This window comes from Haliotis rubra, unplaced genomic scaffold (genome assembly GCF_003918875.1).
Source record: "Haliotis rubra isolate DU_JTF1 unplaced genomic scaffold, ASM391887v1 Scf47, whole genome shotgun sequence".
NCBI classification, from domain to species: domain Eukaryota; kingdom Metazoa; phylum Mollusca; class Gastropoda; order Lepetellida; family Haliotidae; genus Haliotis; species Haliotis rubra.
In genome coordinates this window covers 1-63,233 of record NW_025767157.1, presented here as the reverse complement: position 1 = coordinate 63,233, position 63,233 = coordinate 1, and the positions used below count along the sequence as shown (strand labels likewise).

Genomic DNA, 63,233 nt, shown 5'->3' with positions numbered 1-63,233 from the left:
TGTGATGGGTTACACAATCCTCTTTACTTATCTTTGTGATTGCTGATAATCAGAGGTGATTTATCTCCTGGGAGATTATATTCTGACATGATTGGGAGTAGAAATTTGGTTAGCTCGATACATTAAATTGGTTGTAATTGGTCATTGAATTTTTTCATTTAATTCGACAGGAAATTGTTGTGTAAATTATACTGTGATAAACTGCTGCTGGCTCCACAAGCTCTCAGGGGTGGAGCCACGGTTTGAAAAATGACATTGACACAGTCCAGGTGACAACATGAACAAGTGTAATGGTGGGAGGTAACTGATGGACACATATCTAAAGAGGGGTGGGATAGAATTGTGGCTGAAGCATTCTTTATCAAGCTGGCTAGGTGCAATTTTCCAAACGGGTACAATGTGTTAAGCCGATTTCTAATTGCCCCCTCCATTATATTGCTGGGATATTGCTAAGAGTTGTGTAGAGGCACAGACATTCACTCTTGAGTTTACAGGTTATAGCTTTACAATGACACAGGCCTCAGACTTGAAAGTCGTCTTGGTTTGTTTTGTTTGTACCTGGCGATACTATAAGTCTCAAGATAATATATGGTCCGTGTATTTAGTATTTGTTTTTACCCATGAAGGTCCGGGTTTAGAATTGATCTTCAGTAACCCATGCTTATGCGTTGAGGCGACTAGCGGGGATCGGGATGGTCAGACTCACTGATTTGGTTGACCCTCATCATTATCCCATTTGAGCAGATTGATGTTCATGATGTCGATCCACTGTATTGTCTGGTCCAGACTTCGATTATTTACACGCCAGCCACCATATAGCTGGAATATTGCTGAATGAAGTAAAACTAAACTCACTCAATCACTAGTATTTTGTTTTCCTCTTCATAATTTAAACCAGAATATTGTTGGAAAATAACAGATCAGTATGAAAGTATTTGAAGGATGTTATGAGATTACCTGTTGCAAATGAATGAGGTAGAACATAGGATTTAACATTTGAAAATATACTACTCAAAGTTTGCTAGGGATCAAGTTGTTTCAAGGACTGATTTATTTTCGCGGCGTTTGGAATTTTCAGTATTGGTCAGGTACTTTCATTAAAATAGGTGATCTTACTTGCACGATTGGACCGTGAAGGTCCGGGTTAAAATAATGCCTTCAGTAACCCATGCTTGTCGTAAAGAGGCTGACTCGCGGGATCGGGTGGTCAGGCTAAGCTGACTTGGTTGACACATGGCATGCGGTTCCCAATTCGCAGATCGATGCTAATGCTGTTGATCACTGGATTATCTTGTCCAGACTCGTTTATTTCCAGACCGCTGCCATCTATAGCTGGAATATTGCTGAGTGTGGCGTAAAACAAAACTCACTCCCACTCACTTCCTATTGGTCACCTCTGTAGGCATTGTGTTGGGCGTGACGCAACAATTTTGTTCTCTGAGGCGTGTCTTCCTGTGATATTTTCTTTGACTAGTGATGCACACAATTTGACTTATAAGCTGTTATAGAGTTGACCTTAAACAAACTTTGAGTAGCGTGTAGGATGTCCGTTTTGCTTCTTAATACAAAAACAAATGCTGTACTCAAAACCAGATTTTATTAGATTTAGACCAAAACTTGTATTTTGCATACCTTGAAATCCAAAATGCCTACTGGCATATTCCCAACCATATTTTGTGGTTCCTACTGGGTGTTATTTATTTAGAGAACAGCTGTCACTATGAATAAGTGTCAGGTGTTAGTTTATATAAATCACTCAGCATGTTTGCTGGCGTGCATTAATGGCATATGATGTGTCCTGCGCAGACAAATATCGGATAAATGCCATCTTCATCATTTCTAATGGTACTTGTATGTGTGGGTATTGGTATGTCCGTGTTTAAACTGCGAGGCAGAAAAAAAAGATATACTTTAAAATTGCATTAAAACTTTTTAAGAAATGTCATAATCACGACAAGGCTGCAAACAGATACCTGGATCAATATGTAACCATTGAACAGCCATTTTTGTTGGTTTCATGATAAGCCAACATCAAGCGTGGGTGTATGATGTGTGTGTGTGTGTGTGCCTAGCGTCGCGTGCATGCATAGGTGTGTGTGTGTGCATGGGTGTGTGTGTTACCATAGGTAAGCCCGATCTCCTAGGTAAACCCGAGGTTCCAACTTGACCCTTAGAATCAGTATCAAATGGTATGTTCCATAGATAAAGCGTCACGATGTCGATTTCTTACAACCAGGAAAAAGGTTGGTTGGATGGATGAAGATGTGAAGTTCAGCAGAGTACAGTAGGAATTACACGGTGCGGTGGGCTGAGCTGGCTAAAGCGTCAGGCTAGTGATCAGCGAGGTTGAGGTGCGAGGATCGAGCCCACCTGTGACCAGGTGTAAAAACCTTGGAATCAACTCTGTGTGCAGACTCTTTCAGTGTAGTCACAACCCCTAGTGTACAGTACACAACCCTGTGCACTTAGATGAACCCACGAATCCGTTGGTATATGACCAGATAGTGGCCACATGTATACGTGCAAACACCTAGTTCTGGGTACAGCAACGGGCAGTGAACTTGGACAAAGTACTGTGACTATGTCCCAGTCCACCCAGCTGTGAATAGGTACCTTGTTAGGATGAGAAAGCCACAATAACTCTGTGCACCTTGTGGCAGCAAGAGTTGTATACTCCACGGGGAGTTGAGATTGATAATATGGTGTGCCGTTGAGATTGACATCCAATGATCTAGGGAAGAAATATCAGCGCCTTGAGCATGCACTTGTTGCGTGGATATGTGCGCTATATAAATATCCTATAATAATAACAATAATAATATATTAAATATGTATAAAGAAATCCACAAAATAATGACACTAATGTTTCAGTTTTATCTTCAGAAAGTAATTCAGAATATTCAATTTTCTAAATAGCAGGTGAGTTTCAACAATCCCAGTTAATACAACTAGTGCATCCATACACCTGGCAACAGGTGTGTAGTGGAAGTGGTGCAGGTTTCAACTTCTGCACATGTGTTTCACTGTGCATCAACCTCATAAAGAACTGTTTACATCAATAGTGTGTTAGTGAGGGTCTCTGCAGGCTTCCTTGTCCTCGTGAAGTGTATGGCTTTGTGTGTCGCGTGTGTTCTGTTAGGTTGTTGAAGGTGACATGCAGCTTTGTTTCATGTCTGGGCGTTGCTAGGGAAACATACAGTGTTCATTCTAGCCTCTGAAAACTATTTGTGGCTTGGCTTCAACTGGGCCCATCAGTGACAAAGGCTGGAGTCTGTTTTGTGAGTTGGACCATTTTAGAAAAGCCAAGGAAAGACACACCAAATACCTAATAAACGCTCCCAATCAATCTGAGTGGATATCTCTCACGGTCTGAACTGCATTGTGTTCCCTTGTTCCGAGACCTTGCTATAATCCTTAATGAAGCAAGTCTAGATTTTCTCAGGTCTATTCTCACATTGTACTTGGGCCCCTTTTCAATTTAAGTCTAGATGCTTGATTCTTTCAACATCATATTTTCAGAGACGAAGCATGTCTGTCCAAATTGATGTTGGTCCCTCATTTACTGCGAAGCTGTCATCAGCTGTCACTTATTTAACATGGCTATCTTCAGACATGTATGATTTGAATGTGATATTCCACACTTACGATGTCAATGTATTCTGTTGGTATTCCAACATGATACAAAACTCTTGTCACCTGTGACTGTCAAACTGTGTTATATGTTGGAATGGGCTGAACACGTGTTCCTGTATTGGCTAATTCAGCTGAAGGGGTCGTTGTCGGCACAGGTACTACAGATATGTACCCCAGGTACGTTTCTGTATACAGATATGTACCCTAAACAAAGTCAAAATACAGAAGCATTACCTGGTACCCTAAAAGGGGAACGAGTCCATATTCCGCAATCCAAAACGAAAACTGCATGTAGTTGTTCCCGTTCAACTGATTGCGATTGGTATTCATATGCATCGCGAAATATCCGTTACTGTGTATTCTCATTACTTACATAAAGCAATCAAATGTATCTAATACAACAGCATGACAATTCGATCAAGAATCGACACAATGATGGAATGGAAGTCCTAGGGTACCTTTCTGTATTCTCATTATGGCCAGGGTACATTTCTGTAGTCAGAAACGTACCTGGGGTACATATCTGTAGTACCCGTGCCGACAACGACCCCTTCAGCGCTAATTCATGTCTAGACTTTGCTAGTGATTGTGTTTTGACTTTGCAGAGTTGTGATTGAAGGAGGTGGCATTCAATGGATGTTAACTTGCTTTTAGACAAACGCTTAGTCTCTGAATGTATAATTTTGATAGAAGCAAAGAACTCCTTTTAAATTGAGAAGGAGCTCAGGCGAGATGGGAGATTCAGAACCTGAAGAAATCTAGACTGCAATCTCTACAACAGAAGTTAGACCTTTAATAATGCATTTCCTTGCATTCCTTTGAGTTTCATGCTAGAGTTTAACCTAGATGTTGAAAGAACATTTTGATAATTTTGGTCAAGAAATTGTCTTACATTTAAGAGAAAAATATCTTCTGGAAACCACTGTAAATACCTTTAAGGCATGGAGTACAATATATCTCAGTATAGTCTGCCTCACATTCCCTGAACCACATTATTTTCCCTACTGCCTAGCCCTCCCTGCAATGCTAAAGCCCTAAATGAAGCAAGTCTATAGCTAGATTTCCCCTGGTCCTGAATATCCCAACTCACTGGGGCTCCTTTTCAATTTAAATGGGTCTATTTGTTCCTATCAAAATTATATATACTGGCCACATAAAGAAACTGTGCACACAGAAAATATAAAGATAGGCAGACAGCGTCTCTATGCATAAATAAAGTTGTGAACATAGCAAGTATTGGAGACAGTCAAACGCTCATGCAGGTGCCAGGCGACGTGACGTCATTGATGGTGGCCTATGGACTTGCAATGTGTTACTGCATGTGCAGCCTGTGCAGCTGCACACAACATGTGAAACTCAGAAATTGCTATCACTGTCGAAAGCTTGATCTTTGGTCATTCAAACGTTCACAAATTCACATGAGAAGTCACATGCACATCATGCCAAGATTAACATCTGCTCAGCGTCATGAAGCCATTGGAATGGTTCGGGCAGGCATGAGCCAACAACAGGTGGCAGCACATTTCCAATGCCATGCGTAACACAATATCAGCATTGGTCAGGCGTTAGGGGAAACAGTAAAGCGTTAGGGAAACCCGTTCTGGGTGTCCCCAAGTAGCAACGCCAAGACAGGACAGTTGGATTCGGATGACTCATATCAGACACAGGTTCCAGGCGGCGGTGACCACGCCCCAAACCATTCCCAGGCCTTCATTTGGAAAATTTGGTAGCCTCTATCGTCGTCGATGCACTGCTGTGCTTCCGTGCATAATGGTCATACCGTTATTGACTTTGTGACTTCAGCGTGTGACCCCGACTCAATTTTGAACTTCTGGCGTCATCGTTCACGGATATTGTTCATGTTCTTTTGACATGTTGTTGAGGCCGATACTTTAGCTTATAAAGTGTCCACATCATGTCGTCTTTTTTTCTGTGTTGTATTCAATTCTGAAGGAATTTTCTGTGTGCACAGTTTCTTTATGTGGCTAGTATATAATCAGGGACTAAGCGTTAGTCTTATCTCAGTTGTATGGAAGAGATCAGCTGGCCTGGGTTGTCCTACATATCTGATAGTACAGAAGTACCAAAAGCATACTTGTGTGAATGGAGGTACATAATTGGATATGTATATAGGTAATATGGCCAGCTTGTCTGCAGTCAGTGATACCAGAAGGTCCCAGCTGGTAGCTGATTATCCTGACAATCACTCTGTATGTATATTAAAGTACTTGTGACACAGATACGATGAAACAAGATGGCTACAAGGAGTTGGCCAACATTTAAACATTTATTCTGTGATAGGAAGACTAGCGAGGAGCTTTAGATTTGTAAGATATTTCACATGAAATAAATTGACTTTAAATGCTGCCAGGATTTCATTCCATTCCAGTCACTGCCAACATGGTGGATGTATTTTTGAAAAATATTTACCATGAAGTTAGTTAACCTGTGATGCATTCAATGTAATGATTATATTCTGTATATGCTAAGGACTGTGAAGAGTTATGTCCCTTGGACATGCTAGAAACCAGTGATCAAGGGTTGAATCCCATTTTCCCCTCATTATGTTTGAGGTTTGTCATCCCCACAACTGTGAGTTTCATGAATGATGTAAAAGACCTGCTTTATATCTAGTTTATACCCTCATTAAGCTGACACACCAGGATTCAACTGCAGTGCTGTTCAAAAGCGACATTAAACCATACTTTCGGTCACTGTATGAAAGCAGTATTTAAGAAATACCAAACAAAGCGTGTTTGCAGCTTACTCAACCTTAAATGCCTGTTTCAAACAAAGCCAATTTCCTGTTTCTACAGGAATACCAGGATACAATTGCCAAGATCAGTATTGTTTTATCCAACAGATCTGTGATAAATGTTGTTATTCAGATGAGTTTATTCATTGTTGTTGTGCAAAGCGTATGTCATGCTTGAAATGTACATCGTGTTATTTTGTTACAGGTTTTATGTAATCATATATACATATTTATTCAGGCATTATTGGCTATAGTTTCTATGTATTATTTGAAAGTCATATATATTCTATCAGTTGTACCTTTACATGAAATCTAGACCAATAAACTGTCTCACTAGCTGGCTTGTGTTCCTGTCATGGTGTTCCGGGATCTACATTTTCAGGGTAACCATTTAAGAATTGTCAGTTTGCCTACAGTGTATGTATCATGAAATTGGGGCCATGGGGTAGCCTAGATGTTAAAGCATTCACTCATCATGCCAAACACCGGGTTTTGATTTATGGGTGGGTACAATTTATGAAAACCCTTTTTTGGTGTCCCATACGTGATAATTGCTGGAATATTGATATAGTAGCGTAAATGCATACTCACTCACTTCGGCTCGTATCATGAAATTTGATTGGCTATAGAGCGTGGTATGTGGAATAAACTTTGGGTTATAAGTTTTGCTTTGTTCAGAATTTTGAACTTTTACTCTTATACACATTCAAATCACATTTTTCATATCTTCACTGAAAGTCACAAAGTGTATAAAACTGAAACTTTCATGAGTGAACACACAACATACATACATACGTACATATACATACATATACATACATACAAATACATCCATGAGTGATACATACATACATACATACATACATACATGCAAATATATATGTGTGTGTGCATGCATGTGTATTATTGATATTATATATATAGAACACCATATGTCTTCTAAGCGGCAGTTCATCTGTCCTCAAACCTCATGTCCTCAAATGGTGGGCAGACAGGCACATCTGAAAAGAAATCACTTGACCATGGTGACTTCACGTTTTGACAATGGTATTTGGATGTATGTATTTATGTTTCCACCAACTAGTCATCTACCATCAGACGACTGGGTTGTTTTGAGTGCAGAGGGTGAATGTACTGGACACTGGGGTCAGTGGACAACACATTCGTAACTACTCGCCTCTTTCCGTGACCTACAAAGAGACTTCGTACCCTATGTATGCTATTATTGCTAAGAATCGTGGCAAACCAATCAAATCGCGTGTAGTAAAACGCATTTCTAAGCCTGAAAATGGCGGCACCGTTGAAGCACAATTTAAACATAAACATTTAGCTAAAGGATCAGAAACTTTAAACACTGAAACATATTTACAAAGGGAATGACTGTATTGCTGTTTTGTCAACGGGAAAGAGATATTCTAGAGGTTATGTTTGGAAATTCAGAGTTATATTTCCTTGGTAATAGTACTAGACTATTTCCATCTCCGTGCCCGTTTGCAAGTAGACAGAGCCCAGTCGTAAACATGGCCCGCGAGGAGGCCTTACCCATGACATGCGGCTTGCGGAATGACACAGTGAGTTCTGAATGTGGACAACACTGTAAGGACTTGTAAACATTGCCGGTCCAAAGTCTGATTGGAATCAAGTTGACATATTATCATACCAGCAGCAGCATCTCGTTCACATGCTCACCAGACTCAGAATGTCTGTCACATACAAAATGTACAGTCATACCCCTGTTTAATAATCTTTGAAATTCATTGGTGTATCCACATCACCTAATAATGGAGGACTGCCCCACAAGGTTTGGTTAAATCACGTGATGGACACTAACCTCCTACAGGGACTTGTCACATGATCACTGTCAGACCACATAGGTCTCCCCGAGGCATTCACTGTTTGCCAATCTTTCTTGTGAACACTTTATAAATGAAATTTGGAAATAATTGATTTCTGAAATTAATTTTGGGGAAAATATTCACATATGGCTTTGTCATTATGCAGCCCTGAGTAAATGGCCACAAGACTGGAATATTGGAATTTTCTTGGATTACTTTCATTTGCTGGTCAAATTCATTGTCTGGGTGATACACACATAAATGTATAATATTCGCAGTAACTTGAGACATGTACGTTGTCAGATGACAATGGGACACAACCTCAGGGCATGGAAGAAGCAAGGTTTTGAGTAACCTTCATTGAAGGTCAAAGGTTATGACTTATTCCTAAAGAAGCATCCGTTTCTTCATGTGCTGCAGTTTGTAAGACATATTTGTAATTTTTAGACCGTTTCAAGTTTGGAGTGGCAGAAGACCAGGGTCAAGAATACCTTTACCTCTTGTTTAGGTAGCTATATACAGACATGGAACTTTTTCTTTTGTATTTTGTGATGTGATGAGCAGATTCTTTCCCTAACCATAAGTCCTTATAACTTCTTTAAGTGTCATTTAGAAGCTGGTATGATGCAGAGGAACATTATTTATGGATATACAACTTCTTTACTGCCATAGATGTGACGTTTCGGTGTAGATCCTAACACCGTTATCAAGCAAATGATGCACACATGCACAAGGAGACATATATACATGAAGGGTATTTGAGTATATACAATTGAAGAGGTTGATGTACAGTATGTTGACATGCCGAGTTGTTATGATTACAGAAAATGATTGAAGCCAGATGATACTTGATTGTTAGCATCTACACCAACTACGCGTCCACATCGATTGCAATATAGAAATTGTCTATCCATAAAAGTCTTCTTCTGCATAAGTCTTTATGTGATTATATCTAGAGGCATGGGACCAAATGGTTCAGAATTTAACAAACTTTAGCATTATTCAGAACTAAAAGTGAATTTTGGAAATGTGGCGACTGTAAAATAGTTCATGGAACATGTTTTCTGGTGGGAAGGCCATTGAATACAGGGAAAGGTGTTGATAGGGTTGTTGATAGTTTCTGCACATACCATCCTGTCACTTGATATGCAGTAAGTCTGTGGTATGAATGGCAATGACATTTCGTACATTGTCAGATTTGTCACAACTTTAACCTCTGACCTTTATTTTCTGCTGTGGTGGCAGTTATTCAGTGGCAGGCATAATGAATAAGTAAACCTTGCCCCTGTGTGTATTCCCCAATGCATGTGCCATTTTATAATTTAGTTATCATATTGTTAAGCGGCCTAGTGGTTAAAGTGTTCGCTTGTCAAGCCAAAGACCCGGGTTCGATTGCCCACATGAGTACAATGTGTGAATCCCATTTCTGGTGTCCCCTGTCTTTACTATTGCTGGAATGTTGCTAAATTGGCGTAAAACTCAACTCATTTGCTCATATTGTCAGGGTGTCTGTTTATGAGATATACTATTCAAAAGAGTTTAAATAGCTCCCCATTCTTTCATATTGCTACAGTTAATCTGTCCTGGCCTGACAGACTAATTCCTGTACTATGAACAAATCAGGTATTAACAAATCAGGTATTAATTAAAATATTGTGTTATTTCTTTTATCATTTTAATATCCTGGGTTGAATTTTCTGATCCAAATTTCCAGAACACATCAGGTGAGCTACAGAGCCTTGTGGTTTCAGTTTACTCATTTTCCGAATAACTCCGCAGCATGTTGTATAAACTGTCACATATAGTTTTGTAGCAGACCTTTGGCAGACCTTTGACTTCCATGACGGGGCGGTGGGGTAGCCTAGTGGTTAAAACGTTGGCTCGTCACGCCGAAGACCCGGGTTCGAATCTCCACATGGGCACAATGTGTGAAGTCCATTTCTGGTGTCCCCCGCCGTGATGTTGCTGGAATATTGCTAAAAACGGCGTAAAACCAAACTCAGTCAGTCAGTGACTTCCATGACAATCATGTTAAAATTGTCAAGTTTGGTTCAATCCATATTTCAATGTGTGATCCAATACGCATGCTGTTACTTTTTTCCCGTTTTCACCATGGTATAGACTAGCAGCATATATATATAACTTTGAATATTATTTTGATTCTAACAAATAAACCATTTAAATATATTGAAAAGGAGCTCCAGGGAGACCAGAGGGAAATCTAGACTTGCTTCATTTGGGGCTTTATCATTGCAGGGAGGGCTAGGCTGTAGGGAAAATAATGTGGTCCAGGGTCTGTGAGACAGACTAACCCTGGTATTACACTCACATTTTATGGTCACAGTTTTACTATAAGAAATCAGGTGAGCTTACATGTACTATGTTAACCCATTGATTAATGGCTTTGTAATTCTGGGTGTCATGAGTTGCCACACATTCTACTGACCCCTTGAAACACTGCCACAGGCCAGCACTGAAATCAAGACATTGCATATCAAATAGAGATATATTCTTTTAAGATATTTAAATCTGATATTGCACTGAGTGTAGGGTCTAACATGACTAATGGCACATCCACAGTATAAACATACTTCACCAGTACTGTTGTGATACAAGGTCTGCAAATCTGTCTGAATGAAATACCCTCTCAAAAACCATACCATACATAGTTTTAGGCAAACAACATTAATGTCCTTGACTAACATTTAGTCAGAGAAAAAAAGTTATCTTAATTAAAAATATGTACACAGAAATACACACACACACACACACACACACACACACACACACACAAACACAGACAGGCACACCCTGCTATGTGAGTGCAATAATTTAAAAATCCATAATTGCTTGATTTGTCCTAAAACTCTGTCTTCATCTTCCTATGTCTTCATCCTCCTCTGTATTCTGTGCTCCTCTGTCTTCATCTTCCTCTGTCTTCATCCTCCTGTCTGTCATCCTCCTCCTGTCTTCATCCTCTCTGCCTTCATCCTCCTGTCTTCATCCTTTTGTCTTCATCTTCCTGTCTTCATCTTCCTGTTGTTTTCATCCCCTTGTCTTCATCCTCCTGTCTTCATCCTTTGTGTCTTCATCATCCTGTCTTCATCCTCCTCTGTCTTCATCTTCCTCTGTCTTCATCCTTTGCACTTCATCTTCATCTTCCTTTGTTTCATCCTTGTCTTCATCCCTGTCTTCATCCTTTTGTCTTCATCCCTGTCTTCATCCTGTTTTCATCCTTTTGTCTTCATCTTCCTGTGTTTTCATCCTCTTTGTCTTCATCCTCTTCTGTCTTCATCATCCTGTCTTCATCCTTTTGTCTTCATCTTCCTCTGTCTTCAGCTTTTGTCTTCATCTTCCTTTGTTTCATCCTGTCTTCATCCTTTTGATTTTCATCTTCCTGTGTTTTCATCCTCCTCTGTCTTCATCCTTTTTTGTCTTCATCCTCCTGTCTTCATCCTTTGTCTTCATCCTCCTGTCTCATCCTCCTCTATCTTCCTCCTCTGTCTTCATCTTCCTCTGTCTTCATCCTTTTGTCTTCATCTTCCTGTGTTTTCATCCTCTGTCTTCATCCTTTGTCTTCATCCTCCTCCGTCTTCATCCTTTTGACTTCATCTTCCTTTGTTTTCATCCTCCTCTGTCTTCATTCTCCTTTGTCTTCATCCTCCTCTGTCTACCTCCATGACACTGTCATTCTTCTTTCATGATAGTGGGTCGGGGTATCTTTGTGGTCAAAGTGTTCTCTGGTCACACGGACGGCATGGGTTTGATTCCCAAGATGTGTAGTTTGTGTCAAGCACATATCTGGTCTCCTTTGTCCTTCCTTCCTTTCTCAGTGTTTTGGTTTAAAAAAGCAGCTTCAAATTCAATTAAGGCACTCCATGTTAACCCAGTAGTTAAAATAGTAGCGTTTCATGGTTGGTTGGTTGGTGTTTAACGTGGCACTCAGCATCATCAGCATCGATCTACGCAATTGGGAACCGATGACATGTGTCACCCAAGTCAACGAGCCTGGCCACCCAATCATGTTTGTCGCCACTTATGACAAACATACGGTTGGGTTGCTGAAGACCAATTCTAACCCAGCTCATCAAGGGTCAGCTCTTCATGAAAACCTTGAGTTGAATCAGGTGTGTTCAGTCCTTTCCTGGTGTTAAATGGGTTAAGATTTGGCCATATTTAGGTTTTACCAAGGCAGTTACACATATGAGAAGTCATGGACTGTCCACAGATCAATCAAGGTCTAATTTGTTATTTTTGGCTTCAGGGGAGCTTAAAACCTCCCAGAACATTCACAGTGCAACATTTTTACATAACAATATCCTACAGAGTTCCTGATTGTGGTGAACATTTTATCAGCAGGAGCGGAATTTCAGCACAATTTTGTTATACTGTAGGTACCAATGTATGTAAGCAGTACAAAAATAATGAAAGCAATATTATAACTACCGATTCACATCCCAAAAGGCAGAAATGAAAATATTATTATTTTGTTTGTGTAGTTCTACAACAAATAAGCTGATCCCGTGAGAGTTCAATCAATGGCAGGTTCCATCGTGTCTACAGTAAGGGACCTCGGGAGTGCGTGCAATCCAGTTGGTGTCTGTGAACGGCGAGCTCGCTTCAGCGGAAACAGTAATCTGCGGTCCTTGGGGCCGTCTGCCAGAAGGGGTGATTAATTCGAGAGGAGAGCGCCAACGAGTGGAAGATGCCGCCAGGGGGCTCTGGTCAGCCTGACATTATTGGAAGCGCCCGTGCAGGATTCTCTGGGGAAACGTGCTACTTGTCGAAAACATAACGCGGCATTACATTAACAAGACTCTTCCATTTGATTGACTTGTGGGGCGACTCTGGGCATCTGGGGGAAAGCATTCATACACTGACGCAGCGACAGGGCGAAATATCGTATGAAATATTTACATCTGTAGATCTGGCGCGTTTAGATTACGTAAGTTCCATTTGGAGATCACTATCCTCGAAGTGAGTGAATATTATCTTAGAAGGGGTCACCACTTTGGCTGTCCGTCGGGATAAAGTACATGTTCCTGTATCTGGTTGAGAAAGTGAAGATACAACTTTGTGTAGACAGACCCATGAGGAACGACATTCAAGAAAGGAAGCGGCTACTTTATGAATTTTGTCTCTGTTGATACCAGAGACCATATATGGTCTCTGATGATACTAGCCAAAGGGGATCGCTGCAGGAAAATATTTATGGTCAGGCGGATTAAGCTGAATAATATCTGGTCACGAAGAACGTTGTCTGGTGACAAGGAATTGTGTCAGGTCCCAGGTGCGACCTGACCGAAGTCATCATAACTAGCAGGAGGAGTCCGTTTAACATTCTATCAATCACTTGTTTTTCGACCCAAATACATTTTCGAAGTCTGTATATTGTACGTCTAATGCTCTCGTATGTATGTCAATTGTGATAAAATAACATAAAGACTGACTGGGTTCTTGGTGATTCATTTATTCTAGCAATATCGCGGCGGGGACGCAGAAATATTTCACACATTGTACATCATCTCAAATGATCTTTCGTGTCTTTTTCTATCACAGAAACGTTCAAGCATCATCTCTCCAATGATCTGTCTTTTGCGAAACATTATGGAGAAATGTTTAAAATTTTCATGAAAAGAGTATGGATCCCAGAATGGTTACAAAATATGCAATTTCTTCAGTTGATAGTGTTAGTCACGTTTTTAGAAACGTAAAGCGTAATTTCTCGAGTATGCAGCATTTAACAGATGTTCCAAAGATATTTCCGATAAATTGTATCTAGGCAACCTAAGATGACTTTCGCGAAAAGCTTTTGCATACTGTCTTAGGTGCTTTTAGCTTATCAGTACCAGTCACTTATATAAAGTATACTGTGAACACAGCGCCACTTACAATTCTTTTCCACAAACAAAATTCTTCCATTTGCATCTATTGATAATCAATCAGTGCCCGGAACTATCCAATCACAGTAACGTTGGTTTATTGGGATATTGTGTTTCGAGACCATTGTACCTGGACTGTAGCATTTAGCTGGTTGTTTGTCGGCTGTGGTGATAAAACAGAGCGTGGGGCTGGAATCGAGGCAATCCCGTATTAGCCCGTGATTATAGCCTCTACAGTGATTTTAGAGCGTGATAGCTTCTCGGTGTCGTTCCTGCTCGACTGGAAGTCGGTTGCGAGCTGAGTGCCTCTCAAATGTGCCAGAACGCCTAAGCCCTTGTAACAAAGTTACTCCTGAGTCGATAGGCATTGATTTCCTAATTTCGTGGTTTTATACCCATTTCACTTTCGTCGATTGTTTTCGAGATTGAATTATGTTAGTGTGACTCTCATTTAAGTGCGATGTCGTCTGCTCGCCATGGGAGAAGGTTAATATTGGTCGTATCTGGCTTGTAAGTGTTGGAGGGGCTATCTGTGGGTCAGTGTGTGGGTATAATCTAACCTTATATTGATGGTGTTGTCTCGACTTGACTGGCTCGCCAAAAGGACCAGTACGTCTGCTCTATATGGCATTGATTCGCTGGCACCTGGACAGACGGGCGGGGTGGAGCGTTAAGAACGGTTGGCTTGATGTGTAGTGTAGGTTCAAAACTGTTGTGTTATCTGGGGCCGAAGGGAAATATCTTGTCGGGGATATCTTGCCCAGTGCATCGTGAAAGACTCCTACACTACACCACTGACCTCTCTACGATAGAGCCTCCGACACTATACCACTATTTCTGACCTCTCTACGATAGAGACTCCAACACTGTACCACTATTTCTGACCTCTCTACGATAGAGACTCCGACACTATACAACTATTTCTGACCTCTCTACGATAGAGCCTCCGACTCCAAAGACCCAGTGTTCGATACCCACACTATTTCTGACCTCTCTACGATAGAGATAAAACTCCTCCAGTCAACACTATACCCACTATTTCTGACCTCTCTACGATAGAGACTCAACACTGCGGACTCAACACTATACCACTATTTCTGACCTCTCTACGATAGAGACTCAACACTATACCACTATTTCACTGACCTCTCTACGATAGAGACTCCAACACTATATACCACTATTTCTGACCTCTCTACGATAGAGACTCCAACACTATACCACTATTTCTGACCTCTCTACGATATACGCTATTTCTGACTCCTCTACACTATACCACTATTTCTGACCTCTCTACGATAGAGACTCCAACACTGTACCACTATTTCTGACCTCTCTACGATAGAGACTCCAACACTATTTACTATGTCTGACCTCTCTACGATAGAGCCTCACTATATCACTATTTCTGACCTCTACGATAGAGGTGCCTGAACGTGGGACTCCAAACACTATACCACTATTTCTGACCTCTCTACGATAGAGACTCCAACACTGTACCACTATTTCTGACCTCTCTACGATGGAGAGACTCCTACACTATACCACTATTTCTGACCTCTCTACGATAGAGGGGGACTCCAACACTATACCACTATTTCTGACCTCTCTACGATAGAGACTCCAACACTATATTTCACTATTTCTGACCTCCAACACACCTCTACGATAGACTCTATACCACTATTCTCTCGATAGAATAACCTCTCTACGATAGAGCCTCCAAAACTATACCACTATTTCTGTTTCTCCTCTCTACGATAGAGACTCCAACACTATACCACTATTTCCTGACCTCTCTACGATAGAGACTCCAACTACCACTATTCCTGAACCTCTATTTTTCCTACTGTACCACTATTTCTGACCTCTCTACGATGCCCTGCATGATAGAGACTCCAACACTTTACCACTATTTCTGACCTCTCACCGATAGAGACTCAACACTACACACACTATTTCTGACCTCTCCTGGATGGGACTCTACTATGCCATAGAGACCTCCATGGGATCACACTATACCACTATTTCTGACCTCTCTACGAGAGAGACTCACACTATACAACTATTTCCTGACTGCCTCTCTGCGATAGGAGACTCCACTACACCACCACTATTTCTGACCTCTCCACGATAGAGACTCCAACACTATACCACTATTTCTGACCTCTCCACGATAGAGACTCCAACACACCATACCACTATTTCTGAGCATCTCCACGATAGAGACTCCACACTATACCACTATTTCCTGACCTCTCTACGATGGAGCCTCCAACACTATACCACTATTTCTGACCTCTCTAATGATAGCCTCCTGTACCACTATTTCCCAAGCCACTACTTTCTTTATTTCTGACCTCTGCGATTGAACTCTCCTGTTCTGGCCTCCTATACACTAGATCCAACACTTTACCACTATTTCTGACCTCTCTACGATAGAGCCTCCAACACTATAATTTCTATTTCTGACCTATCTACGATAGAGCCTCCCACACTATACCACTATTTCTGACCTCTCTGCGAGAGAGGACACTGTACTATTTCTGACCACTGTCCATTCCATTCCTGACCTCTCTCGATAAGACTCCACACTATACCATTATTTCTGACTCTATTTATTTCTGACTCTCTGATAAGACTCCAACACTATTCCTGTCAAGGCTCGATAGAGCCTCCGACACTATTTCCACACTATTTCTGACTCTCTACGATAGAGACTCTCTAACACTATATTTCTGACACTGATTATACCACTATTTCTGACCTCTCTACGATAGAGACTACACCACTATTTTCTGACCTCTACTGGAGACCTAACACTCCCACTATTTCCTGACCTCTGACAGTGGGGCCTCCTTCACTCTTCACTATGACCTCTCTACGATGGACCTCTCTACGATAGAGACTCCAACACTGACCTACCATATTTCTGACCTCTTGTCGGCGTTTCCAGGTACTGTGCCACTTTCCTGACCTCTCTACGATAGAGACTCCAACACTATACTCACTATTTCTGACTTACCTCTCTACGATGGGCCTCCAACACTTCTACCTCTATTTCTTGACCTCTCTACGATAGACCTCTCCCCGGCCTCCACCACTGTTCTGGCTCCACACTGCCTCTATTTCTGACCTCTGGCCTCACGATGGGGCCTGTCACGATACCAACACGCCTATTATGGGGCTCCTGACCTCTCTACGATAGAGACTCCATAGGGGCACTACTATACCACTATTTCTGACCTCTGTACGATCCGGAGACTATTTTCACTATGGGGCCACTATTTCTGACGATGCACCTCTACGATGGAGACTCCCACACTGTCTGACCACTCTGACCTCTCTGCGATGAGACTCCAACACTATACCACTATTTCCTGACCTCTCTACGATAGAGCCTCCCACTCCACATACTCTCTACGATCAGAGCAGCACTATACCACTATCTGACCTCTCTACGATAGAGACTCCAACACTATACCATAGAGCCTATTTAATACACTGACCTCTCTACGATAGAGACTCAACACTATACCACTATTTCTGACCTCTCTACGATACTCCAACACTGTACCAGACTCTCTACGAACTTCTAACACTGTATATCAGTATTTCTGACCTCTCTACGATAGAGACTCCAACACTATATCACTGTTTCTTACCTCTCTACGATAGAGACTCCAACTTACTATAGCAGTATTTCTGACCTCTCTACGATAGAGACTCCACGATAGAGACTCCAACACTATATTTAGTACCATCCACAGTATTTCTGACCTCTCTACGATAGGACTCCAACACTATACCAGACTCCAACACTATATCAACTATTTCTGACCTCTCTACGATAGAGACTCCAACACCGGCGTTAATTTAAACAATATCAAACGATAGAGACTCAACATTATATCAGTGTTTCTGACCCTCTACGAACTCCAACACTATATCAGTGTTTCTGAACGATAGAGACACCATTTGGATCTATGCATATCAGTACGACATTGCCGCCTACGCTGTATCCTTCTTTCAGTGGACCTCGGCTCTGTACGCTTTTGGTCTATGCACGACTTTATGTAGACGACTTTATTAGGACGAACATTGATGGAGACATGACATATAATAATGTCAGTATACGGTCTCCATTACAGATCGATGTTCCATGAAAGCAGCCCAAGGTACAATATTTGATTAATTTTGCTTTACAACCTGAGCTCTCATTGAAGTGTGTCCCTTGACACATTTATATAATCCAGCATTCTCCCGTTGAAAGAGGCATAAAGGCCCAACTGGATGCTAATGTTCTGAACAGCAGCGAGACGTAAGACACAGCCTCTCCCATCAATCTTATCACTAAGATGGACGTCACTCCAGTACTTTAGCATAGATTTTCGACGTTTCGATCTTAGCTCTACAATTGTCGTAACTCTGTGCTTAAGTATTGGAATTACGATACAGACTGAGTGGGCGAGTATGGTTTTACGCCGCTTTTAGCAATATTCCAATAATATCACGGCGGGGGACACCAGAAATGGGCTTCACACATCGTACCCATGTGGGGAATCAAACCCAGGTCTTCGGCGTGATTAGCGGGCGCTTTAACCACTAAGCTACCCCATCGTACCGCTACGAGGTTCATAAGTGCATGTAACTTACATTTAGGCAGAGAAAAAGGTTAACATTTTTTAAATATATAAAGACATTTTTATTGAATAGTCTATCAAGATAATAGAAAAATGTCTTCCAAATAGAACCCGGAACAGTGCTTAATGTCAGCCTTAATTGTCACATCAACTAGACTTTAGTTGGGTTCTATTTTTACTTTATTCTTTAGGGTCTGGAAGACAGGCTGATGTTGTCCCGGCGCCGTCCTCGCCACCACCATTAATCGCCGTGCGCACGGCTGCCCATATAACATGCAGTATTTGAATAATGACGACACAAGTCCAGCTTGCCAGTGATGGAGATTAACTTTGTGTAAGGTTACGCATTACCCCGGCCCGGGGCTGCCTGTAACAGCCCGCAATAGAGGATGGGGTGAAAACCTCTGGTTTGCAACACAGGAGGCTGATTTAATTAATCAGGATGAGTTCCGTTAGGAACCCAGGCGCCTCAGCTTGTAGTAAAATTTAGATGATGACAAACCTGCTGTGTGTGACCTGATTTTCATCGTACCAAGAACACAGGATTTGCTCATACTATCAACCACTGGTTTGTCTGGTCCAGATTCGATCAACACTAGAACAGTGTGTGGACACCGTTTGACATCGATTCAACAGTTTGACAGCTGTTGACACCAAACAACACAAGACTTAATCTTTATTGTAATGAAAGGGTAAGAGATAGGTGGGAGGAAGATTTGGTTGGATGGGTTGGCGATTTCATGAATATCATTATAAGGTTAGGCATTCTTCTATAATTCAACATATACATACGCCCATTCGTGTTGGTATTGATCTCACGTACGTCAGTGTAATTAACCGATTATTAATGTAAAGTGCCAAGCACAGGTCGAATTATTTATGCGTGGGTTTTTGATGACCAGTGTTTTCTCATGTGTGATCTTGTGGGCAGGAACTGGGCCATTTTGTACTTGCAGATCATTGTGAGTGAGACTTAACGCCTGGTGAACAATATGCAAATATATAAATATATAAAGTCCAGAACAAAAATCCTTAAATGACTGGTTGGTTTTGTTGTTTTCCGCCGCAGTCAGCAATATTCCCGCTATATAGTTTCGGTCTGTAAATATTCGAGTCTGGATCAGACAATCCAGTGATCAACAGCATGAGCATCGATCTTCGCAATAGGGATACGATGACATGTGTCAACCAAGTCAGCGAGCCTGACCACCCGATCACGTTAGTCGCCTCTTTCGACAAGCATGGGTTGCAGAAGACGGGTGTCTTTAAATTTACATATACTGAGAGAAACAAATAAAGGATCACAGGAAATTCAAGCGTTCCTGTATTATTTTCCAGTTTTCATGACCACAATGCTATTCAAAGCTGGTGATGAAAACGGGAAAATATTAAAGGAACGCTTGACATTTTGTGTGATCCTTTATTTGTTTCTCTCAGTATATATTACCCTGGATAAGAGAGAATGGTATATATTATGACCGCCGTCCATGCACGTCATCCTATCCCAACATTGCGTAGATTGATGCTCATGATGTCAATCACTAGATTGTCTGGTTCAGACTCGATTATAGAGAGACCGTCAAGCTGGTTCATTGCACAGTGCGGCGTTGCGCAACACACACAGCGTACACACGAGTAATGTGACCATTGTCATGTAGATTATGTCTGTTTCGTAGTGGCAGCCCACTGAGGTACTGCTCCTTAGATCTATCACGAACAGCCAGTTTACTGACTCCGGTCCGACCATCCTTGTTCTGTTTCCTGGTGCCGAGCCAAGATTACAAGTTGCACCATAGTTTAACAGACGAGGAGCGGTTCGGTAGCCTAGTGGTTAATGCGTTCGCTCGTCACGCCGAGGACTCGGGTTCGATTCCCACATGGGTACAATGTGTGAAGACCATTTCTGGTGTCCTCCGCCGTGATACTGCTGGAACATTGCTAAAAGCGGCGTAAAACTAAACCCACTCACTCACGTGATGATGATGATGATGATAATGATGATGATGATGATGATGGTGGCGAGGGTCGTTGCTCATGCTAATAATCACCGGTTTGACAGATCGGCGTCTACACAACGTTGTTTATATCTGTATATAGTTTAAGACCCTCTCAGACTCTCTATTCATATAAAATTATCCACAAGTGTCATATTTCCATCTTAAAGTGTGATGACCAAGGACGGTATAACTTGCCCTAATTGCGTGGGACACTGAGTGACGACAACTGCAGTTGCCTGGCTTTGACAAAATGGTCCACGGCAGGTTAGCCGAATACAATAGCTCAATACAACGGTATATGACCTTCAACCATAGACCATATATACGGTCTCTGCTTCAACGAACTACGTCAGTGACAGACCTCTGTCTTGCAACATCCACAGCTCCAACGACGGCTCAGGTTACCACAGGTGACGGAAGTCCTCCCAGAGGAGATCGGCAAATCGCCTTCATTGATCATAGAAGTAAAACTAGTCATCTAATTGCTCTAATTTAGCAGCCTACATGAACGTGTATTTGTGTCTGTTTGTACTAACCTGGACCAATGACGTGTTTAAAATGCTGGCCTCCAGATATATTATGACTCATTTAATGGATACGGAGGTGAGTGAGTGAGTGAGTTTAGTTTTACGCAGGTCTCAGCAATACGGGATCAGGGTTACAATTGGTTTTCAGCTACAAATATTTGTCGTTAGAGGCTACTAACGGGATCGGATGGTCAGGCTCGCTGACTTGGTTCATGCATGTCATCGTATCCCATTTCCGCAGATCAATACTCATGCTGTCAATCACTGGTTTGTCAGGTCCAGATTAATTACAAACCGCCGTCGTACAGCTGGAATATTGCTGAGTGCAGTGTTAGATAACAAACAAACAAACAGCAGCAAATACGCCTCTCATGCAGACACAAGAGACTGACTGACAACTTGATGTTGCATCGTCTAAATACCGAGCGCCAGACACAGAAACAACAAGCAACATCTTTCAACGAACCTTCTACCTTACCCGTTCTGGATAAACGTACTATCTACCAGACCAGACACGGTAGAAGTGGTTACAATAGGCGGATTGTTATATATGATGTGTTTGGAGTTAGAAATTGCAATGACTGCCATTTGAAAAGAGAGTGAGTGAGTGAGTGAGTTGGGTTTTACGCCGCTTTTTGCAATATTTCAACAACATCACGGTGGGGGACACCAGAAATGGGCTTCACACATTATGCCCATGTGGGGAATCGAACCCGGGTCTTCGGCGTGACGAGCGAACGCTTTAACCACTAGGCTACCCACCGCCCCTTTGAAAAGAGACCAAGCAGCTTTAACATTATCTTGTTATATAGCACTCAAAGGCTTAGGGTCATACGGTTCTTATATTGCTCGAGTTATTCTGTCATTTCATGTCAGGGCAGATTAATGAGACCCGAGTTACAATTGGTAATTAACGAATGTTCCTCAAGGTGGTCTCGACTGATGCAAGTCACCCAGACTAATGCTTAGTCTCTGAATATATATAATTTTGATAGTAACAAACAAGCCCATTTAAATTGAAAAGGAGACCCAGGGAGACCAGAGAATTGAACCTGAGGAAATATAGACTTGCTTTATTTAGGGCTTTAGCACTGCAGAGAGGACTTGGAAGTAGGGAAACTAATGTGGTTCAGGGATTGTGAGACAGACTACAAGTCGCCATATCCAGATCTACTCCGTTAGTATTAAAGAACATGATGATCCGTAACTTATTTTGAGACGTATACACACACTGACATGGAAAACTGACGCTATTTATATAATAAAGTCAATATATAAATTATAATGGGTTTTTAAGGAGATAAACATGGCGCAAAAAGAGTCCTTGCATGAGCTTCGATCCCCTCATTTGCATATTAAGTCGTCAACGTTGTATAAGCAGACCACGTATGCCAACGCACGACTGAAGTGTTCCAGTATCACCTTTCTATATTCCATTAACAAGCGTCCCGATGTAACCTTGCCCCCATGCAACATCATCTGTGACGTTCCTGATGGCGTTCGCGTGTGTCTATGAAATCGTCTCCTCAGCTGTACTTCCTTGCCCCCAACAGCTGCTTTAAGACCGAAACGTACGGCGTGAGGACCAATGCCAATCTACCGTTAATGATGCTTTGGGGATAGTTTGTTTATACGAGCTGAATGTCGTGTAACTTCTATAGTCTTGGAGTAGGAGCAAATCTCAATGCCTCATTTTCACGAGCTGATCCCTGCCCGGTTTCCCCCGTCAAGCAAAGGGTTGTGTAGACTAATTAATAAGTGGTTTCCAACCTGCTCATTTGTATAACAACCGGCTTTGATCTTGGAACCCATTCGCTCAACGAATTAAATCAACGGAATAAGCTAGTAGGGCGGCATTCCTCTTAGTTATGGGTTGTGCTCTACAGCGCTGTGATGAACAGTATTTAGCTGTCGGTATTTTTCGCATCGAATATTTCCACAGGCACCCTCAATTTAAATCCATCAGTGTGTATAAAACAAGTGTTCCTATCTGCATATGCTTCTGAAAAGGTTCTTCATAATTTTCAAAAAAAATACTTTGATAAATCTTTTCTATTTTTTTCTGATTTCACCTGCTGTGTTTGTGGTTATTTTTAACCACAAAGTACACATGCTCCACCGTGACGTTAGGGTATTTGTCGATAAACATCGAGAGCGTGGCAAGGAGTTACCCTACAGTGCCTTGTGCCAAGCTCCTTACAGAGGGTGAATGTAATTTCGTCTGATTAATGCTATGTTCCTGCATGATTGATGTCGGTGTAAGGAGAAGTGGATTCCGAGACCTATTTAGTCTCCTAACAACAGGAACGCTGGGAGTGGTTGTCCGACTAAAGCTCCTTACATCGATTGGTGACGCGCACCGGTCCCCAACAACCGCCAGCTTGACCACTGTGGCCGGCGACTATTTTTGGACTGCCTCCGCTAAATTGTTCCACTTCCTGAAGCTAATTAACCGATAACGTCAGTAAACAAACGTAGCGATTGTGGTGACGTCAATGTCAACATTTGGCGGCAATGACACAGAAAATGTCGCCTGTCTCATAACTAATGGTATCCAGGTAGCAATTAGCCGAAACTGCCAGGCTAAAGAAAGTATACACACATCTGATGGCTGCTATAAATAGAACCAACAAGAAATGGCTATTCAATAGTGATGTATTTCTTACAGGTAGTTTTCTACCTTGGTCATTCTTTGTTTCGGGACTGTTTTCAGTTTTGAACCGTTTTTAATTTTTTCATCTCATCCATTTTTCAGGGGTATACTTTCTTTTGAATTGGCAGTTTATATCATGTAACATATGTTATCATTGGGATTACACTTTCTAAGTAAAGTATAGATTCTAGTACTTTTGTTGAGTCCCATCCGGGATTTGAACCCACACCCTCAGAGACAGGCCCGTGACCCGTGCTAGCTACTATATAGGTGCCTGGCTCTGAGGGTGTGGGACTCAACCCAACAGAAGTACTAGAATTAATACCAAATAAGACAAATCTTACATTTGACTACTTTCTAAATGACACTGTGTATTCACAGTTTATATCTAGAGCGTCCGCCCGGAGAGCGGAAGATCGCGGGTTCGATCCTCGGCCGCGTCATACCAAAAGACGTTAAAATATGGTACTTGTTGGTCCCTGCCTGGCGCTCGGCATTAATGGGTACAGCAAGGACTGGTCGGCTCGGAGTCAATATAATGTGTCTGAGTGGGGTATCCATGCTCAACTGCGGCATGGTACCTCAGTGAGCCAGCACTATAAACCAGCTTAAGTCTGGGCTAGTACAAGAAGCCAAACATACACACGCTTGCGCATCGTCATATGAGCGAAATATTCTTAAGTGCGACGTTAAACCCAATTTCACCTCACCTGACCTCACAGTTTATATCTGTTAGCATATTCTATATACCATTTCTAACGTAGCACGTAATAAATCAACTTGCACCACTGACGATCCTTTTCTAACGTCAGGGACGAATTGATGAGAATAAGAATGGACTCAGTGGATATATATTATTATATCGAAAGACCTCCCCATGAATCCTGTAACCTGTACAAGGATACGATCCTGGGAGACACGAGAAAAATGTACATGTATTCATTAGAAAACTTAACTATTGATGTCCGGGGGCTAGTCGCCGTTATTCGACATGCAGAGTCGTGTCCCTTGGGCACGCCAGGAACCTATGATTCTGGGTTCGAATCCCGGTTAGCCCCGATTATGTTTAGCAGTTTGTCAGAACCGTAACAATACTGGTAGATTTCACCAGACATCCAAACGTCTGACGCATCCCTTCGGGCTTTCCATTAAGCTGATACTCTGCGATATATCTCGAATTTTGTTCAAAATGGCGTTAAACCAGTTTTGGTCGGTGACCTCGTCCCTATATGGCTGAAATAATGTCAATGCAATGTTAAATTTTAACTTACTTTTACTATCGGTAAAGAAAGTTCAAAGTCTTTCCGTAGGTTGCGTGGGAATTTATTTAAGACAGAAAAAACATAAAAGCGACGGAAAAACCGATACACCATGGGAGCTTGAAATTGTTGCACGTATCTTACGTCACAACGCTAAGCCGCTCTATCGATGCCGTGCGATGCAGTTTCCAAACAGTGACGTGCGTTTGAGAACAAAACATGTTCATGCCACCAGACAAAGAGGTTTCTCTTACTCGAACGTATTGGTTATCATGGGTGTTATTTCACATGGATGATTAGATATACTGACGTACAAAAGAAAATATACACTTGGTGTTTAGGGATTATTTTCCAATGCACAAAGTAAATATAATGTGTTTTGATAAGTGTTTTTATTATAACTTACAAGTCACAAACATTGTGTGAGTGAGCTTGGTGTTACGCCGCTTTTGGCAATATTCCAGCAATATCACTGCGGGGGACACCAGAAATGGGCTTCCCACTTTGTACCCATGTGGGGATTCGAACCCGGGTCTTCGGTGTGACGATCGAAGGCTTTAACCACTTGGCTACCCCGCCGCGTCTGGTGAGTTAAAATATGGTGGAACTTGCTGGGTATTTTGGCTCGGCACCAGGAAACAGAACAAGGACTGGCCGGAATGGACCATCACAATTTCGTTTATTCGCACGTGCATGTTATGCGCCAACAGTATAAAATACAGTGGATTGAGGCTGTTAGCGGTATACCAATTAATGGCCCAAATGAAAATGCCTAGATTATTAGCAGAGGAGCAACAACGAGCCATTGGAATGTTGCAGACGGGGGATTCGAACAGCGACATTGCCAGAACGTTCTGCTGTACAAAGAAGACCATCATCATACTAATGAGTCTCATCAACAAGGCTGGCCAGACATCTGACAGTGATAGAACTGGAACACCGAGAAGGTCCACCCAGCAATGTGACCACCATCTCATCAATGGCATCAACAGCGTCCGATCACCGAATCAGCAGGAGCACAGCGACGAGACGACGGCATGTTGTCTGCATCCGGGCCTATCGAGTGAGTCAGTGCGTTGGGTTTTACGTCGCTTTTAGCAATATTTCAGCGATATAACGGCAGGGGACACGAGAAATGGGCTTCACACATTGTACCCATGTGGGGAATCAAACCCGGGTATTCGGCGTGACGGGCGAACGCTTTAACCACTTGGCTACGCCACCGACCCTGGGTACTTCATGGAATCTATTTCTTAATCACAACTGGGTTCAAACGCTTTGAACACAAGTTCTGATGTCTCAAAAGTTTAAGAAACACAAAACAGGTCAGTTGCACTTCGGAATATAAGATCCGTTGTCCCATCAACATCGTCGTCGAAGGCCCGTTCTTGCATGTTAACTTTAAGACATAATCACATTTTATTTGACCGGAAGTATATATTGGATGGAATGACGACTACTGAAAATACACATTTCTTAAACAATCGGCGTAACATCGCGTTGTTGTGTATAGTTTCTTTTTGCCTTCAGTATTTACTTTCAGTAACAACCAATCCCGACTCTAGTCCATACATCATTACAGCAATATAACACATATATCTTATAACCAAAGTAATCACAAGCAAACTTAACGTTTGAAACCCTTTCCGCTCAGTTAATTTTATCATGTTTGATTTTTAATTGAATATATGCTAGGTTAGCGAATCGGATATAATAGATAAAAATGAACAGTTCTGGTGCCTAGGCATCCTCGATAATCTCCAGGGTATACGTTACGATCACTCTCCACTAGGATGGTGCCTAGGCAGCACTCAAAGGATATTTCCACATTCTTTGGTTTAATTATGTAATTTTCTATAACAAGTAGAGAATGAAAGATCATATAATACACAATTGCAGTTGTACCTCAGAAGCTTGTCTCTGAAATCAAATAAATTTGCTGTTTTGTACAAATTTACAACATTTAAAACATGGTAGGGGTGATGTGGTTGTAAATTCATCTCTTACCCTCGCTTTCTTCTGCCTCAGACGCAAAATAATAAATAACAGAAAATGCTCAAACACAGATATGTGAAAACGTACACACAGTGGAAGTTTATCAAATAAACAAACACACTCCCTCACATATACACCCACATCCCATTACGTGTATAAAACAGAAGTCCTCCGCAGCCGATGCTGGTGATACAGTATACCCCTGATGCCTATGTCCTAAGCCTTACGATGTTCAGTGTAGGGAAATAGCATCAGTTATATATCAGTATACATATAATGGTCAAGAGATATAGTACGATGACGCCAAACATAAAATAAATCCACAAAATCGATAGACGAACGAATCAGTTTATTCCAGGTAAGCATCTTAAACAATATTGACATCTTGTGTAAATACATAGTTATATTTCCGTATTTTCTGAACGTCCACGGTTCTGCCTTTTCCGAAACTGCTCTCTGCATATTTAAATATATAATTAGCCGTGCTTACTCATTTATCATCTGTGTGCGTGCGTGCGTGCGCGTCTGTGTGTGTGTGCGTGCGCGTGTGCTTTTAAGTGTTTCTCCGAGTGCACTGACCTTGTCTGGACAATGGACATACAAATGAGATCCCCACACAACTACCTCAATGACAACAATCGATCGCAATTTTAACAAACTCTTAACTCATTCATACTGGGTACCAAGAGAGTAGACTAACCACCAGTCTCAGAAATGAACATATTTTACTGAAAAAAAGAAAATATAATGAAAAGGAGCCCTGAGACTTTCTTCATTTTCAGAAGCCTTGAGAGGAAATCTAGACTTGCCACATTTTCTAGACTTGCGTGGGCTTTCTTGGATATATTTGCTTCAGGGTCTGTACGACAGACTACCAAGAGAGGTCTGTGTGTCTATTCCAATGGTGCAGAGTCAAACCGAGATAATAATATAAAGAAGAGTGAACTTTACAGCCACTGGGCTAACATGCATATAGTTGAATGTTGAGCTGTGTTTTTTTCAATACTCAACGATTAACACTGGGAGGTGTAACGAGGGGAGGGACGGGGATACCATGCAGATATGACGTCACACATGCACTGTATTCATGAGGGGAATCGAACCAGGCCTTCGGTGTCAAGAGTGAGTGAGTGGGTATGGTTTTTTACGTCGCTGTTAGCAATATTCCAGCAACATCACGGCCGGGGACACCAGAAATGGGCTTCACACATTGTGGGGAATCAAACCCGGGTCTTCGGCGTGTCAAACCAACGCTTTAACCACTCGGCTATCCCACCGCCCCCAGTATAACAAGAGAACAGTTTAACTGCTCATCTGCTCTGTCTGTCTGTCTGTGGGTGACAGTTATCACGGATATTCATTCCGGCACAATGACTTGGTTGTCACATGTCATCGTATCCCTTAGAGGTATGCTCATAATGTGAGGAACAGATCCTTATATTTACATACCCGTGAAGATCCGGGTTAAAATTGATCTTCAGTAACCCATGCTTGTCGGGTGGTCAGGCTTGCTGATTTGGTTGACACATGTCATCGTATCCCCAATGCATAGATCGAGCACTGGATTGTCTGGTCCAGACTCGATTATTTCCAGACCGCCGCCATATAGATGGAATATTGCTGATAGAGGCATTAAACAGCTAACACCATACCGGCGTCGAATAGTTGAGTATTATCATTGACTGTATGTTTGCGGGAACATTGCCAAGTGCGGCATCAAATAACATGCAACTAAAAAAACATGTGCATACAATGGCTGAAAGATGACCTTCAGTTAGTAATGATATATCGTACCGCCTCGGCAGACAACCATCTACACTCGTGGACTGAGGTAGCTTTTGTACATTTAAATCCAAAACGGACCACAATGTGTAATATATCTACACACGTGTATCTCTGTTCTGGAAAGATGACATTGATGAACGCTGGAACGCTGAACGTTGTTCTTTTGTCAGTGGGTTCGTGTCAGATATCAAGTCAAGTCTTTATTTCATGTGGATGTAGGCCATCGGCCCATGGGACAACGTTATACATTTGGCATCTTTTAAGACAGCTTTGTGTTATCAGATCGACATCCAGACCACGGTCCTCACTGTACATAAAAGCAGGAAGCTGACTGACGAATGTTTCAAGTCACTTGTGGTTCTTTGACCTCGACCTTCGTCATGCAGGTGATGCCGAACAGTGGATTCACCGCATTACGTCTTTGTATTTTACAATATGGCTGAATAATTACAGGTTTTGCTCTTCGTAACCTTTATAACAGAGTGAGCGAACGATGTGAGCGGATTATATCATGATTACAGTTCGGTGATACTGTTAGCCGACACTAATACACACACAGAGAGAGAGAGAGAGAGAGAGAGAGAGAGAGAGAGGGGGGGAGAGAGAGAGAGAGAGAGAGAGAGAGAGAGAGAGAGAGAGAGAGAGAGAGAGAGAGAGAGAGCTTTACTCATCCGTTCGCTAAATTAATGAAACAGAATTAATGATGATACTTAATTAGCTATTCACCGATGTGTCCAGCCCCGTTCTTATAACGCGGCGGGAGGGAATCATGGCAGCATAAATAGATATTTTCTCACAACTAATTGTAACAGTTATCGCCATTTAGAATTTCTCATGCCATTCGTGAAATAATATAAATTTATATTTATATCATACAGTGCCTTCGAATAATTGGTTGTGTGACTGTTTGAGTGTTTCTTATACAGTAGATTGATAGGGAATGAAACAATTAATGACTTGTGAACTTGAACTTGCTATTATATAGATCGTGTGACATCCCCCCGACTAAGTTGAAAAAAACATTGTAGGGTTCATAACTTTTCTTTAATTGTTCTCTTCTGTTACTTACTGTGAATAATGTTCTTTTGCTGACCTTTATTGTTGTCAAATACCGAGGGGAAAAATACCGGATTTGTAATTGACCGGAATTATAATCGCGTGTATAATCGCTATAACCGTTACGCGGCGATAACTGTTCGCTGGAGAGAGGGAGAGTATTAGATATATAGTTACAAGTGTAGAATGGTTAGGAACGTTTAGTTGGCATCAGCAAAATTAGACATTATTTTGTACTACATTTGAAATTTCTATTTTGTACGTAAATGAGATATCTATTTTTCTGGGAGTATATGCTATGTCAGCCTACAACGTTTCCTGAATCTATAATTATCACCACGTAGGCTTCTGTACACCCCGATGACTTGTACACTGGTTATAGAAACAAGGATCTGAATTGAAGCTGACCGCCCTTACTGATTAACCGTTAGTTTCTGTGCTGAGAGGCTTGGTCGTTTTCTTGATGTGAGCTATAGTCCCTGAACTATAGGTAAGTATATTTTATGCTTCTAATGACAGTATTCACAAATGTCGGACAAAACCGGCGAAATAGGGATTCTAGTGAGTGAGTGAGTGAGTTAGTTTAGTTTTAGGCAATTTTACAGCAATATCACGGCGAGGGACACCACAATGGGTTTCACACAATATATTCATGTGGGGAATCGAACCCCGCCTTCGGTGTGACGGACGAACGCTTTCACCTCTAGGCTTCCTCAATAGGGATTTTAAAACAATGGGTGAATGTTGGTTTTTGCCACACTTAGCAATTTGCAGCCATATCACCGAAACCTAGAGGCTGAAAACATGAGCACCGATCTATACCATCGAGGTACGGTTACTGGGAACCTTCTTCTGACCCTTCATCCTCAAGAAAGGTCTTTAAAAGGCTATTGAAAAAATAAAAAAGTAATCATTTGTGTCCGCGATTCTTTTCAGACTAGTGACGTATTAATCACGTTTGAAATCTTTTGGTCATATCCGACTTTTATGTGTACGCTTTCTTATGCCATGCAGTTTATATCTAAACACACACACACACACACACAGACGCACTCGTTTATAGGGGAATACGTTGGTTTTACGACCCACTTATAGAGGACTCTCGTTGCATGAGCACAAGGATAAATTATACGTGTCCCTATCGCATGTTTAGGGGCGGTAGGGTAGCCCAGTGGTTAAAGCGTTTGCTCGCCACGTAGAAGACCCGTGTTCGATATCCCACGTGGTCACAACGTCGCGGAGCTGATCCAGCGTTCATCAATGTCATCTTTCCAGAACAGAGATACACGTGTGTAGATATATATTACAAATTGTGGTCCGTTTTGGATCTAAATGTACAAAAGCTACCTCAGTCCAAGAGTGTAGATGGTTGTCTGCCGAGGTGGTACGATATATCATTACAAACTGAAGGTCATCTTTCAGCCACTGTATGCACATATGTTGTTTTAGTTGCATGTTATGTGATGCCGCACTCGGCAATGTTCCCGCAAACATATAGTCAATGATAATACTCAACTATTCGACGCCGGTATGTTGTTTGCTGTTTAATGCCTCTCAGCAATATTCCATCTATATGGCGGCGGTCTGGAAATAATCGAGTCTGGACCAGACAATCCAGTGCTCGATCTATGCATTGGGGATACGATGACATGTGTCAACCAAGTCAGTAAGCCTGACCACCCGACAAGCATGGGTTACTGAAGATCAATTCTAACCTGGATCTTCACGGGTATGTAAATATAAGGATCCGTTCCTCACATTATGAGCATACCTCTATGGGATACGATGACATGTGACAACCAAGTCATTGTGCCGGAATGAATATCCGTGATAACTGTCACCCACAGACAGACAGACAGAGCAGATGAGCAGTTAAACTGTTCCCTTGTTACACTGGGGGCGGTGGGATAGCCGAGTGGTTAAAGTGTTGGTTTGTCACGCCGAAGATCCGGGTTTGATTCCCCACAATGTGTGAAGCCCATTTCTGGTGTCCCCGGCCGTGATGTTGCTGGAATATTGATAAAAGAGACGTAAAACCATACCCACTCATTCACTCGAACTTTCTTTGAAAATGACGAACACACGAGAATATTGAATTCGTTTGTATCCTTACCACTTTTTACTTACCAATTCAAATTCTACTTGAATTAATCGATCACACGATTTCTGCATTAACTAAAATATTTGCTTATATAGAAATTACTCATCATAAAAAGTTCAGTCTTAATTAATCTTAAACAGTACACACAGTTATTCCTGTCCCAGATCATTTAGCAGAATTTTTTCACTAGCAATAGATTTAGAAGCGTGATTTACAGGTGTTTAGAGGTAAATTGCTACTTTAATATTTAACATACAAATATCATATATCCAACGAACAGCGGGACAATGATCTCTGCCCGACATGGCAACAAGGGGCAGGTCACGTGATACGTATTTAAACCGGCTTGATTGTACAGTCTATTATATTCAGTGCTGAACTGAACATACTGTATTTATGTAGGTCGTGTGCCTACAGCAGGTCTAGTCCCAGATTACACGGTCGGGATCACTGCACAGCAATGCTACCTGTATATCAAACACGCCGTGACGTCATGTGATGTATTCATGATATTGTGCTTCTAACCATAATCATATATGACTATATTGTTATTAAATGAATAAACATACTTTAAACAGAAACAGAATCAACAGAAAATAAATAAATAAATAAATAAATAAATAAATAAATAAATAAATAAATAAATAAATAAATAAATAAATAAATAAATAAATAAATAAATAAATAAATAAATAAATACCTAACGGATGAATGTACAAAAACTGCACTAATTTACGAAGAGGAGTGAGGGAGTGAGTTTAGTTTGACGCCACACTCAACATTATTCCAGCTACATGTATATGGCGGCGGTCTGTAAATAATCGAGTCTGGACCAGAAAATCCAATGATCAACAGCATGAGCATCGATCTACGCAATTGGGATATGATGACATGTGTCAACCAAGTCAGCGAGCCTGACCACCCGATCCCGTTAGTCGCCTTTTACGACAAGCATGGGTTGCTGAAGATCAGTTCTAACCCGGATCTTCACGGGTTGGCGAAATGAGAGAGCATGCAGTTTTATTGTGTATTTAGCGAAGAAATCATATATACTAAATATATATATTAATTTCAACTTTTGACATTTCTTGTGTAAAAAAATGGCTTCATCGCGTCGACCTGGGAACACAGGGATCAGTTTCATGATATGTCATGTTCTGCATTTGTTGATATCATATATATCATATATACACTCGTGAATTTATAAATATCCGTGACATATCAATATTTACTGTGTTATTGCACTGAGCATGACACAGGCTGTGTTTAAAAATATTTAGATTTTTTTTTTTCTAAAAGTAAAACAAAGTAAATTTGCTGGTTTAATGTATTCTCAGTCTGTTTACAGGGTTATCAAATCTAAGATCAACGCGACATTACTGCTTTTTGTAAAAACATACATAAACCCCTCATTGTGCGAGAGGCAGCGGCTGGTACACTTTCCTCGCCTTTGATTGGCTGATTTTGGAGGTGTGTTCGCTACGTCAGAGGTCAACTGATAGTTCGTGCGCAGAGACCGACTTTGTGTGTTGGCTGCCGAGGAAGTGCGATGTTAACGTGTAAATAGCACGAACTTAACGGAAAAGTAAATAATATATGTTGCAGTAGTGCCGAGAACTTGTTCATTATATCACTGATTTGATAATCACAGGGTTGCAGCACTGTTCAATCGGCTGACACCGGAGCGATTGAGACCGGGTCACGTTTTCCAGTGGATGGATGCCGGCTGGTGAAGATCAGCTGATCGAAGCAGGACCAAGTTGTGATACCGGGAGAGCGCTCACTGTCGCAAGGTCGGGTTCTGACTGACAGAACAACTCTGTGACTTCGTTTAAGGGGTTCAGGATCACTGGTGGTTGGATGGCAGATGAGGTTGCGCTGACCAGCTTGCGAGATGAAGAATCCCTCCGGTTCTTTCATGTCTTGTGCCACCGCGACTCGGCCGCTCGTCGGCTGGGCATTGACTCAATCCGAAAAAACTTTTGATGCTTGGCTGGATGGATACGGCAGCCCTAAACAGATACATGGCGAAACGGACATCAACGGGTTTCAGCCCATAGTGACAGAATATCTCCCCGAACTTCTGTGTCTTTCTATCCAGTGCCCCTTTGATGACGTACGCGAAGCACTCGCAGACATTCTCGAGGATGTCAAGGTAACGGCTTATCTCAAGTACATTATTCTCCCAAAACATTTTCTTCTGTTGATATGAACTTTTACAGTTATTATTCATTATTTAATTAACAAATACATTCGATGAAGTTTGGGTTATATCACAAAGACATAATATAATCTATTTCAGTGAATGAGGCGTCCCTGTTCGAGATCATTCGATGATATGAAGCTAGTCGGCCGGCTTGACCTGATTCCGAAGTTCCAACTCCGTTATCTGACATGGGCAATACATAAATGTCATATAACATGTACTTCATATTTCGGAATATTTCTCAGTATACAAACTGATGTAGATTAAGTGCCAGTTATGAAAACCGCAATATGTGGAATCAGGTCAACTCGTGACCTCTAGGTGAGCGTGACCCCTGGGTTATGGTTTGACAGACAGGAGGGGGCGTGGTCAAATCCTGTTCACATCTCATAATATTATAAATATGGTAGCAATAATTTTTTCTCAAAAAAGATAATAAACACATTGTAATAGAAAAGAAATCCAGCCTTTTTGTGATAAAATATAATTATTTGTATAACAATTGAATTTAAGATGGTGAGAAGATTCATTTGATAACTACTATAAGATATAACTATAGTCCTGTGCCACAACTGTTGATTTTCTGTATTTTATGCCAGCGAAATCTATCCATATTAAAAATATGTCTATCCAGCTTTAGCCTTTATCTAAAACAGGGAAATAAATCTAGAAGTTAAATACAATACACAAATATTAATGACCTCGGTGAGACATTCAAGTCATAACAGAATAAGTAGTTATTACCTGATTTAAAAGTGTTTTCATGCGACACCTGGCAATATTCCACTTATATACTAATAAACTAAAGTTAAACACCACCTACTTTTTCATATTGCTGTAGTTGATCTGTAATGCCATGCCAGAGAGAGTTGATTGTTCCGTAACATTTTTGGGTAGTGGGTTAATTTGGGTGCATGAGTCACACCAATAGCCAGGCTTCGATTCCATACATGGCTACAATGTGTGAAGCCCATGTATTACTGGGGTATTTTTAAACTCACTCACTCATCATGCCCACTCCCACTTTAAACACACGCACGCACGCACCACACACACACACACACACACACACACACACACACACACACACACACACACACACACACACACACACACGTGTGTTTGGAATTGGTTGTAATCTCACAATTGATAATTGGCTCATTACCAATGAGCAATAATCAAAAAAATTGGTTACCGTAATTTGTCAGATTTTCCTATTCAGGTTATTGCAGATAAGTATTACATGGTTTTTTTTTGTTTTGGTTTTTTTATATTTATTTGCAAATTTCACATCCAATGTAAAATGATGCAACTTGCTACTTTAAAGTGATGACCACTATATCATAAACAAAAACTTCCTTAATCTTCAAGAAATATTCAGTCATGACATTTTAGTAAGTGAAGTGAGTTTTCCAAGAATTAAACATGTTTCAGGTTCTAATAACTTCTAAGATACTCTGAGATATGTTCCATTGTCAAGTGTTTCAAACACTAAAACAGTAGTTCCAAAATTGTTTGTGTGAGTTTCAGAAATTATAAAATTCATAACCTATTTTAGACATTAACCCATGTTGAATATTTTATTGCAAGATATCCCACCAGCTCAAGTTGAGCAGGTATGCTTTGTTCTACATGTAGGCTAAAAAAACCAGGATGCTGCACTCTTTGTGAGAATCTGATGCAATACCTAAACAACTCACGCAGAACCTATTAATGTCTCGGAAAACAGGTCAGATCCAGGATGTGTTCGGTCTGGTTGACAATCTTCATCTATGTTTTATTCAGAGAGACAAGTAACATCTGTGTTAGTGATGGAAAATTGCAAAAGGCTGCAATAATCGAGTCGAGCAGCTATTTCACGAGTGACACATGAGTGAATCGGCTTCACTGATGCATCAATGTAGACTGTGTCAGTCTCCCAAATTGAAATAATGAAAGGCATTTATAGCCCCAATCTTACATTTACTCAAACCGTCACTCAGGTACAATTCCTTAAAAATATGACATGGAACATATCAAAAGGTTATTGTTTTAGCAGATTCAGAGAGCCCAGCATGCATTTGGAACTGCAGGGCTCCAGATAAGGACCGTATCGGCGTATGTACGGATAAAACGTATGCACGATACGGTAGGAAATAATTTAGAAAACGTAGCAGATACGCACCACAGCAATGGTGAACGGTCTTAGAATCATTTACAGGCGTATTTATCTGAAAAAGTATTGTTTTATTGTTTATTGAACTGTTTACACAAGAGTAGCAATATTGTGGTGCATATATGAAACGAAACACAAGATTACTGATAGTCCATTAATTTCCATTCAGTACTCTAAATGTACACTTAAGGTTTTCCAGTACTCCTATATTGAACAAATAAGGAGTACGTACTCCTGATGTTGAAAAATTATCTGGAGCCCTGGAACTGCATTCAGAACACACCAGTGATCTGTAAAAAATATGCCTCTGATTTTTCACTCATTTACAGTGGATGTTGTGAAAATGATTGAAATGAAATGCTCAAATGTCGCCATCTATTTCTGATGGTAGGTAATGGCTCTGTTCTGCATATTTATGCAAATCAGAACACATCTTGATTCTCGGCTCAATTTAAAGAACTTGATTTAGCTTCCACCAAGTGCATAATGACATGAAAATCCGGTTTGTACCAGACACAATCAGGTTCAATCTAGTCCGTCTCACAGTCCCTGAAGGGGCGGTGGGATAGCCTTATGGTTAAAGTGTTGGCTCGTCACGCCGAAGACCCGGGTTCGAATCCCCACATGGGTACAATGTGTGAAGCCCATTTCTGGTGTCCCCCGCTGTGATGTTGCTGGAATATTGCTAAAAGCGGCGTAAATCCAAACTCAGTCAGTCACAGTCCCTGAACCACATTATGTTTCCTTCTGCCTATCCCTCCATGCAGTGCTAAAGCGCAAAATGAAGCAAGTCTAGATTTCTACAGGTATCTCCCACCTCACTGGGGATACTTTTCAATTTAAATGGGTTTATTTGCTATCATGACAATTATGTATATTCAGAGACTAAGCGTAGTCTAGGTTGAACCGTGGATAACTGAAATTTTTCAGACTTGAAACATAGATGTATTCGGAGTCTAATTAAATATAAAATGAGACCTTTGCTGGTTGTATCATGATTTTACATGAGTAAAAGTAATCCTAATCTAGGAACATACGCCTGTAATCTTGAGGTACCCACAGTTTGAAGTCATTAAGTCTAAAAAAGTAAGAAAACTTACATAACTCATGGATGAATGTGAAATAACTATTTTATGTGTTACGTAAAAATATGTATTAATTCCAACTTTTGACATTACTTATGTAAATAATGGCTTCATCGCGTCGACCTGGGACTACAGGGGTCAGTTTCTTGAGTGGCACAGCCAGGGTGAAAATGTTGTTTCTCTTGGTAGGAATAACTAAAGCAGAAAATTTTATCACAAACTTCACATTTATATTTACCAAATGTGTTATTCTTGTTTGTTTACCTGAAGCTTTTCAATGTATTTTCTGTAAAATGAATTACCATAATGGTGAAAACCCCCAATATATTTCAAGGCTACATACATCAACGGAATGCATTTACCTTTAGATTAATGAAACAGCATGTATATATCACATACACAGTTAAATCCTGCATCTTTCTACTCTGTTAATATTTTAAAAAGAATTTAGCGACAAACTGGTATTTAGATCTGGTACATCGAGGCCAGAGTACATTGTTTATGTCATTATCATCCATTTTTTTAGGAGACGCTGTTTTGTTTGTTTTACTTGCTTGTTTCATGTTTAACGCCACTCTCTGAAATATACTACTCACACTTTGCTAAGGATCACAAAAATTCCCAACTTTACTTAAACATAGATTTACAATTTGAAATTGTATCCATTTAAAACTGGATAAATAGTAATATGGTAACCCTTCTTTAGGCAAACAACCACTTTAATCTAACCTTCTGCACTTAATACATGAGTAACCATAAAAATGGTTTTCATGGCACCAATCAACCACTTTGCAAATCATGGAATGAGTCATTGACAAGTACACAACACCTGTCAATAGTAGGTATGGGATCCGCAAGATGCAGTGACATACTGAAACCTTAAATCCATGCTTACAATAAGTTTGGATATGTAAACCAAATTAGACCCCAGATCATAGTTTTCTGTTGAATCTATGATTTGATCCTTAGCAACGTGTGAATAGTATATTCCAGCTACATAACAAAGAGAAGGCAGGAATTAGTCCTGTAGAAGACTAACAACTAGTCTCTGAAATAAACATATATAACAGAAAAAAAGTTCATAATATAAAAAATAAACTATAATGAAAACGAGCCCTGAGACTTTCTTCATTTTTAGCCTTGACACCATTCTCTTCCCACAGAGGTTACTTGTCATATCTTCCTACGAACCTCTGTTCTAATACGGCCCTTTCATGGTGCGAGTGTTCAAGATTCGTGATTGGTTGCAATCAGATTTGGTTGTGCAGTCAGCGACGTTGTTTCAAAAGTGATCATTCGCAAGGCCTCGGCAATTTCCGTATGCTTCGAGAAAACTAGAACCTCTTCCCCTGCGCGATGCGCAAACATTTTTTCTAGACAGAACTCAGTCATGTAATGGCGGATCAATGGCGTCTGCATCGCCCTCGTTGACAACGGACACGCTAGCCATTAAATGTCTTGTGTGTCACATCAGCACAAGTCCCCGGCAGAGGAGGGTTATTTGTGGCCCCACATTTGCTTGTATTAGTCAAGTTGGATGTAAGTCGATGTAAAACGTGTTCTGATTGGATAGAAAGAAGGGAGATAATTTGTGTTGCGACATTTTGCTGCTAGGGGATTTTACCAGAACTGGAAAATATGGCCGTATTAGAACAGAGGGTTCGTAGGAAGATATGACAAATACCCTCTGTGGGAGAATGCCTTGCCACATCTTCTAGACTTGTGTGGGCTTTCTTGGATATATTTGCTTCAGGGTCTGTACGACAGATTAGTCCTGTAGGTGATAAGCACAATGACATGGAAGCCAGAAGTAATAATTAATTTAAAAGTTTCTCAAGTTTGAGGCAGGTATATTCCCTGGGCTGTAGAACTAGAAGTAAGAATATACTCCGAAAAACATTGTTTTCCTCAAAACGAAGAAGTTGCCATCCATAAGTTAAAACCAAGCTCACTCCATTCCTCGCTGATGAATTCCTGGCTTCCAATTTTACTTTTTCTTAATCTTTTAATACAACAGTATTTCTTAGTTTCTAAAAAATAACAATTGGGACTGTATGGGATTGTTATTTTCAACAGTCATTTCTTCATTGAAGAGGACACTTTTTATGGATAGACATCTTCTTTATTGCAGTAGATGCAACACATTGGTGCGGACCCTAACACCGTTATCAAGCAAATGTCGGTATAAGGATCTGTTCCGATACTTTGTCTATCCATAAATAAAATTTCTCTTCATCATACAAGCTTCTAAATGTTTCTTAAAGATGCCCTTCTTCATAACTGTTAGAAATGAGTGAGATCAAGATGACCTTGGTGAATGTGAGAGTTACCCTGTGTGGGTCAAGGTCGTTTGTTAATCAGTCCCAGATACATGTTCACAGGTGCTGAGATAGAGACCTGAAGTACGAGAATAGATACACAGTGTTTAATGTGACCTTTGAAGCTTTGACCTGAGATGTCTTATCCTGGTAACTTCCATGCCTGCCATTGTCAGGTTTATATTTAAATGCAACTGTTGAGCTATCTACGTTTGTGTCTATTTTGTAGGAATTTAAGAAGCTGAGTATAATCATATTGATGAGGCATTGCAGTGATAACAAGTCTGATAACAGACAAGGTTTCAAGGCCTGTTGCAGTTTATCACAGATTAAATATTTGTGCTGCAGATATACATGATCCAGTAAACAATGATTATTTTTATTGTTTACTGGTATGACATTGACAATTTGTACATCGTAACAAAAGTTTAAAAGCACTCATTTTTTTTACAATAGTTATCTGTCTTCAGGAATACATGATTGTGTCATGTGGAACTCATGAGGTGACAGAAGAGTGAGTGAGTGTGTTTAGTTTCATGCCGCTTTTGGCAATATTCCAGCAATATCACGGCAGGGAAAACCAGAAATGGGCTTCACACATTGTACCCATGTGGGAAATTGAACCAGGGTCTTCGGCGTGATGGGCAAACGCTTTAACCACTGGGCGATGCCACCGCCCTGTGACAGAAGAACGATATGTATATGAAAAAATTCAGTGTTCTTTAAATGTTTTTGAGTGGTACTTTAAACACAGAAGATAACACTAAGTTAATTAAACTTACAATAATTCGCCTATTTTTGACCCCTGCGTTGGAGTAGGTCATTAGCAACGTATGCTGTTGTAAGATGCAACATGTAGATGGATGGATGTTCTGTATGGCGCCATGACCCATTTTGCAAAGATCATGTAAAAAATCAATCACTGGATTGTCCAATCCAGACTTACTTACAGCCTGTTATATTGCAGATTTAATGTGGAAGGTGGTTCTACCAATAAATATTCAAAATTAAGATATGTTTTTTATAAGCAAACCAAATGTTTTATCTTAATGCTCAAATCTTATTGTATGAGGCTATAAATCAACCATGTTGTCCTATGTTCTCCTTTGTAAAGAACACTTCACCCCCTTTCTAAAGTACACACAGATTCAATAGAATCAGTGTCACAATACATGATATTGTAGTACCAAATGAATTCTCAAATCAACACAGTTCATTGCTCTTCAGGAGGGGCGGTGGGGTAGCCTAGTGGTTAAACTTTAAAGCGTTCGCTGGTCACGCCGTAGAACCGGGTTCAATTCCCCATTCCATTATATGTGTGAAATAAATTGCCCTATCTACTGTGAACATGCCATTCTTTGCTATGTTTTATTGAAAATAAATCTTTCCACACAATAGCTTACCAAGTTTTGGAAGTAAGTGTTTTGGGCATGTTTAGTAAAGTAATTCTCTTTTACCATGATGTGGTCACCAGCACAGACTATCACAGAAAAAGATGTAATACAGCTGGTATCTGACCAATCAGAATATGGATTTTTTGTAGTAGAATAATAGACATGCTCTAAAAAGATTAAGTCTCCAATGGGCTAAGGTCATGTGAAAAATAAGTAAACATTTTAATTATATATTCTTCGATATAATTCATTAATCATACATCCTTTCTTTTTTAAGCCTATAACCAGATTTCCTTTCTTGATGCTACAAATAGACTCTCAGTCTTTGGTAGTGATACTACTGAGCAATATGATCCTATAAAATTGTGTTCTCATGGCAGTTAAAATTGTGTATGTATATTAATTTCACCACGAATAGCTGGAAAATTGCTGATGCAGCGTAAAGCCAAATTATTTCTACTTAAGTTAATTTAACTAACAAGGATATACAATGATTCAAGTTGACAATATCGAATAATGCCTTTATGAGAACCAACTTGTCAGTCACGTTTGGATCTCACCTTGACACTGATGATATCCCTACCAAGGTTTGGGTAGTATACGTGCATCCTTGTGCAGACCCTAACCAAGCTATTAGTATTACTGGGAGTTTCGACATGATTGTATTCATACCATTCAGCGTTTGGGTCAGCTGAATGTCAGTGTCAAGCTGTCCGAAGCTAGTATTCTGTTCAGTTTTGGCAAAAACAACTGGTAACAAAGCAGATATGTCCCAGTTTTACTTTGCTGACTATAATTCATCTGATTCAGGTGTCAGCACAGGTTGATAATTACTGTTAATATACACCTGGCCGTGTAAAAATGTTGGGCCCTGAATAAACGTTGGATAGACGGTATTCAGAAACAATAAACGTCCAGTTCTTTGAATGGCATTTAGAAGTGAAACACACAAAGGGGAAAATTTATGGATGTCACTTGCTACCGTTAATTCTGTATTAAAAAGGCGACATACATATGCTATATTTCCTCAAATAATCATTGGGCCTTGAAAAAAAGTTGGGCCTTTATTAAACGTTTTATAAATAGTATTCTGAAACAATAAACGTCCAGTTCTTTGAATGGCATTTAGAAGTGAAACACATAAAGGCAGAAATTTATGGATGTCGGTTGCTACCGTTATTTATGTAACAAACAGGCATCATACATATGCCATATTTCCTCAAATAATCACTGGGCCTTGAAAAAAAGTTTGGCCTTGAATAAACGTTTTATAAATAGTATTCTGAAACAATAAACGTCCAGTTGTTTGAATGGCATTTAGAAGTGATTCATATGATTTATGTTTGTCAACGTCTGTAATATGAGCAACATGACCTTCTGCAGTATGTTCCACCTGGGGAAGGCGTAAGAATTTACTGTGAAACATCGTGTACCTCATATCACAGGGAGTCGATATCCATAAATCTCTCCTTTTAATACACATTCAGTATTTGTGACAAATAAGCCCTTGATTAAGGCCCAGGTTGTGTTTATGCTTGTAATTTTCCCAGTTGTTCTCTTTGCAGTTTTCTTTCAAATGATATTTGAGTATTTTGAAACTATGGTACCAGTGGTAGGTCTGGGTGTATCAAACCCATGAAGATCCGGGGTAGAATAGGTCTTCAGTAACCCATTCTTGTCATAAAAGGCGACTATGCTTGTCATAAAAGGCGACTAACGGGATCGGGTGGTCAGGCTCGCTGACTTGGTTGACACATGTCATCGGTTCCCAATTGCGCACATCGATGCTCATGCTGTTGATCACTTTATCGTCTGGTCCAGACTCGATTATTTACAGACCACCACCATATAGCTGGAATATTTTCTGAGTGCGGCGTAAAACTAAACTCGACTCACTCACTCTGGGTGTATCATTAGGCAGAAGACCCATAAGATCCATGTTAGAATTGGTCTTCAGCAGCCTATGCTTGTCGTAACAGGTGATTAATGGGGTCAAGGTGAGACCCGAACATGACTGACAAGTTGGTTCTTGTATCCCATTTGCATAGATTGATGCTTATGCTGTTGATCACTTGCTTCTCTGGTCCAGATTTGATTATTTACAGATAGTCGCTGTATACCTGCAATATTGCTGAATGTAAGGTGTTCATTTACATAGCGCCAAACTCCACACTAGGTATGCTTGCCCTGCCTGTTAGGAGCTACAAGGTTAATAGTCACATGACTTTTCTCACCGGGTACCCATTTTCTGCTGGGGCAATTTTCAACAAACTCCCTTACCTGAGGTGAGACCACATATGACATGTGCTTCGTTTGGGGCAGGACTGAAGTCCTAGAAACTCTCAGGAGTCAAGCTGCCAAACACAGTCACCCATCCAAGGACTCTCCGCACCCAACGTTGCTTAACTTCACCTGATTTGTGACCTGAGCTCTATGCACAGGACCGCACACCAACAAAACAACAAATAAATAAACAAACATTAGTCGGGAATCAAAATGAGAAAGTGCTGGAATAGATTTTGGGCCTTTAAATTGCTGAGGGTGAAGAGTATTGGAAAGAAATACACATGAGGTTTTTAACTGAGAAAATACGGCACAAGTTCTTATGCTTAGGGGAAAAATAGACTCTGTCTATAGTGGATGCCATGTCCAAGTCATTATTTTTCCAAGAATAACTCAAATATTGAACATTTCATTTCTTATGTTGGCGTAGACATTGCGTAATACAAAGATTTGAATATGATAGGATTGATAGACGAGCTTCTGACAGATCGAACTCTTGCCTCCAGATGTGGATTAGGAGCATATTATATGGTATATGTGTTGGAGGACGTGTAGAATATGATCAAATAGTGTCTTGAGGTACGCATTTTATTCCGGATTGCCATCAGGGATGTTAAAGCATGTATGATTGTTATATCCTGTTGTCCCTAACGGCTCAAACTTTTCTAGAGGTTAGCTTCAATATTGGAGAACTTTGTTTAGCTATTATTTATGACATGGACTGAGAGTAAGTATTGTTCTTCAGGGTTTTACATGACATACAAATGTACATCCAGTATGCAAAAATGTCGAAAATGGACACAGAAAACCCCAAATACTGCTTCTATAACTATAACACATAACTATATTGACATGGAAGCAGATAACATATTCATTCGTTATTCAATAATAATAATAATTAGTCCATTTATATTGCGCTAAATCCACATAGCGTAGATAGTTCATTATTACCCTGGATTTGGGGGCTCACTGAAGTAGCCAAATTCACACAGAACATGTCTTGATGAGCATCCTTTGATGGTCCTGGGCCATTTTCTGTTACCTGTTGTTCAGATCTAATGCTCACAGACAGGATCACTGGTAGGAAACTACACAAACATTTGTCATTACACATCTGCATAATGATTGAAATAAAATCTGAATGAAGCCATGCTTAGTTACAGTATCACAATATTATTCTAGGTTTTAGTTGAATTTTTTTTTTTCTCTTGGGTCTGAAAGACACACTTGTCAAAATATGACACCAGAAATGTTGACAACTGCGGTCATTAAATAGGATGTAATAAAAAATACCTTCATGACCACTTTAGCTGCTATGCTACTCAACATTTGAGAAGGATGAAGGGCTTTTTGTACAAAAGTGCAAATAAGCTGCGTATCTGCGTAAATTACGCAAGTATTTATGTGAGAACTCAATTCCTATAATATTAAGTCTATTGTGTACAAGTATGCTAGAATTTTTGTAATTACTCAATACCCACCCATTAATGCCGAGCGCCAGGCAGGGACCAACAAGTACCATATTTTAACGTCTTTTGGTACCACGCGGTCGGGGATCGTAAGACCAGAGAATAACCAGTCCCAGTTATCTCCTGAAACAGACTCCCTTGAGTGGAAAAAAAAATAACTGACAAATTGATCGTTGAAAATCACCAGGTGATCATTAGAAATTGCACAGTATTCCATATTTTCTTGTGTATGTTACAGATAATAACAGGAAATAGCATGGGGTATATAATTGCTGTGTAACTGTTACAACAAACTTTGAACCAAGTCTATTCACTATTGTTCAATTTCTGAAAATACATGGAACTGGTGTGTGTTTGAAAAATGCCCATTTGAATTATGTGATATATATTTCTGTTGAACAAGTTTGCCTTAGGAAAAGGAAACGAATATGCTTTTTAGATAATTTGTTTCAATTTTTAAATTTTTTTTATGAATCCAAGGAATCAAGTTAAATTTTTTTTACTCATGAACATAAATACAAACTGTTTTCCAGATCTGAAATGATCAACTCTGTGCTAGTGACCTTGCCTCAAGTCATTTCACCTTGCTCTGTGTTGAGACAAGTTTCGCTCTGTGTGGTAAATGGAACCAGCCTGTGGCTAAATATAACGCTGATGCAACCATGCTTCTCTTCTCCCTGCTGACTTAGCTGTTTCAGTATACTGGTATATGTAGGTGTTTGTCATGCTTCAGTGACTACTGTAAATATTCATGAAAGAAAAAGACATATGTTTGCAATATTTTGCTCCTCCTATACGACACTGTGATATTAAAAAGATTTTTGTCAGTATATTTTCTCAGAACGATGTTTTATAAACATATTCATATAAACATGTTAACTGAAATGATAATGTAATGTATATTTAGATATAAGTATGAAGGTTTTATGAACTGTATGAATTATTCAATCACTTAATGATCCTTGTGTCCTATATTCAATTAATGTCTTATAACCATGATAGAAAGAAAATACCTTCTGATAGATTGGTTTCCTATTACAATGAGAAAATAGTTTGATCTTCCATTATAATCATCATTTTTGGGGTAATCTGTGTATAGGAAGAACAACTGGCTGTAAAAAGAACCAAAATAGAATAGTGCATAAATGACTGAGTTTGATTCAGGAGGTGATGGGATAGCCCAGTGGTTAAAGCATTCGCTCAGCAGGCCAAAGAGCCAGGTTTGATTTCCCACGTGGGTGCAATGTGTGAACCCCTTTTCTGATGTCCCCTGCCAAGATATTGCTGGGTTATTTTGCTACAATGCCATAAAACTGTACTCACTCCAAAGTGACATGACGGATTATTAAGATTGAATTGAAGTTTGAACTATTTGGCACAACAGATTAACAGTGAAAGAATTGGGTGTTCTTTACATATTTTGAGTGGTATATATGTATTATAGCAGCAGTCTGAATGTAGATTATCAGTGAATCCTTGTGAGTTTGTGTACACAGATACATGCTCAGATTTCTATATTACGCCATCTTAGTCACTTGACATTGATTTTGTGTCGTCCAAGCACACTCTGTATACGTATGTGTACTGACCGATAGAAGCTTCTAGTGTATATGTATGGTATGTATTGACTTGATACTTTCAAGTGATGTTCACCTGGTGCATTGTGGGAACTAAATAACCCGAGATGGATGATGATGAGATGCGAAGTCTCCTGAGGCCTACGCCATCACTAAATAATAACACATATTGGTATTCAGTAATTAATATTTACCTTGAGCATCGTGTTTTCCCATGATGGCCTCTATAACTATAATACGAATGAGGGGCTATTTACCAATCAATGATGGTTCATCACTTCATTGCTACAGATTACAGATGAGGGGATAAGGACCGAGTGACGATCCATTTAATTATGGACGGACCTGACCAGTAGTTATTGAGCTGGATACTGACTTGTTTCATTTCAACTGGACGTGTGACTGGCTTGAGGCTGTTCGCTGCAGTAAATAACATTGGATCTTCTGTTTATTTTGTTGATAATGATCAAGTTCACAGTTAATTAAGAGTTCCGTGTGAAGAAAAAGCTTCTCTTGATCTTATTGAGCAGTTTTGTTTTCATCATACTAGGCAGTCTTGTTTTGATCATATTGAGCAGTCTCGTTTTGATCATGCTGAGAAGTCTTGTTTTGATCATATTGGGCAGTATTGTTTTGATCATACTAGGCAGTCTCGTTTTGATCATACTGAGCATTGGACATATTTCCACCAATTTGAGTTTATTGCTTGTGTTTTTGATAACTTCAGATATTTCACAAATGAAGAAAAGATAGATATTTGTGCAGCATCAGGCAACCACAGAGAATGATGTTTTGCAGTGTCAAGACTCAAACAACAAGAAAACACTTATATTTTATGCAAATTGTGAGTGTCAAGCATCACCCATAGAGCAGGGCATGATTACCATTGGGTGTTTTACCTTGGTGCTTAAAGATCATGTACCAGACAGGCCTGTCACTTTTAAACCATGTGCTTCTGCTAGCCCAAGAAACAATGCTAATGTTGAATACAAACAACTGTTGAATTTCATATCATGTAATTTGTGTTTTGTGTATTTCAGAAGCGAGGTCGAGGTCTTCATGTGCCCCGTCGACTGGAGAAGGGGGCGAGTCACTTCATCTCGGAAAAAGAGGTACTTTTATGTAACATGCTTTACACACAAATTTGTTGTCCTAATGGGAGTTAATACAAATCCATATAAAAGTCACATGTGATCATTATCTTAGTGTTCTGCAGCACCTTCCCATGGCAAGAGTATCCCTGCCCTTTTAAGCTGACCTTTCATGGCATGTTGGTAGACCACCCTTTGTGGAGCAAGAGTTGCTCCCCTTGTGATGAAAACACATTATCAAATCAGATCACTGTTATTAATTTCAAATGGCTTCACAAAAATTATGCTTGCCATGGAGTGAGTGAGTATAGTTTTACGCTGCTTTTAGCAATATTCCAGCAATATCACAGTGGGGGAAATGGGCTTCTCACAGTACCCATGGATCGAACCCAGACCTTTGACGTGACGAGCGAATGCTTTAACCACTAGGCTACCCGACCGCCCCTAGACTGCCATGGAAGATGATTTGATCAGTTATATAACAAAAGATTTGGGATTACAAAAAAAATGAACGCTTACAGCAAAGGTTTTTATAAGTGTTAAATTCCCCTTATATAGTAGTGGAGGCTCATGGAGGACTACACAGCATCAAATGACACTGTACATGGTGGAACGGTGTAGGTTGTCAGAAAATAGTCTCATGTTTCAGTTACTGCAATAAACGCTTAGTCATTCAAGTTAAACATTCAATGATGTTTGTGCCCATACATAAAAGACACAAAGCACTTGGGCGATTTGATTGAAGACCTCAAAACTGTTTTTCTTTCACTTAACAACCAGCTGGTGGTGTGTCCAGCTCTCCCTTGTTAGATATAAGACGCAACTCAATTGGGATGGATTTGGGGTTAGAATTGGTTACACAGTAACCTGACTGAAAGTGGCAGCTAATGGATTGAGTGTACATGGTCCATGTCATATTACCCAACAAAATAGCTCCATCCGACATTGCTGCCTGCACCCCCTCTTCCCGGTCCCACCTGTTCCTACATGGGTATATATAGTATGACCAGAAATTATTGAGAATTTTAGGAATATGTATAATTGGATTTCTAGTATAAACAACCTTGGCCAGCTATCAAGTGCTTGGTTTCATTCAAGAGAGACAACTCTGTTAATCCTTTTTCATTAGTTTGTGAAGAGTTATCCCCCTTTGTTTACTTGCTGACGACATTTTCAGTGATCCTCAGTATGGATGATTTAGAGAAGAGGAAATTGATTTTAGAGTATTATAACAAGGACATCAGATCAGCTAAAGTGATTTCAAGTAGAACAGGCATCCCTTTGTCCACTGTTTATCGTGTTTTGAAATAATTGCAAATGGATATGGCATTGAGCACCAGGGAGGCGCAGGTAGGCCCAGAAAATTGACTGTCGGTGACAGGAGGCGGCTTGGTATTCTTGTTTCTAAAAACAAACGAAGGAGTTTAGAAAACTTAAGGCTGGATATGACTGATAGAGGAACTGTAGCTGTCTGTAAGGGGACAATTAGAACTGAGCTGCATGCAATGGGTTGGCAGAAAAGTCGAGGAATTCCATCACCGATCATGAAACCTGAACAAAAGGAGCGAAGGTTGAACTGGTGCTTACAGCATAGAAATTTTAACTGGGACAATGTGTTTTCTCAGATGAAAGTTCTGTGTGGCTGTTTCCTAATACACTGAAATTCTGAACCAAACAAACTGAAAAACCTTTGTATCAGCCCAAAGTACAGTCCGTAATTTAACTTGTGGGGTGGCATATCTGTGTTAGGGGCAACACCCCTCTGTGTATTTGAAGGGAATATGAACAGTGAGCGGTACACAGATATTCTCGAGGGACATTTACTTCCATCTACTCACGTGTTCTATGGAAATGTTTGGATTTAAGCAGGATAACGCACCCAAAACATCATTCACAGCATTCACAGGCCTGGTTTCGGACCCAAAATATGACATTATTAGATTGGCCAAGCTATAGCCCTGACCTAAATCCTATAGAAAATGTTTGGGGACTTATGAAGGAAAGTGTCAATAAGAAAAATCCGACAAATATTGGTGAAATGAAAGAAGAGGTGGTCCGATATTGGGACAGCATGGACCACGACTTTCTAACTTCTTTGATCAGTAGTATGCCCCGCCGCATTGAAGCCTGCATTGCTGCCCATGGTGACTTGACAAAATACTAACTGTTCACCTGTCTTTGAATCTGGAGTTATGTTCTGCTAATATTCACATTTAATATGTGAGTAATGAGTGATACAATTAAAAAAATTTAAATCTTTAAGTTTTCAATAATTTCTGGTTGTACTGTATATATAGAGAGAAAGACAGGTACAAACACTTCTTTGGATAGACACACTCGCACACACACTTGAAATCACACACACATTAAAATATAGATACATTGCTGTCATGGTCTGTATATGTAACAGCGGTATCACGTCATGATTTGAGAACAGACGAATACTTGTGAGGGTTCAGGGATTTATTGTCTTGGATCAGGTGATAAAACCCTTGAAATAAAACATAAACATCTCAAATTACTGGTATACAGCAACATGTACATAGTAAACATATAATTACATTTAATATTTTCTGCACACCACAAGGGTTACTCAACTTGAGTATAAATATAAGCTTATCTTACAAATTACAGACATACAGATGAAAATCTGATATGTAACATAACATTTAGAACATAACCCATGCATTTCCTTGACACACAAATACTAACCTCGTCTCAGGGACGCAGGTAATCCACAGTCTACCGGTAAACAACCGGTGGCAAATGAGTACTTCAAAGACCTAATATAATAAAATAACACAATTAAATACAATCTATATTACACACACACACACACACACATGCACACGCACACTCTTTCTCATGTCATCCATAATATGTACCTAATCTACAATGTGTACACTATAGTCTACATTAATTATAATACATAACAGTGTGTCATGATATTAAGCATATAGAATATTTACATCATATCATCATGTAGATGATATTACAGCACATAATATATTTCAGACATATGATTAAAATGATAAATTAACTAGACTAAAACATCATATCCTAACCTCCTTATGATAATATAAATACCAAGACATAAAGTAACTTACCCCAATAAGTTCAGTGCTGTGATAAAGGAGACAGAGTTGGAATTGTTGCAGTCAAGAGTTGAAATTGTAGCAGTGACCAGGAAAAAGAATGTTGGGGTACATAAAACTCCAGATCTGGTCACATGCTCTAGAAACAATAGCAAATCAATCACTGGCCAAGCCATGGCTGGACCAGGAGTCTGAAGTAAAATAGAACCCAATGCAGGCTTACATAACTTAACCAAGGGATTAGTAGAGTGCTGTGTTAATTCAAAGGGTTGTTATATTGCTTAACTAAATTATATCCTAGGTTTAAAATACACAATATTTACATTCTGCTACATATATACACACAGAGACACTTAGACACGTATATGTAGACACACACAGACACACACACACACTCAGAGAGAGACAGAGACACATGCACACACAGACACACACAGAGACAGAGAGACACACACACACACCGAGAGAAAGAGAGGCACACACATACTCCAAGAGAGAGTGAGAGAAAGACAGAGACAGAGGCACTCACACAGAGAGAGAGAGAGAGAGAGACACACACACACACTCAGAGAGAGAGAGACACAGAGACACATGCACAGACAGACACAGAGAGAGAAACACACACACATACTCCAAGAAAGTGAGAGAAAGAGAGACAGAGGCACACGCACAGACAGAGAGAGAGACACACACACACCGAGAGACAGAAAGAGAAAGAGACACATGCATACTCCAAGAGAGTGAAAGAGAGCCACACACATTCTCAGAGAGAGAGAGAAAGAGAGAGAGACACACACACACATTCTCAGAGAGATAGGAAGAGAGAGTCAGTCTTAAGAGAGGCTGAATTTCAGCTGTGTAAATAACTATTTACTTCAATACATCCACACAAAACAGTAATACACCTTTAATAAAAATGTGGCTCTGATTCCTGACAGGGTGAAGAGTCAACTGGCTCACCTCATACAAAACTACAATGTATAACCACGTGAGACAGCGTTAGGTAAAGCTAACCATGTCACGCCTCACGGCTCTCCTCGTGTCCAGCATCAGTCATCTGTTGCTATCACAAAGGAAGGATTGCCAGATCTTTCATCCCCATGCCTTGGGAAGCAGACCTGTAATTTAGTGGAGCTTTGCAGTAACACAAGCTTTAAGAGCAGTGAGCAATGATGTTTTGTGAAGACATGAAAAAGTTCATGAAAAACAGTTAGCTTGGATGACTAGTTTGTGGAGAAGCAAATTGTAGTTGATCTCCATTTGTTGTATCCAGAGCTTCTGTGTCTGTAGATAGAGCACTGCTTGCCCTTCATGCTTGAATTGCCTTGTGACGTGGATGTAGAATTACTAGAAATCATTGTATTTTAATATGTTGACAAGTTCATGGTATATATCGAGGGATAAACTTTTCACTGTAGATGTTAATCTTAATGTTCATCGTCCAGGTGGGACGCGGTGGGCGAGCTGGCTAAGGTGCCAGGCTAGTGATCCAGCGAGCTTGAGGTGTCGGGATCGAGCCCACCTGTGACCGGGTGTAAAAACCTCGGAGTCAACTTTGTGCAGACTCTTTCAGTGTTGTCACAACCCCTAGTGTACAGTACACATCCCTGTGCACTTAAAAGAACCCACGAATCCGTTGGTATATGTCCAGATGGTGGTCACATGAATACGTGCAAACACCAAGTTGCGGGTACAGCAACGGGCAGTGAACTTGGACAAAGTACTGTGACTATGTGTCCCAGTCCACCCAGCTGTGAATGGGTACCTCGTTAGGATGAGAAGGCCACAATAACTTGGTGCGCCTAGTGGCTGCAAGAGTTGTATGATCCCCAGGGAGTTGAGATTGATAACACGATGTGCCGTTGAGACTGACATCCAATGATCGAGGGAAAAAAATACCAGCGCCTTGAGCAAGCACTAGTTGCGTGGATATGTGCGCTATATAAATATCATATAATAACAGTTAATTGTCCAGGGAGTGATGACCATTTCATTGTCCAAGGCTTTGTCTCACTGTGTATCTCAGAGCTGTGTTAACAGTGCTAAGCACTGGCTTATGTGAAGGCATTCAGCTATTATACCATTGCAATCAGATGTTGCTGTTGCTTAAAAAAGGTCTGCGACACCGTGTTAATTGGTCACATCAGAATTACCTGTCACATGACCAATCACACCTAATAGATCGGAGGCCGTTTCACAAAGCGATTGTAGCGCTACAACTGTAGTAATTCTATGTTAAAGTATGGGAATTACGTTCACCTTAGGACAAGATCGCTTTGTGAAATGCGGCCCGGCTAAAGGATAGTCCTCTTAAGCTTGACACAGGGTATTCTGAACGAAAGCAATGTGCTGAACAAATGATGTCGTGAAAGTTATCCTCAATCTCTCATGTTAATGATATAAACACTTCAAACAGGTGAGACTTTCTATAGCGTGATAGATGTACTGAGTGACACATCCCCACCTTCTTTCAGACATAGCAGAATTTTCACTCTTCTTACTTTTCACTTTTCTTTTGCCTTTTATGCTGAATGAAACTTGCTTTGGCAGATGATATGGACTTTTTGTTTTCTGGCATCGATTTTCAAATCTTTTATGAAACTTAGAGTTGATGGGGTTAGGAATGTTTCTGACAAAGAAACATTTATATTTAAATGCTAAGTTTGATCATTGGCTGGCTGATTCAGTCTTTTGCTGGGAAAGATAAATCATGAATTGGAATAGGAAACCATCCAACAAGAGAAATATATTTTTGTATTCTTCACTTAATTAACAATAGATTAAATAGAAAAACTCTAATTTAACCCTCTGGAATTCATTCAGATGAACTAGTGTGGTTTGAAAATAATTAGTCATAGGTTTCGGGTATGACAGGAAAATAATCTATGAAATATTCAATAACTGAAGCCAGTCCCAAATTTGCCAATTAATTGGGACATTTTGAACACAACACTTAGGGACGGTTCATAATTTATGGCTAGGGGTGGGGGGTGATGATGATTTTTATGGAAAAGCATGTACAATGTGAATGACCCCCCCTAAAATTTATGTACAAAGTAAGAGACCCCCTCTGCATGTCATGTACAAAATCAATAACTCCCTCCCCCCTCCCTCCCACCATTTTTAAGCATATTTTTTTACTATCGGTATGTACAAAATTGATGCCCCCACTGCCTCCTCAGAACAAAATGGGTGACCCCCCAAATAATCATATCTCTCTCTCTCTCTCTCTCTCTCTCTCACACACACACACACACACACACACACACACACACACACACACACATAGATTATGAACGGTTCCTTACTTTCAGATAACAAAATTCTTCATAGACTGTGCTGATATTGCACTTTATATTGATGAGGGTGGCATTACCAACAAATAAAAAGTATCAGAACTCTTAAACTGTCAGAAACGGTTCATTGATCAAAGGTTCCTTTGCATTTGGGTTTTGGTTAGGCAAAAAAGCAGGAAATTCTGCTTGACCTCATTGAGAAGGACCATCATGTAATCAAGTGAGAGAAACAAATGATGTGGGATGTTCATCAGTATAATGTTCAACACAATGTAACATCTGTCTCAGCAGCAGTGTGAATACATCCAGGGTAAGCAATAGGGCTGCGCAATATAACCGGTTTCAGACATGAAAACGTACGTATTGCGATATGCTGATAAAAAACCGGTATTTTGACTTGTATTTGGAAAACTTCGTAACACTCGGAAACCTTGATGATTGTGGCAATTGTGGTAATGGTGGTGGGAATGATCGTGGTGAAAATTACATTTAAATATTATCTTTATTCTTATTTTGTCATGATTAAAAGTTTTTATTAAAGCTTAATGAAGCATAGTGATTTTGTTGACTTGATCATTAGTAGTTTATTGTTAAAAAAACCTTCTTGCAATATATTGCAATATAAGCTTTCGCGTCGCAATATATCGCAATAAGAAAATTCTCATCAATACCCACCCCTAGTAAGCAACACTGAGTAACAAGATCAGGTATTTTTTCCAATTATTTAATTTTTTTTCTTTTTTGTACTCTGTATATTTGAAGAATCTATCTGTATCAACATTACATATTGTGTTTTGAGGTGTACTGTGACACCTGGTATGTCAGAATTGTCCACATATACCATTAATAGATGACACGGTTTATGGACAAGAGTTAAGTCTTTCTTCTTCATTGGGTGAATGCTGAATCAGTGCACAGAGTGAATGTACATGTATATAGATAAAACATGTTTACACAATACAAGGTTGGAGAATGTACAAAGATAACAATATAATAATCATGAAGCCAATTAGATAGGAATGAGGTCAAAAATAATAATGTAAAGACGCAACCATTCAGATCAACGGTATGTAAATGTAAGACGAAGCCAATGATTAAAGCACAATGGAGTACACTCTGAGGACGTAGATGCTAGGGGTGTCACGATTCACTCTCACTTCCATTTGATACGATTATCGATTCAATTCGTCCGATTCGATTAATTTCGATTTGATTCACCATAGCTGAGGACAAAGTCAAATTTGTTGTAATATCAGTTTAATTTGGCAAACTTTGGAAAATTGGTACAATGCACAATTAGAACACTGTCAAGACAAGTTGTCAACAAATACTCACTGAACAAGTGATCATGAAATTAAGTTTCAGTCACGAACTCTGGTGTCAAGTGTTCATTGTGACTGTAATGTCACTGTAAGTCATTTGGAATGATCATGATCTGTGCAAGGAATTTTCACTTGAAAGACATGCCCTCTGGGCCTCCGGCAGTGGAGACCCTCTCACTGGCCACACTTGTAGCAGTGAATTTTCAACATGATTTCTTACGATTTCAGGTGAAATAAACTCTTAGTATTAGAAAGTAAGTACTTTATGAATCGAATCGAAATGGATGCATTTGAAATTGAGATCGAATCATACATCTATCGATTTGATTTTCGATGAACCAAACCGAATCGTGACACCCCTAGTAGCATTCTCTTCCCACAGAGGTTACTTGTCATATCTTCCTACGTAACCTCTGTTCAAATACGGACATATTTCTCGGTTCTCGTAAAATCCCCTAGCGGCAAAAGATCGCAACACTAATTATCTCCCTTCTTTCTATCCAATCAGAACACGTGTTACATCGACTTAGATTCAACTTGACAAACACAAGCAAATGTGGGGCCACAAATATCCCCCATCTGCCGGGGAATTGTGTTGATGTTACACACAAGACGTTTAATGGCAAGCTTGTCCGTTGTCAACGAGGGCGATGGAGACTCCACTGATCCGCCATAACATGACTGAGTTCTGTCTAGAAGAAATGTTTGCGCATCGCGCAGGGGAAGAGGTTTAGTTTTCTCGAAGCATACGGAAATTACCGAGGCCTTGCGAATGATCACTTTTGAAACAACGTTGCTGATTGCACAACTAAATCTGATTGCCTCCAAGCACAAGTCTTGAACGCTCACACCATGATAGGGCCGTATTAGAACAGAGGTTACGTAGGAAGATATGACAAGTAACCTCTGTGGGAAGAGAATGCCCCAGTAGATGCTTTGGCCTCATTTAATGGCATTGGTCTTTCTTTGGATTTTGATGCTCCCTTTTAAAAACTTCACAAATAACATTACTGACTATCTTGCTGGTCTAGTGGATAGTGAATCTGCCTGCAGAGTGGAAGATTGGTGGTTTTAATCCTTGGCTGTGCCATACCAATAGACATTAGAAGGTGATGCTTGTTGGTACCCTGCCTGGTGTGTGGGATAAAACATAGACTGCGAGGATCAGAGTCAGTGTACAGTATCTGTGTGCTGTATCTTTGTGGTTCTGTCACTTGGTGAGTGAATGAGATCATTTTACACCACTTGTTGACAGCTAATGTTGACATCCAGGGAAGTACTGTAACCGTAGTTATTTTTCGCGTGGGATTAATTTTTGCGCTTTTAGTGCAAAATCATTGTGTGTCAATAATCATACTGGTACCAAGCGAAATATTCATGGTCAAGTCATGACAAATACTCAAGTAGGAACAACATGCAATTTGTTTATTCTCTCAGATAACAACATCAAAACAATATACAAAGGAATAGAGGCATACACTAGTATACTAGTAATGGCGATCACAATCAGCAAATGTTTGTTATCAGTTTGTCAGTTAATTGATAGCTGATTACTTGTAATCACAAAATGAACGAAGCTCACTTACATCAGTCACAAATCACAATGTTGACACAAGTATAATCCCACCTCTCTCTGATTGTTTTAGTAAACACGATTCAATTATGGCGGCTAGCTTTGATCATTGCATGTCTATGGGTTGTGAAAACTTTGTGATGGACACCATCACTCAGGCGTTTGAAATACGCGAAAAAAATACTGCGCTAATAGGTCTTTTGTGAACTTTCCGTGAAAATTGCACCCCGTGAAAATATATACGATTACAGTAGTTTGTCAAGAGCGCTTGTCAACAGTTTAACATGTCAAGAATTTTCATGTTTACTCAGTTCATTGTTTCTGCCCCCTCTAAATTTCACAAATGTGGAGGAAAGCTTAAATTATGAGGCCAGTTTATTTTCACTCATGTTTTTTGTTTGTGAACATATTTAACTAAAAGAGCATATAATCATGTCGCAGGACCTAAAATATGTGGTATAACTATTTTAAAGTATGTGTGTGGAAATTTTTACTTCCGCTTCCAGCTTCCAGAACTGTATGCTTTTATATACCACCCAGCTTTTGATAAGGATATTGTGGATCTGAATGTGTGTGACCTGCTGCTTGGAGATGGTGTCATGCAAATACTATCCCAGCAAATACTGATACGGATATTGTGCAATCTGAATGTTTGTGGTTTGCTGCTTGGAGTGAGTAAGTGAGTGAGTTTGTCTTTACGCCGCGTTTAACAAAAGTGTGAACAATGCTGGGGTTGTATATGTGTATTGCAATATGTTGCGATTCTGGTACCCACATCCTGATACTTATGCTTGGAAACGGTGTAAGCATCTATACCGAAATGTCGCTATTGTACAATAGAGAAGTTGATCATCCATAAACACTTGCCATTCGTATTGCGATATATTGTGAGCTCCAGTGAGTGACATTGATTGTACATGCAGAGCCTATTTTCTACATACTAAAGCCCTAAAAAATATATGTTATGGTTGTGATAACTTAAATCTCGAATTTAGATTTGATTTTAAGGGATTGTATTTTCATTTTTATGGTATTTCTTGTGTGTAAAGTGTTTTGTCTATTAATTACAATGGAAAACTTCAGTTTGAATGAAAGTCTGTGTAGATTATAATTGAAACCATAGAGATAGTCACAAAACTTCATGTATTTTCATTACCCAATATACCGTTTCTTAGAAAAAAACATTCCAAACGTTTGAAAGGCGTAATGGGGCATAGCGGTAATACTAATACAATACAAAAACAGCCTCAAGTCTTACACTGAACTGAATATTTGGATATTACGCCATTTTGTGAGGTAACGGTGATGATGTTGGGTCACTGGGGGCGCCAGTCGGGGGCTTTCAGACTCAGGGAGCAACCGTTTGATTTTAGGGGCAGGTGGGCTAGAAATTTTGTTTAAGTTCAGTTCTTTTTGTTTAGGATCTGTTATTTTTTAGCTTTTTTTTGTCCATTACATATATATTTTTCATGCGTACATTTTACTTGTGACTGGATGAACTGTATTCTATGGACACTTTTAACACAGTTTGCAAGAAAAGGTCAAATTAGACATAGGCCATTCATATCTCATCCCTATCCTCAAACAACAGGAGAGTGTATGGGAGGAAGAAGTAATTCAAAATTATATTTTTAAAAAATGAAAAATGTTTTTAACTGATTGCGTAACTTATTTCATGAGATTTCAAAATTTAGTTTGTTTGATACTTGGCTTCAAATTAATTTATGATGTAACTTTGCATTTTTTAAGTAAATAAAGATGAACAAAGATCAAGTTGACCTTTGTTTTTATGAGTGTTCAGGAGTACGAGTATTATATTATCACATCAGGCCATAAATTTCTGCAGCGCTGGGGCAAATTGAGATAAGAAAAGTTCGGGTTCTTTTCAAGTTGGAATGAATATTCAGGCGAGCGGGAGATGAGAAACACACAAAAATACAGCCAGCCTTATCATGAGCTACATGGTAACTCTGTGGCTTGTGTGTTGGGACAGTTTATTCTAGGGTCACCAGGGGTTTTGTTTGCCGAGACTGACAAACTGACGTGTTGTGACTGATTGAGAAACAGACATCCTTGCCATCCTATAACTTTCTTCAATAGTACAACCTTGGGAAGTGCAACCTGCCTGAGATACTTTCCATGTTACAACCTACTATTGTGTAACCTCTCACGGCAACCTTCCGTGGTACCACCTGCCATAGTGAATCCTCCTTTGTACAACCTTCTGTAGTGCAGCCTCATTTGTACAACTGTAGTGCAACCTCCTTTGTACAACCATCTGTAGTGCAGCCTCATTTGTACAACCTTCTGAAGTGCAACCTCCTTTGTACAACCTTCTGTAGTGCAACCACATTTGTACAACCTTCTGTAGTGCAACCTTCTTTGTACAACCTTCTGTAGTGCTACTTTCTATAGTGCAACCTTACATATTGCAACCTTCTGCAGTGCAGCCTCCTGTGAACAACCTGCATTGCAACTGCCTTCTATAGTGCAACTTTCTATATTGCAACCTCATGTGCTGGAACCTTCTGCAGTGCAACCTTCTTTGGTGCAACCTTCTCTGATCCAACCTCCCTTGTACAAACTTCTGCTGTATACGATATAACTAGCAGTATCGCAGCATTCTTCAGTGGAACTGCATTGAACTGTGAGTCAGGGACCATGTTCTGCACCATCACCCCTTCACGCCACATCATCGCAGTCTGTCTTGCAGTAAAACACATTTACAGCCTTGTGTCTAGACAGTTGGTGGAGTGCTTCCTGCTGTACAATACACACACTTGGCAACAATTTGCAAAGGAATTTTTTTCATGCAGCAATGATAAGATTTCAGTCTAAATAAAGGGTTCTGACATGTGATCAGACAACCAAATACATCCTGATATACACAAGGTTGGGGTTTATTACTTATCTTTTATTCATCCCCCCCTGAGAGGTGCTGGGTTAGGTCCCCAGCAGTTTATGCTGGTGACTTAATGTATGGGTGGTCAGACTCGATTACATGGCCTTGTACCCAAAACTGAAACTGGACATACAATGGAAGACTCGAGTTGTTTTTTTTCATACTCAGAGCTTTACATTCTCAACCAAAAATTAGGAGTGTTTGACAGTTGTTAGATACGGCCTTATCTGATGACCACTGTCTTATTATTTGAGCTACAGTTTAATTTTACAGTTGTTTCACAAATGGTCTATGGCCTAATCTGATAGTTATTTTATAATTTGTTCCACAGTCTAATCAACAATTGTTTCATTGTTTAATCAATGGTCTAATCTGAAAGTTGTTTCATTGTTTGATCTATGGTCTAATCTGACACTTGTTTCATTGTTTGATCTATGGTCTAATCTGACACTTGTTTCATTGTTTGATCTATGGTCTAATCTGACACTTGTTTCATCTATGGTCTAATCTAACATTTGTTTCATTGTTTGAACTATGGTCTAATCTGACACTTGTTTCATTGTTTGATTTATGGTCTAATCTGACACTTGTTTCATTGTTTGATCTATGGTCTAATCTAATAGTTGTTTCATTGTTTGATCTATGGTCTAATCTGACACTTATTTCATTGTTTGATCTATGGTCTAATCTGACACTTGTTTCATCTATGGTCTAATCTAACATTTGTTTCATTGTTTGAACTATGGTCTAATCTGACACTTGTTTCATCTATGATCTAATTTAACAGTTGTTTCATTCTTTGATCTATGGTCTAATCTGACAGTTGTTTCATTGTTTGATCTATGGTCTAATCTGATACGTTTCATTGTTTTATCTATGATCTAATCTTACAGTTGTGTCATTGTTTGATCTATGGTCTAATCTGATACGTTTCATTGTTTGATCTATGGTCTAATCTGACAGTTGTTTCATTGTTTGATCTGTGGTCTAATCCGACAGTTGTTTCATTGTTTGATCTATGGTCTAATCTGATAGTTGTTTCATTGTTTGATCTATGGTCTAATTTAACAGTTGTTTCATTGTTTGATCTATAGTCTAATCTGACACTTGTTTCATTGTTTGATCTATGGTCTAATCTGATACGTTTCATTGTTTGATCTATGGTCTAATCTGACACTTGTTTAATTGTTTGATCTATGGTCTAATCTAATAGTTGTTTCATTGTTTGATCTATGGTCTAATCTGACAGTTGTTTCATTGTTTGATCTATGGTCTAATCTGACACTTATTTCATTGTTTGATCTGTGGTCTAATCTGACACTTATTTCATTGTTTGATCTATGGTCTAATCTGACAGTTGTTTCATTGTTTTATCTATGATCTAATTTAACAGTTGTTTCATTGTTTGATCTATGGTCTAATCTGACAGTTGTTTCATTGTTTGATCTATGGTCTAATCTGAAAGTTGTTTCACTGTTTGATCTGTGGTCTAATCTGACACTTATTTCATTGTTTGATCTATGGTCTAATCTGACAGTTGTTTCATTGTTTGATCTATGGTCTTATCTAACAGTTGTTTCATTTTTTGATCTATGGTCTAATCTGACACTTGTTTCATTGTTTGATCTATGGTCTTATCTGACACTTGTTTCATTGTTTTATCTATAGTCTAATCTGACAGTTGTTTCATTGTTTGATCTATGGTCTAATCTAACTGTTGTTTCATCTGTGGTCTAATCTGACAGTTGTTTCATTGTTTTATCTATGATCTAATTTAACAGTTGTTTCATTGTTTGATCTATGGTCTAATCTGACAGTTGTTTCATTGTTTGATCTATGGTCTAATCTGATACGTTTCATTGTTTGATCTATGGTCTAATCTGACAGTTGTTTCATTGTTTGATCTATGGTCTAATCTTATAGTTGTTTCATTGTTTGATCTATAGTCTAATCTGACTGTTGTTTCATTGTTTGATCTATGGTCTAATCTAACTGTTGATTCATTGTTGATGTATGGTCTAATCTGACAGTTGTTCCTTTTCTGGAAACACTTTGTGAGATGCATCACACTGGTTTTCTTCCATCAGGACCAGCCTTCCAGTGATGGACATCATTATATAGACTCGAATCCACAAAGCCTGTTCACCCAATGCTCCATGTTGCCTCTCATGTCGAGCATAGTTTGCTTGCTTCAGTTTGAGGACTTGACTGATGTTAATTCCACTACATGTACTTGTGGCTAACAAATCTTATCACACTGCTACCAATCCCTGGGCTTCACAATCATCAATGATTTCTCTGTTGTTGACAGTAACAACCTTCGTCAGTTAGTCAAGTATGGACAACAATCAGCCTCACATTATATGGTAATTCAGCTTAAAAATTGTTATGGATGCTGTCGAAGCATGTGCCAAGAAAAAGAGATGACTACCCTTTCAGAGTGGGTTAAGTCAGTGTGTGATGTTGTCATTGGCAGTAGACACAAAATATGAAAAGAGGAAAAACAGTGAATGCTTTCAGTCTTAAACTACTGCTTAGTCTCTGAAAATATATAATTCTTACAGAAAAAAACCCCAAAACACAACATCAGGAGCCCCAGTGAGGTGCGAGATTCAGAACCGGAGTAAACTGTAGACTTGCTTCATTTTTGGGGGCATCTGCATAACAGAAAAGGGCTAGGTGATAATAGAGGAATGATTGTATGATTCAGGGACTGTAGACAGACTACATCTGCTTCTTTAGGTATATGAATCAGAGTTTCTGCAGGAATTTATAAAGTAAAACCATGAAATTTGGTTCCTCAAGACGTTACCTAAACCTTCAGGTATATCAACGATCTGGTTACCTGTTCAAGGCCTCAATAAAGCTTTCAAAATGTTCTATGGTAGGTAAGAGACGGACACTGCCAAATGAGATGCTTCAGTGACAAGAATGAAGACCCATGCAAGTTCTTAATGTGACATGACTGTATGTTCCCATCCATTTTTTTTCAGGTGAACAATTGACAAGCCTGTTCATGTGTTTATAATGGGTGCCGTTGGTTAGGCAGGTTATGCCTGAATTTCAAGAGTGAGTTTGGTTTTACGCCACTTTTAGCAATATTCCAGCACTATCACGGCAGAAATGGGCTTCACACATTGTACCCATGTGGGGAATCGAACTCAGGTCTTTAGCGTGATAAGGGAATGTTTTAACCACTTGGCTACCCCACAGTCCCCTGCCGTTAACGAACATATGGTATCATCACTATTTAACGGTGATTCATGAGGGAATGTGCGTGATATGTTTGGAAATGTACAATAAACTTTGGGGGCTTTTATTTACATGGGTTCACATGGGTCAGTGG

At 39.9% G+C, this 63,233-nt stretch overlaps 1 protein-coding gene across 2 annotated transcripts; it reads left to right on the top strand.

The window, feature by feature from the left end:
- Positions 1 to 30,417: 30,417 nt before the first annotated feature.
- On the top strand, positions 30,418 to 47,789 carry LOC124290602. 2 transcript variants are annotated; one of them, XM_046727362.1, is made up of 3 exons: positions 30,418 to 30,510; positions 33,773 to 34,276; positions 47,649 to 47,789. In XM_046727362.1, the coding sequence occupies exons 2-3, from the start codon at positions 34,016 to 34,018 to the stop codon at positions 47,772 to 47,774; spliced, it is 387 nt and encodes a 128-aa protein (XP_046583318.1). In that variant the 5' UTR covers positions 30,418 to 30,510; positions 33,773 to 34,015; the 3' UTR covers positions 47,775 to 47,789. The 2 variants fall into 2 exon arrangements, with proteins under 2 accessions (XP_046583318.1, XP_046583317.1); XM_046727361.1 differs by lacking the exon at positions 30,418 to 30,510 and having other exon boundaries at positions 33,451 to 34,276.
- Positions 47,790 to 63,233: the final 15,444 nt, after the last annotated feature.

What these genes read in the sequence shown, in the direction of transcription:
- LOC124290602 (XM_046727362.1), top strand. Translation starts at nt 34,016, where the DNA reads ATGAAGAATCCCTCCGGTTCTTTCATGTCTTGTGCCACCGCGACTCGG. An exon ending in ACATTCTCGAGGATGTCAAG is followed by an intron (nt 34,277 to 47,648) that starts GTAACGGCTTAT and finishes TGTGTATTTCAG; the next exon opens with AAGCGAGGTCGAGGTCTTCA.